The following is a 68,220-nucleotide window of genomic DNA, read 5'->3' on the forward strand; positions in this document are numbered from 1 at the left end:
GGCAGTTTGGCAGAGCTCTGGAGTGTGCAGGCTGCAGAGAGGAGGGGAAGGACACGGGCTGAAGGACACAGGGCCCTTCCGCAGGTGGCTGTGCGAGCAGGGGGTTTGCTGCTCACTCTGTGGATGCCTCTGAGCCACGGAGCGCCCGCCCCACCTGCAAACACGCTGGGGCTGCGAGCCCGGGGCTGCAGGTCCCCCAGACAGGCTTTTCCCGTAAATGTGCTGAGCTCCGGGCAGTGCAGAGAGTGAAACTCAGAGAAAGGGGAAGCAAAGGTAACCTGAGCTCGGCTCCCTGCTTCCTCTGCCCTGCAGCAGCACTAGGGCTGATTTCCTGAAAAGGGCTGGAGCTGTGCACACACCACACCTCTGCGCGCCTGCACAGGCTTTGGGCAGCCCCTCTTCAGGCCGGTTTTGCTGATTACAAAGCTCTTTCTCGCCATCCCTGCCCACCCTGTCCTCACCGGGCTGAATGTCCCTGCCTTCCCCCTGCTCCCAGTTCAAGGTTCCCCTCACCAGCGTTGAGGCTCGTGTGCTACGATGAGGAAGAGGAGCACTTGGAAACGCTTCTTGAGCACTGGCAGAGCAGGGTCCCCTCCTGCAGGCACAAAGGGGTGTGAGGGTGGGAGTCCCGTGCAATCCCACAGCAAGGGCCGTGGCTCAGGGATGGGACCCGCACCATGGAGGCACCTGATGTCCCCTGCATGGTCGCAGCCCCCATCCTGCGCCTCCTCGCCCAGTCCTGATTAACACCTTCATTATCAATCTGGGAGATGCAGTATCAGAGAATCATAGAACCATTGAATATGCGGAGTTGGAAGGGACCAAAGCCCCTTCTTGCCATGTCTGACAGCAGTGTCCAAATGCGGTTTGGACACCACGTCCCTGGGCAGCCTGTCCCAGTGCCCAACCACCTCTGGGTGCAGACGCTTTCCCTAACCCCCAGCCTGACCCTCCCCTGTCCCAGCTCCATGCCGTTCCCTCGGGTCCTGGCGCTGTCCCCAGGGAGCAGAGCTCAGCGCCTGCCCCACTGCTCCTCTTGTGAGGAAGCTGCAGGCCATGATGAGGTCTCCCCTCATCTCCTCTTCTCCAAGAGGACAACAGTGTTTGCTTTGGGCTGAACAAACAAAGCAACTTCAGCCGCACCTCATATGCCTTGCCCTCTACACCCCTGACATCTTTGTAGCTCTCCTATGGACACTCCGTAATAGTTTCATGTCCGTTTCATACTGTGGTGTCCGGAACCACACGCACTTCACAGAATCACAGAACTGTAAGGGTTGGAAGGGACCTCGAGAGATCATCGGGTCCAACCCCCCTGCCAAAGCAGGTTCCTTAGAGCAGGTTGCCCAGGTGGGCGTCCAGATGGGCCTTGAATGTCTCCAGAGAAGGAGACTCCACAACCTCCCTGGGCAGCCTTCGAGATACTTTGAGTCCTGCACCTGGGAAGAAACAACCCGAAGTATCTGTACAGGCTGGGGGATGACCTGCTGGAGAGTAGCCCTGAGAAGAAGGACCTGGGGTGCTGGTGGGCCAGAAACCAGCCGTGCCCTGGGCTGCAGCAGCAGCAGCACAACCAGCAGGGCGAGGGAGGGGATTGTCCCCCTGTGCCCCGCTCTTGTGAGACCCCCCCGGGCACTGCCTTCGCTGTGGGGCCCCAGCACCGGGATGTGGAGCTGCTGGGGTGAGTCCAGAGGAGGCCACGGGGATGCTCGGATGCTGGAGCAGCTCTGCTGTGAGGAGAGGCCGAGGGGTTGGGGTTGTTCAGCCTGGAGAGGAGAAGGCCCAGGGGAGACCTCACAGCAGCCTTCAGGGCCTGCAGGAGGGCTGGGGAGGCACTCTTGAGTGGGAGGGTGTAGGGATAGGATAGCCCTGAGTGGTGAGCAGGGTCCGTCCCAGCCCCTGACTGTAATGCGGGTGGCAGCTGCCTCATCTCCTGCCCCTGCTCCAGCTCTGGGCGCTCCCTGGAGCGATTGCACCAAGAGAAACTGGTTCAAAATTAAACACTGAAACCTAAATTTTGAGGTCCCTTCCAACCCAAACCATTGTAGGATTCACTCTGTGATTCATCTGCCCAGAAGTGCCATGCTGCCAGGTGCATTCTGTGTCTCATGTGTGGACACTGGTGTTATATATGGAGTGGTAATTCATATCGAGAAAATGGTTGATATTAATAAAGAAGGGGGAGATTTTGGAATGTGGCCATGGGGGTTGGAAAACCCTGTGACTGAGATAACATTAGACTCTTAACGACGAGGCCATCAGGAATATAAAAGAGTTTAGAGGGAACAAAGAAGGGTGGTTCAGGAGACTCCATGCAGTCTGGGGTTTCTTGTTCTCCAGCTGGTTCTCTTGTTCTCCAGCCGTTAAGGCATGGATGTTTCTGGGTGTTTGCTGTTGTTGTTACATTCAAAGTTGTCTGACCAATGAAAAGTTGTTTGGAAAAGAACTGCTGTGGAGAGAAGGCTATAAGAGGGGAGCCTGCCCTCAAGATAAAGAGAAGGCAACATGAAGTTACATCAATAAAGAAGCAGGAAAAAGAAGTGAAGAGGAACAGGCTGGCAGAATGGAGACCAGGACGGGAGCAGGCACATTGATGGCCTCATGAAGATAGGTTCGGCCAGACTCAGCAAACCGCTCAGAGAAGCTCGTACAGAAAGTTGCTGGAAATAGGCAGCACTGGAGCTGGAGAGAAGCTCGAGCTGAGAGAAGCGGACCTGTGCACACAACTGCCTCTCGCTGGTCAGCAGCTGTGCATTATGGGGAATCATATGTCCTTAGGAACAAAGACTGTCCTGATAGCCTTACAGCTTATTCTCCTTATTAACAATCGGACAGTTTATGAGCCTGAAATATGGGACCAGACTGAGGTGAAGGTGTGGGACTCTGCAACTAAAAATGACAAGGTTGCGGTGGGATTGCTTGGCACCTGGTGAGCAATCTCTGAGGCCTTAAAGAGCCATGTGGAGCCACAGTCAGAAGCATGTGGCTTGCCAGATACTGAGGGAGCTGCGGGCTCCTTTACTGATCTGACTGCTACGCCATGGGCCCCTCTGCTGCTACAGCCATCGAAGGCCTTTGCTGTTGCACTCCCTGTTGACCTGGACGTGCCTTTTGACCCAGGCCTATTGGCCTTGAAAAGGAGACAACTTAAAGCAAGACATTGTTCAAAAGGAACGGAAAATGGAGACTGTTAAGTTATTGAACTTAAAGGATCGTTTACTTGGTTACCTATCCTGATTGTATGTATGTATAGGCATACTCGGGTTATTATGTAAAGCAATGTTCTGTATACATGTATTTAGAATGTTTGATGTTCGTGTGTGCGTGTTGGTAGAGCATAGACTCCCCGCGCACCCAGTGCTGTTTACTTGCCTTTTATAAATATTCTTTTACGTTACTAAATTCAGAGTTGAGACTTCATTTATAACAACACCCAGCCTGGCTCCAGGAAAAGCCTCCTGAGCCTGATGAGCCCTGCTCGTCTGGAGGAGGAAGACAGTGTGGACGGCTCGTTTGTGTGAAAGGAGTGGTGGCGTGTCCTGGTTTCAGTTAGAACAGAATTAATTTTCTTCCTAGTAGCTGGTGGAATGCTGTGCTTTGGCTTAGGATGAGAAGAGTGCTGATAATACCCCGATGTTTTAATTGTTGCAGAGCAGTGCTTATACCAAGCCAAGGACACCTCAGACTTTTGCTCTGTCCTGCCAACAGGCAGGCTGGGGGTGCAGTAAGAGCTGGGAGGGGACAGACCCAGGACAGGTGACCCAAACTAGCCAAAGGGGTATTCCATAACATCTGACATCATGCTAAACAATATACAGGGGTGGCTAGCCGGGGGGAGGGGGCCGGACTGCTCGGTTAGGCTGGGCATCAGTCAGTGGGTGGTGAGCAACTGCATTGTGCATCACTTGTTTGTACATATTATTATTATTATTTTCCTATTATCACCATTGTATTATTATTATTACTATTGTTGTTATTATTACTTTTGTTATTATTATTTTCCTGTCTTATTAAACTGTCTTTATCTCAACTCACGGGTTTCACTTTCCATTTCTCTCCCCTCTCCCAGAGAGGGAGGGGGAGGGTGAGCGAACGGCTGCGTGGTGTTTAGCTGCCGGCCGGGTTAAACCACGACATGGCGAGAAGTACTCAAACTAAAATGCCCTTCATCGGGAGGAGCTTTTTTTGCCTTACTTGCTCAGTTCAGAAGCTTTCTGTTTCTGTTCTTGGCGACCAATGACTTTGCACATGATCTAGCTCCTAACCGGCTTGTACAGGGTCATTTGTTCAACAGAGCTGGTTTGCACGTCACCGAAATCCCCTCCTACTCCCGCTCCCGCTAAATGCTGCCGAACTTCACAGGCAGCTGCCACACTTCAGCCACTGCACCTACAGAAGAAGACCTGTCTCCGTCAGAAGCTGCAAAGTTCAGACTTGGGACAAAAGCGCACAGGTGCCTCTGGTGAGTTGTCTGAAATGCTGCTACTGTCATTCCAGGGAGAACAAAGAAAAAAAGGTTGTAATGCCTGCTTTCAGGGAGGGGGTTATTACTTCCTTAAGTAAAGTTCAGCCAGTATTTGTTTCCAAGTGAGAACAGAAAGTCCCTGGAGAATGGAAATCCTGATTGCATTTCTGTAAGGGTGATTTAACAAACTCCTTGTCTTCAGGAGTGTCTGTTCTGGTAGCACTCGCTGGGTCCTCACAGGAGCATTGACTTCACAAGGGTGTCTGCACCATAGGAATATCAAAAGGGTGAAAAAGTTCTCCGTCCTGCCTTAAAGTTTCTAGGAAGAAATTGACTCATTTAAGTTACAATCAAGCTTTTAAATATATTTCCCCCTAAGCGTGCCATATGAACTTTTCACATACCTTCTGATTACTGAAGCCATTCTTAATTTTTTGCTTGTTTTGTGGACAGAACAGTCTTCTTGGGGGCATTAAAATGTAGTACCTGTCCCAGCTTTTTGTTTTAGCTGTGGTTTGTTCTACATGCTAGTTCTGTTGTGGGATTTCCCAGCTGACATGGGTTCTAGTTGTTTCATTGCACATCTCTTTCTTACCATGATGCCGACGAACACTGCACACCGCTCGGGGCTGGGACAGACCCCACACACCGCTCAGGCTCAGGGCTGGAGGTTCAGGTGCCGGATGAGGGCACTGAACTGACGGCGATTCTGGGGGGAGGCCCCTGCTCCAGTTGGGGGCCGTGCACATCCTCTGCGAGCTCGGCAGGTTTCCCAAAGCACTGCAAGGGTTGCCAGTGACCGAGCTGAGTTCCCCTGCCAGCTCCTCGTTCCCCAAGGCATCGGGACCCCCTCCCAAGCTGAGGAGGAGCAGCCCTTGCCCGGGCTGTCCCCATCTGCCACCACGGTGCAGCGAGGCCCAGCCACGCTCCCCTGCCCCTGCGGCCCCTGCTCCTGGGCTGTGCGGGACTGGCAGAAACGTGCCCTGCCCCTGGCACGGGGTGCGGGGCTGCCAAACGCTGCTCCCTGCCTCACAGGGTGCGCAGCCATCTTGTGGGTGCGTGCGTGTGTTTACCATCGGCTATACAACCACTTCCTGCATGCACACACAGCAGGCAGCACGCACACACCAGGTGTGTTAGCGACCCGACAGCCTGGTGACCATCATCGGCCTTGTTACCGCCGTGGGGGGAGCACGGGAGACTTTGGCAAACCTCGCTCAAAATCCCTTATTCTGCTTTCAGGCTTCCCCTCGGAGTGGGCTCAAAATGGAAGATGCTGAGAAGGAAGGTGAGCGCCTTACCCACTGCGTGCAGCAGCAGCCAGAGCCTGGCCAAGCTTAGAGTCCCATGGTCACAGAGCCACAGAGTGGCTGCCGCCAGCTCCATCCAGCCTGGCCTTGGGCACTGCCAGGGATGGGGCACCCACAGCTCCTGGGGGCAGCCTGCACCAGGCCTCACCACCCTCATAGTAAAGAATTTCTGCCTCGGATCTAACCCAAACCCACCCTCTTCTACCTTAAAGCCGTCACCCCGTGTCCTATCCCTACACCCCCTGCCCAAGAGTCCCTCCCAGCCCTCCTGCAGCCCTTGCAGGCACTGAGGGCCGCTGTGAGGTCTCCCCACAGCAGAATTTCACAGAATTTCTAGGTTGGAAGAGACCTCAAGATCATTGAGTGCAACCTCTGATGTGACACTAACAGTCCCCACTAAACCATATCCCTAAGCTCTACATCTAAACGTCTTTTAAAGACTTCCAGGGATGGTGACTCCACCACTTCCCTGGGCAGCCTGTTCCAATGTCGAACAACCCTTTTGGTAAAGAAGTTCTTCCTAACATCCAACCTAAAACTCCCCTGGTGCAAACAGCCTTCTCCTTTAGCAGCCTCCTCATTCAGTCAGCTGGGCGCAGTGCTGCTGAGGGTGAGGCTGGGTTTGCGTCCTCGTGCAGCCTCACGCACGCTTGTGCACGCGGTGCACGGGCCCTCTGGGGAGGACACGGGCTTGAGGATTTCCCGAGGCTGCCTCTCCTCTTCCCACTCCTTAGGCTGTGCTGTGCCAGGCTCAGGGCAGATGGGGCAGCAGCTGTTGGTTACAGCCGGAGGCACAGCGCAGGGTGCAAAGTCCTGCCCCAAAACCTCGCTATCTGTGTGCCTGAGCCAGCTCTGGCCCTGCTGGGGCCGTGCAGGGCAGGCCGAGGGCCTGCGGTGATCCACCACAGAATCCAGTGGGTGTTTTTGGCTCAGCACGCGACTTCTTGTAAAGGCAGTGCTTCACCCCGGCCGTTTGAGCACTCTGTGCATTTCTGGGCTGCTGGAGGGCTGCGGCATGCACTTCTGCTTTCTCTTTCTGCCTTTGGAAGAGGTCTGGGTGCTGGCCCTCTGAGGCAGCCTTATCCAGACTCCCCTGAGGTCCCTCGTGTTGCTCCTGATGGTCCCCGGGGACCGCTGCTGGGGCCATGGGGCCATGGGCTGCCCACACCGTGTTGTCGAGGCCTGGAGGGGAAGCCGGAGCTAGTCTTGGGGCTAGGGGGGCACACCGACAGCTGTCTGACACCGGGCCCAGACGAGCTGCTCCCAGCTCTGCGCAGGCTCGCTCTTACTGGAGGCGAGCTGTGCTGGCTGCCTGTGAGCATGCAGCATGGGGTGAGAAACCCTCCCTCTGCCAGCTTCTGTCCTGCCTTGGCTGCTTTTGGTCCATTTTCCAGAGGGTCTTTTAGTCAGGGCAGCCCTTGTCTGAGTTTACTGAGCACAAACTTTCCTCCTGTGGGAGAGCCGAGCAGAAGGGCAGGGCTGGCGGGGCCGAGCAAGCCCTGCTTTGGCTGCTGGGACACGGCTTCAGCCCCTGCCCTGTCCCATCCCCTCTTGTGCATAGCAGTGTCTTAGTGTGAGAATTAAAGTTGTGTTTTTGCAGTAAAAAGCCTTTCCTTCTCGCCCCTGGGATTGTGGCGTGCAGGGGGTGTCCTGGCACCACAGGGCCATGGCGTTCAGACACGTGTCTCTGGTTCTTTCCCCAGGACCCAAGCTGAACATCCTGCTCGTGGGCAAAACTGGAAGTGGGAAGAGTGCAACAGGGAACACCATCCTTGGGAAGAATGCATTTGAAAATATGATGGGAGCAGATTCAGCAACCCAAAGCTACAGTGCAGAGAGTGCCTCATTCCGTGGAAGAGAAATTGTTGTTATCGACACTCCTGGCCTTTTTCACACCCAGAGAGCCAATAAGGAAACAGCTGAACTGATTGGAAATGCTCTTCGTCACTTCTATGGAGGGGTGCATGCTATCATCCTGGTGATGCGACTGACCGATACCAGTAAAGAAGAGGTGGAAGTGGCTGAGTGGGTGACAAAGATTTTCCATACTGAAGCACAGAAGTACATGATCCTGTTATTCACCTACGCAGAACAGTTTGGGAGTCCAGATGATATCCACGATTTTGTGGAATCAAACAAATTCATCAGCGGGATGGCAGGAAAATGTGGAAATAGGTACATTGCTTTCAGCAACATAGCAGCAGAGCAGACAAGGAAACAGCAGGTTGCAGACCTCATTAAAATGATTGATGCGATGGTAGAGAAGAACAACGATGCTCCGTGTTACACGCGAGAAATGCTGGAGGAACATACACGGACGGCTTTTGGAAAGTATTGTACTATACTCTAGCCAACAAGGCTTTGGTCAGACGGGCAATGTTTCCTCTCTTGTGCCTTTCCTGCCGTGCTCTGAAGATCACTCTCTCCTTCCTCTCTTGATGTTTCCTCCTGTCCCGTCACTGACCTACCTTTTCCCCTGGCCCGTGCCATTGCTCTCCTCACAGGCTGCGAGAGTGCAATGGGTGTCTGGCGACGTGTAATTCTCCTCTGCTGCTCTGTTGTGCTGGCAAGCCGGAGACCTTGGCTGGGTGGCAGAGAGCTGCACTGCCCTGCTGGCAGCACCACTGCGCTGACTCTCTCCTCCCTAGTCTGAAGACACGGCAAGCTGAAAGCAACGGGAACATCAGGGCTGTGAGATGTGCCCCCTCAGAGCACAGGTCAGCCTGGAGCACTGCTTCCGAGATCAAAGCCACTTGTCCTCCCCGTGGCAGCCAGGGCTCTAGGAACTTCTCTGGGCTTTGGGAGGGTTCGTGGTGCCAGCCTTGGTCCCTCTGCAGTGGGATGCTTCTGGTGTCGCTGGCTGTGCTGCCCCTGCCTTCACTGGGCAATGAAAGTAATTGTATGTGATCGCTGGGTCTACAGAAGCTCATCTAATAAGTGCTAATCTGATGCTCATCTAATAAATGCCCATAAATGCCCATAAATGCTGAGCCTTGCTGTGTGGAGAGGCGCCCTTCAGTGCACTGTGACCCGCAGTGCTGAAACAGCCGTTTGGGAGGGTGGAGAATGGTCTAGGTGCATTCAGGATCAGGCCCAAGCTGCAGCTCCCCCCAGGCTGGTGTTTGGTGGTGGCCATGAGCTGTGCAAGGGCGCGAGGTCTCACTGCTTGCCAGGCGAGTGCAGCAGGCAGGGGAAGCTCTGTGGCCATACCTGAGCGTGGGGCTGGGGGAGTGCGCGGGGGGGGCTGCCTGACTCACCCCAGGTTCTTCTCCCACCCAGAAAGGCTGCGGAAAGCAGCCTAGGAGGGGGGAGGAATCCCAGAACGCCAGGCTGACCTCTTCCTCAAGCGATCACAGCGAGAGAAACTGCTTCAGAGCTAAACACAGACCGCGCATCTCTGCAATTAAATAACTCTGAGGTTGAATTGTTACTGGAGGAAATACCAGAGTTAGTGTAATAGCTGCATTGTAGGTAGCGCTGTATGGGTATCCGTGTGTGTAAATGTACCAGTGACCTCCAGTGGCATAAGCAGTATCATTGCTATCCTAAAACCATCCCAGCGTGTCCTGAAGGCATCCAGTGCTGACTCCTGGCTGTCCCCATCCCTTGCATGACAAGAGGAATCACAGAATCCCAGAACCATCTAGACTGGAAGAGCCCTCCAGGATCACCCAGTCCATCCTTTGATGTACCACTACCAGTCCTCCACTAAACCGTATCACTGAGCTCTACATCTGAACGTCTTTTAAACACCTCCAGGGATGGTGACTCCACCACTTCCCTGGGCAGCCCATCCCAATGCCTCACAACCCTCTCAGTAAAGAAGTTCTTCCTAATAGCCAACCTAAAGCACCCCTGGTACAACTTTAGCCCCTTCCCCCTCATCCTGTCACCAGGTATGTGGGAGAACAGACCAACCCCATCTCGCTACAGCCTCCTTTAAGGAACCTGTAGAGAGCGATAAGGTCGCCCCTGAGCCTCCTCTTCTCCAGGCTGAGCAACCCCAGCTCCCTCAGCTGCTCCTCAAAGGGAAGGGGCAGAAGAAGTGTGTTGGAGGGGTTGGGGGCTGTGTGCCACAAACTGCTGGAGACTCTGAGGGCCCCAACACATTTCCTGGGGGTACAGAATACTTCTGCTGACCTGGAAGAAGGCTTGAAATGCAAGCAGCCCTGTAATAATTATGCACCGCTTGCTTAGAATGGCAAGAAAATGAGCATTTAACCTTAGGATTAAGGCAAAATGCAGGCCCTGTGAGCACCTCCACCCGGGGCGTGTCTGTTGCTGTGTTAAGAGCAGCAGCAGTGCTGTGGGTAGGGGGGGTCGCCACAAGAACAAGCCAAGGCTGCGCCTGCTCCCCTCCTCTGCCACACTTCTCATTTCCAGCCAATTTTTGCATTCAAACACTGGAGCACAGGCAAGGGGGCCCGGGGAAGCACGCTGGGTTAGAAGCAGAGCAGCACTGCGAGGCTCATGCTGAAATGCAGACAGCGAAGTGGACAACTAACCCCAAAGTCACACCTCCAGAGCTGCATAGGATCGAAACCAAGATCTGGGCTGGTGCGTGGGTATTTGTAGGCTGCCGAGTGTCCGTGCCAGGAGGCTGAATGCTCTCCTGTGCCTGCACCAGTGCCGGGCACAGGGTGCCAGCAGCCATAGCTGTGCTCCAGGCTGCCAGTGGCAACGCCGCCACCAACACCGCTGCCAATGCTGCTGCCACTTCATGGTGGCTGTGAGGGTTCCATGGGGACACTGACTCTGCTGCAGCGCAGCCACGCTGGGTGTCGATGGTGAGGCCAGCGTGGAAGCTGCTTGAAGACATGGGTTGATGGCAAAACTCTGTGCCGCTGGGAGGGTTTCAAGGTGGCCCAGGGCACGCAAGTGCCTGGGTGCCGCAGGAGCCTCACGAGGAGGGTGCTGCTTTCTCCTGCAGCCACCCAGGGATCTGGTGTAGAGGCCATCCCTTTAAAAGATCAAAACCCGAAACCTTTTTCATGGTGATTTGCAAAGCGAGTAACTGGTAAGTGCTTCACATCCGTGAGTTGTACATTAACTTGGCAGTTTGGTTTCACGCTCAGTACATAACCAGTATGTGCGCCTTGTTTACTGATAAGCTTTTGCTCAGCCAGGTCCAACGCCTCCCAGACACCCCTTGTTCTGACTTCAGGACTTGCAGTTCCTCCCTGAGGGGGAGGAAGGGGCTGCTTTCCTATCTGCACCTGGCAGACCTTGTTATTTACCATCCCAGAAATGGTCTATAAACGTATAGATATGCATGTATGTGTGAATGTATACGTATATGTCAATATTTTAATTCCAGTTGGTCCTTAAGGACAATTGACAAAGTCAACTCTAAGACTCCTAGATGTGATGCACATTCTGATTACCTACTGAACTTTAAACCAAACTGCTGTGTTAATTTATGACTCTCAGACATGAAAAACATGCTGATTACTTAATATCATGGAATGATCGAATATCTGAGCTAGAAGGGACCCATAAGGATCATCAAGTCCAACTCCTGGGTCCCCAGAGGACCAGCCCCTGTGTGTGACAGCGGTGTCCAAACGCTCCTTGAGCTCCATCAATCTCGGGGCCGTGCCCACGTCCCTGGGCAGCCTGTCCCAGTGCCCGACCACCTCTGGGTGCAGACCCTTTCCCTAACCCCCAGCCTGACCCTCCCTGTCCCAGCTCCATGCTGTTCCCTCGGGTCCTGTTGCTGTCCCCAGAGAGCAGAGCTCAGCGCCTGCCCCTCCGCTCCCCTCGTGAGGGAGCTGCAGGCCGCCATGAGGCCTCCCCTCGTCTCTTCTCCATGCTGAACAATCCAAGCAACTTCAGCCGCTCCTCATATGTCTTCCCCTCTAGACCCTTCACCACCTTTGTTGCCCTTCTTCGGACGCTCTCTAACAGTTTTTTATCTTTCTTGTACTGTGGTGCTCAGAGCTGCACTCAGTACTCGAGGTGGGGCCGCACCAGTGCACAGCAGAGCAGGACGATCACTTCCTTTGACCTACAGTGCAGCCCAAAATATGGTTGGCCCTCTTGGCCACCAAGGCACGCTGCTGGCTTGTGCTCAGTTTGCTGTCGATCCAAACCCCCAGAATCCTTTCTTCTGGCTGCTCTCCAGCGTCTCGTCCCCCAGTCTGTATAACCAGGGTTGCTCTGTTGCCCTTTCCCAGGTGCAGAACCTGACACTTGCTCTTGTTAAACTTCATATTGTTGAATGGCAATGACAATGATCTAGCTGACACCAGCTAGTTCTCAGAGTACTCTGGGACGAATCCCATCAGGCCCCATTGGCTTATATGTATCCAGGTGGAGCAGCCAGTCTGCACAAGATCGGGGTTAACAGTGAGTTTGTTGTGCTCGCTCTTGCCATCCCCCAGCTGTGGGTAGCTGGGGCCTCAGAGCCCATCATTGGTGTTCAAGACAGAGGCAGAGGTGAAAAATGCATTCAATGTCTCTGCTTTGAATATGTCCCTCATTGTGAGGCGACCGTGCTCATCATCTATCAGACCAACGTTTGCTCTGCTCCTCCTTTTCCCATTAATCTACTTCAAAAAGCCTTTCTTATTGTCCCCCATGCTGCTGGGCAGCTTCAACTCTAACAGAGCCCATGCAGAGCCGGGAGCAGCTCGTCTGGGCTCGGTGTCAGACAGCTGTCAGTGTGCCCCCCTAGCCCCAAGACTAGCTCCAGCTTCCCCGCCAGGCCTCGACACCACGGTGTGGGTAGCCCACAGCTCCAAGGCCCCAGCAGCGGTCTCCTGGGACCATCAGGAGCAGCATGAAGGCAGAAAGAGAAAACAGAAGTGCATGCCGCAGCCCTCCAGCAGCCCAGGAATGCACAGAGTGCTCAAACGGCCGGGCTGAAGCACTCCCTTTACAAGAAGTCACGTGTTGAGCCAAAAACACCCACTGGATTCTGTGGTGGATCACCGCAGGCTATTGGCCTGCAATGCACAGCCCCAGCAGGGCCAGAGCTGGCTCAGGCACACAGATAGCGAGGTTTTGGGGCAGGACTTTGCACCCTGCGCTGTGCCTCCGGCTGTAACCAACGGCTGCTGCCCCATCTGCCCTGAGCCTGGCACAGCACAGCCTAAGGAGTGGGAAGAGGAGAGGCAGCCTCGTGAAATCCTCAAGCCCCTGACCACGGTGCAGGCTGCAGCTGCCTCGTCTCCTGCCCCTTCTTCTGTCAGGGCTATGTCTCCAGTCCCACCAGCAGCAGGAACTGCTTGAAAATTAAGCACAGATCATAGCGGGAGTTAAATAACTCTGAGGCCGGACTGTTTCTGGAGGAAGTACAGGAATTACAGGAGGTAGCGTTAGAGCTGTCTGAACCTCCAGGGCTGCACAGAATCTAAACCAAGCTGGGGGCTGGTGCGGGAGGAGCCGGTGCTGCCCTTGTGGCATGAGCACAGTTCTCCAGGCTAACACTGGCCGTCACCGCTGTCACTTCCTGGTGGCTGTGAGCGTCCCGCGGGGACAAGGCGAACGCCAGCACAGGATGTGCAGGAAGGTACGGGCGGGAGGCCAGGGGCCGCGAGGTTCCGTGCCGGCGGGGAGGGCTCCGAGGGTGCCTGGGGACCTGGCACAGGACAGCGGGGCAGGGAAGTGGCTCTTCCCCTTGTCCCCTCCTCTCTCTTTCCCCTCTCCCCACTCCTCACTCCCCATGCTCGGCATGGGCACAGCCCCAGCCCGGGCAAGCCCCTGGGCACCGTGCTCAGCCCCACGCGGGGCCGCGGCTGCACGGGTGTCACTGCCCTGAGGGTCCCTGCCACCACACTGCCTTCCCCCGCCATGATCCTCCTCACACTGAGTCTGCCTTGCTGCTCTGTTTCCCCGCAGCACCTCGCAGTTCTGGCTTTTATTTTGCTTTTTACTGTTTTCTGCTGCTTTCCAACCCCATTTGTCCCGGTGCCACTGCAGCCTGACCCAGCAGCAGCCCCCGACCCCTTCCCACAGCTGTGGCAAACAGAGCTCCGCAGCATCCAGCATCTGGGTGCCTGCTGACGGAGCCCTGGGTGTCTGCTTTTGTCTCCGCAGCCAGGCCGTGTCCATCCAGCGTGTCCACGTGCTGCCCGGGGTCGGCGGGGGCTAGGAGATGAGGCTGATCCTGGCCGGGAAGGCTGGTGGGGGGAAAAGCGCCACGGGGAACACCCTCCTTGGGAAGCGTGTCTTTGAGTCCAAGCTGTCCACCCAGCCAGTGACCGTGAGCTGTGCGAGTTCACAGGGGCACTGGGATGGTGAGGACTTCACGGTGGTTGACACGGCCGACATTTTCAACCCTGGAGGTGCCAGCAGTGAGGTGCACCAAGAAATTATTCGGTGCATCAGCCTGTCCTCCCCGGGCCCCCACGTGCTGCTGCTGGTGACCCAGCTGGGCCCATTCACCCAGGAAAAGGCAAAGGCTGCAGAGAGACTGCAGGACATCTTTGGAGCTGATGTTTTCAGGCACACGATCATCATATTCACCCGCGCGGAAGAGCTGGGGGAGAGATCTCTGCACGACTATGTGTCCTGTGCTGACAACAAAGCTCTCCGCGAGCTGATCGAGAGGTGTGGGAACAGGTACTGCGGCTTCAACAACCGGGCAGATGGAGCCGAACGGGACCGACAGGTCGCAGAGCTGATGGGGATGGTCCGGATGGTGCAGGCGAATGGGAACAGGTACTACAGCAATGAGATGTACCTGGAGCCCAATTTAACAGAAGAGAAGGTGGCATATCACATGCAGAGGTACAGAGCAGGCAGGGTGAAGAAGGAGTGATCCAGCTAAAGGACAGGTCTCCTGGCTTTTGTGCTTATTGTCCTCATCATTATTGTGATTACCCCGGTGTCCTGGTTTCAGTTAGAACAGAATTAATTTTCTTCCTAGTAGCTGGTGGAATGCTGTGTTTTGGCTTAGGATGAGAAGAGTGCTGATTACACCCCGATGTTTTAATTGTTGCAGAGCAGTGCTTATACCAAGCCAAGGACACCTCAGCCTTTTGCTCTGTCCTGCCAACAGGCAGGCTGGGGGTGCAGTAAGAGCTGGGAGGGGACAGACCCAGGACAGGTGACCCAAACTAGCCAAAGGGGTATTCCATACCATCTGACGTCATGCTAAACAATATATAGGGGTGGCTAGCTGGGGGAGGGGGCTGGACTGCTCGGGGTTAAGCTGGGCATCGGTCAGCGGGTGGTGAGCAATTGCATTGTGCATCACTTGTTTGTACATATTATTATTAGTAGTACTATTATCATCACTGTATTATTATTATTATTATTATTATTATTTTCCTGTCTTACTAAACTGTCTTTATCTCAACTCACGGGCTTCACTTTCCATTTCTCTCCCCCGTCCCAGAGAGGGAGGGGGAAGGGTGAGCAAACGGCTGCGTGGTGTTTAGCTGCCAGCCGGGTTAAACCACGACACCTGGGTATCCTTATCGCACGGCTGTGATGAATCCCAGCACCACAGAGGCACTGAACGCCTGGGGCTGGAGGCACCTCTGCACCCCGCGTGTTCTGTCCCTGCCCAGGCAGGGTCCCCAGCGCTGGCTGCCCAGGACCGTGTCCACTGGGTGTGGGACATCTCCAGGGATGGAGACCCCAGCACCGCTCTGGGCAGCCTGTGCCAGCGCTCAGACACCCGCACAGCAAAAAAAGACTTTCCTGATGTCTCAGCGGGCGTCCTTGTGCCTCCAGCAGTGCCCATGCTCTTTTGTCCTGGCTCTGGGCACCCCACCAGGCGTTCACACACACAGACGGGACCCCAAGTCCCAGTGTAATGGAACCAACTGTCCCTTAGAAATGAAGAGGAATTGTCTATTTTTATTGAGCTTCCCTTTAATCAGTTATCATATATGTAGTACAGGACAAGAAATATGTTTAACTTGTTACCTAGGCTCCCTTTGTTCAGGGACAGAATGCTCCTTCTGGGAGAAACCAAGGAAAGTTGCCAATAGCAAGTAGCCTGAGGTTGTGCTTCGGTGACATGTGGCCATCGATGGATAAAAGGGGTTAGGGTGCTTCATCGGGGAACACCACCAAGGACCCCCACAGAAAGGAAGGCATGCACAGAAGGGCCTGAAAAGGAGCCAGTAAGAATGATGCCACATGAGCACAAAACTCAGGTAGCTAAGAATGAATTTGTATTAGATCGCTAGAATAGTCATGAATTTAATGTCTCCATGGAGCCAGGAAGTCGACATCGGCTGTGCTTGATCTGTGGAAAGTGCACCGAGCTCTGAGGCCTGAATAAAAGCAATCTCTCTCCTGAGTGCGTGCGAATTGGCTTATTGCACACCGGGTGAAGGATCATAGAGTCATAGAATGGTTGGGGTTGGGAGGGACCTTAAAGATCATCCAACTCCAACCCCCCTGAAACAGACAAGGCTGCCTCTCACCAGATGAGGTTGGCCAAGCCCCATTCAGCCTGGCCTTGAACACCTCCAGGGATGGGGCATCCACAGCTTCTCTTGGCAGCCTGTGCCAGTGCCTCACTACACTGACAGTGAAGCATTTCCTCCTAATGTGTAGCCTGAAACTATTTTCTTTTTTATTTGTATTTGTGCTTGAAATTTCCTCAACCCAGATTATGGACCTTGCACTTAGACTCCTTGAACCTCATGAGGCCCGTGCAGGCCCACTTCTCAAGCCTGTCCAGATCCCTCGGGATGGCATCCCTTCCCTCCAGTGTGGGGGCACAGTGTCAAATGCTTAGCACAAGTCCAGGTAGATGATGTCAGTTGCTCTTCCCCAGTCATCAGTGCTGCAACCCTGTCATGAGAGGCCACCAGATTTGCCAGGAATGATATGCTGGATCTGCTCCATGATCTTGCCAGGCATAGAGGTGAGATTGACTGGCCTGTGGTTAACCAGGTCTTCCTTTTTCCTCTTTAAAAATGCGGGTTTTCTTTCCCCTCTTCCACTTAGTGGGAAGTTCACCGGACGGCCACGACTTCTCAACTATGATGGGCAGTGGCTTAGCAACTCCATCCAATCTTGGGGCGTGGGGCTGCTCCGCGCCGCTTGTGCTTGGGGCAGCAGCATCACCCTGGAATTTGCTGAGCGCGGTGCTTTTAGTCCCTCTCCCTGGAATAGGGCGGTAGGAGCTCAGCGCATTTACAGGAAAGGCCAGTTTGGCAGAGCTCTGGAGTGTGCAGGCTGCAGAGAGGAGGGGAAGGACACGGGCTGAAGGACACAGGGCCCTTCCGCAGGTGGCTGTGGGAGCAGGGGGTTTGCTGCTCACTCTGTGGATGCCTCTGAGCCACGGAGCGCCCGCCCCGCCTGCAAACACGCTGGGGCTGCGAGCCCGGGGCTGCAGGTCCACCAGACAGGCTTTTCCTGTAAATGTGCTGAGCTCCGGGCAGTGCAGAGAGTGAATCTCAGAGAAAGGGGAGGCAAAGGTAACCTGAGCTCGGCTCCCTGCTTCCTCTGCCCTGCAGCAGCACTAGGGCTGATTTCCTGAAAAGGGCTGGAGCTGCGCACACACCACACATCTGCGCGCCTGCACAGGCTTTGGGCAGCCCCTCTTCAGGCCGGTTTTGCTGATTACAAAGCCCTTTCTCTCCATCCCTGCCCACCCCGTCCTCACCAGGCTGAATGTCCCTGCCTTCCCCCTGCTCCCAGTTCAAGGTTCCCCTCACCAGCGTTGAGGCTCGTGTGCTATGATGAGGAAGAGGAGCACTTGGAAACGCTTCTTGAGCGCTGGCAGAGCAGGGTCCCCTCCTGCAGGCACAAAGGGGTGTGAGGGTGGGAGTCCCGTGCAATCCCACAGCAAGGGCCGTGGCTCAGGGATTGGACCCGCACCGTGGAGGCACCTGATGTCCCGTGCATGGTCGCAGCCCCCATCCTGCGCCTCCTCGCCCAGTCCTGATTAACACCTTCATTATCAATCCGGGAGATGCAGTATCATAGAATCATAGAACCATTGAATATGCGGGGTTGGAAGGGACCAAAGCCCTTTCTTGCCATGTCTGACAGCGGTGTCCAAATGCGGTTTGGACACCACGTCCCTGGGCAGCCTGTCCCAGTGCCCGACCACCTCTGGGTGCAGACGCTTTCCCTAACCCTCAGCCTGACCCTCCCCTGTCCCAGCTCCATGCCGTTCCCTCGGGTCCTGGTACTGTCCCCAGAGCAGAGCTCAGCGCCTGCCCCACTTCTCCCCTTTGAGGAAGCTGAAGGCCATGATGAGGTCTCCCCTCATCTCCTCTCCTCCAAGAGGACAACAGTGTTTGCTTTGGGCTGAACAAACAAAGCAACTTCAGCCGCACCTCATATGCCTTGCCCTCTACACCCCTGACATCTTTGTAGCTCTCCTATGGACACTCCGTAATAGTTTCATGTCCGTTTCATACTGTGGTGTCCAGAACCACACACACTTCACAGAATCACAGAATCACAGAATCACAGAACTGTAGGGGTTGGAAGGGACCTCGAGAGATCATCGGGTCCAAACCCCCTGCCAAAGCAGGTTCCTTAGAGCAGGTTGCCCAGGTGGGCGTCCAGATGGGCCTTGAATGTCTCCAAAGAAGGAGACTCCACAACCTCCCTGGGCAGCCTTCGAGATACTTCGAGTCCTGCACCTGGGAAGAAACAACCCGAAGTATCTGTACAGGCTGGGGGATGACCTGCTGGAGAGTAGCCCTGAGGAGAAGGACCTGGGGTGCTGGTGGGCCAGAAACCAGCCATGCCCTGGGCTGCAGCAGCAGCAGCACAACTAGCAGGGCGAGGGAGGGGATTGTCCCCCTGTGCCCCGCTCTTGTGAGACCCCCCCGGGCACTGCCTTCGCTGTGGGGCCCCAGCACCGGGATGTGGAGCTGCTGGGGTGAGTCCAGAGGAGGCCACGGGGATGCTCGGATGCTGGAGCAGCTCTGCTGTGAGGAGAGGCCGAGGGGTTGGGGTTGCTCAGCCTGGAGAAGAGAAGGCCCAGGGGAGACCTCACAGCAGCCTTCAGGGCCTGCAGGAGGGCTGGGGAGGCACTCTTGGGCGGGAGGGTGTAGGGATAGGATAGCCCTGAGCGGTGAGCAGGGTCCGTCCCAGCCCCTGACTGTGATGCAGGTGGCAGCTGCCTCATCTCCTGCCCCTGCTCCAGCTCTGGGCGCTCCCTGGAGCGATTGCACCAAGAGAAACTGGTTCAAAATTAAACACTGAAACCTAAATTTTGAGGTCCCTTCCAACCCAAACCATTGTAGGATTCACTCTGTGATTCATCTGGCCAGAAGTGCCATGCTGCCAGGTGCATTCTGTGTCTCATGTGTGGACACTGGTGTTATATATGGAGTGGTAATTCATATCGAGAAAATGGTTGATATTAATAAAGAAGGGGGAGATTTTGGAATGTGGCCATGGGGGTTGGAAAACCCTGTGACTGAGATAACATTAGACTCTTAACGCCGAGGCCATCAGGAATATAAAAGAGTTTAGAGGGAACAAAGAAGGGTGGTTCAGGAGACTCCATGCAGTCTGGGGTTTCTTGTTCTCCAGCTGGTTCTCTTGTTCTCCAGCCATTAAGGCATGGATGTTTCTGGGTGTTTGCTGTTGTTGTTACATTCAAAGTTGTCTGACCAATGAAAAGTTGTTTGGAAAAGAACTGCTGTGGAGAGAAGGGTATAAGAGGGGAGCCTGCCCTCAAGATAAAGAGAAGGCAACATGAAGTTACATCAATAAAGAAGCAGGAAAAAGAAGTGAAGAGGAACAGGCTGGCAGAATGGAGACCAGGATGGGAGCAGGCACATTGATCGCCTCATGAAGATAGGTTCGGCCAGACTCAGCAAACCGCTCAGAGAAGCTCGTACAGAAAGTTGCTGGAAATAGGCAGCACTGGAGCTGGAGAGAAGCTCGAGCTGAGAGAAGCGGACCTGTGCACACAACTGCCTCTCGCTGGTCAGCAGCTGTGCATTATGGGGAATCATATGTCCTTAGGAACAAAGACTGTCCTGATAGCCTTACAGCTTATTCTCCTTATTAACAATCGGACAGTTTATGAGCCTGAAATATGGGACCAAACTGAGGTCAAGGTGTGGGACTCTGCAACTAAAAATGACAAGGTTGCAGTGGGATTGCTCGGCACCTGGTGAGCAATCTCTGAGGCCTTAAAGAGCCATGTGGAGCCACAGTCAGAAACGTGTGGCTTGCCAGGTAGTGAGGGAGCTGCGGGCTCCTTTACTGATCCGACTGCTACGCCATGGGCCCCTCTGCTGCTACAGCCATCGAAGGCCTTTGCTGTTGCACCCCCTGTTGACCTGGATGTGCCTTTTGACCCAGGCCTATTGGCCTTGAAAAGGAGACAACTTAAAGCAAGACACTGTTCAAAAGGAATGGAAAATGGAGACTGTTAGGTTATGGAACTTAAAGGATTGTTTACTTGGTTACCTATCCTGATTGTATGTATGTATAGGCATACTCGGGTTATTATGTAAAGCAATGTTCTGTATACATGTATTTAGAATGTTTGATGTTCGTGTGTGCGTGTTGGTAGAGCATAGACTCCCCGCGCACCCAGTGCTGTTTACTTGTCTTTTATAAATATTCTTTTACATTACTAAATTCAGAGTTGAGACTTCATTTATAACAACACCCAGCCTGGCTCCAGGAAAAGCCTCCTGAGCCTGATGAGCCCTGCTCGTCTTGGGGAGGAAGACAGTGTGGACGGCTTGTTTGTGTGAAAGGAGTGGTGGCGTGTCCTGGTTTCAGTTAGAACAGAATTAATTTTCTTCCTGGTAGCTGGTGGAATGCTGTGTTTTGGCTTAGGATGAGAAGAGTGCTGATAACACCCCGATGTTTTAATTGTTGCAGAGCAGTGCTTATACCAAGTCAAGGACATCTCAGCCTTTTGCTCTGTCCTGCCAACAGGCAGGCTGGGGGTGCAGTAAGAGCTGGGAGGGGACAGACCCAGGACAGGTGACCCAAACTAGCCAAAGGGGTATTCCATACCATCTGACGTCATGCTAAACAATATATAGGGGTGGCTAGCCGGGGGGAGGGGGCCGGACTGCTCGGTTAGGCTGGGCATCGGTCAGCGGGTGGTGAGCAACTGCATTGTGCATCACTTGTTTGTACATATTATTATTATTATTTTCCTATTATCACCATTGTATTATTATTATTATTATTATTATTATTATTATTATTATTATTATTATTATTATTATTATTATTATTATTGTTATTATTACTTTTGTTATTATTATTTTCCTGTCTTATTAAACTGTCTTTATCTCAACTCACGGGTTTCACTTTCCATTTCTCTCCCCTGTCCCAGAGAGGGAGGGGGAGGGTGAGCAAACGGCTGCGTGGTGTTTAGCTGCCGGCCGGGTTAAACCACGACATGGCGAGAAGTACTCAAACTAAAATGCCCTTCATTGGGAGGAGCTTTTTTTGCCTTACTTGCTCAGTTCAGAAGCTTTCTGTTTCTGTTCTTGGCGACCAATGACTTTGCACATGATCTAGCTCCTAACCGGCTTGTACACGGTCATTTGTTCAACAGAGCTGGTTTGCACGTCACCGAAATCCCCTCCTACTCCCACTCCCGCTAAATGCTGCCGAACTTCACAGGCAGCTGCCACACTTTAGCCACTGCACCTACAGAAGAAGACCTGTCACCGTCAGAAGCTGCAAAGTTCAGACTTGGGGACAAAAGCGCACAGGTGCCTCTGGTGAGTTGTCTGAAATGCTGCTACTGTCATTCCAGGGAGAACAAAGAAAAAAAGGTTGTAATGCCTGCTTTCAGGGAGGGGGTTATTACTTCCTTAAGTAAAGTTCAGCCAGTATTTGTTTCCAAGTGAGAACAGAAAGTCCCTGGAGAATGGAAATCCTGATTGCATTTCTGTAAGGGTGATTTAACAAACTCCTTGTCTTCAGGAGTGTCTGTTCTGGTAGCACTCGCTGGGTCCTCACAGGAGCATTGACTTCACAAGGGTGTCTGCACCATAGGAATATCAAAAGGGTGAAAAAGTTCTCCGTCCTGCCTTAAAGTTTCTAGGAAGAAATTGACTCATTTAAGTTACAATCAAGCTTTTAAATATATTTCCCCCTAAGCGTGCCATATGAACTTTTCACATACCTTCTGATTACTGAAGCCATTCTTAATTTTTTGCTTGTTTTGTGGACAGAACAGTCTTCTTGGGGGCATTAAAATGTAGTACCTGTCCCAGCTTTTTCTTTCAGCTGTGGTTTGTTCTACATGCCGGTTCTGTTGTGGGATTTCCCAGCTGACATGGGTTCTAGTTGTTTCATTGCACATCTCTTTCTTACCATGATGCCGACGAACACTGCACACCGCTCGGGGCTGGGACGGACCCCGCACACCGCTCAGGCTCAGGGCTGGAGGTTCAGGTGCCGGATGAGGGCACTGAACTGACGGCGATTCTGGGGGGAGGCTCCTGCTCCAGTTGGGGGCCGTGCACGTCCTCTGCGAGCTCGGCAGGTTTCCCAAAGCACTGCAAGGGTTGCCAGTGACCGAGCTGAGTTCCCCTGCCAGCTCCTCGTTCCCCAAGGCATCGGGACCCCCTCCCAAGCTGAGGAGGAGCAGCCCTTGCCCGGGCTGTCCCCATCTGCCACCACGGTGCAGCGAGGCCCAGCCATGCTCCCCTGCCCCTGCGGCCCCTGCTCCTGGGCTGTGCGGGGCTGGCAGAAACGTGCCCTGCCCCTGGCACGGGGTGCGGGGCTGCCAAACGCTGCTCCCTGCCTCACGGGGTGCGCAGCCATCTTGTGGGTGCGTGCGTGTGTTTACCATCGGCTATACAACCACTTCCTGCATGCACACACAGCAGGCAGCACACACACACTGGGTGTGTTAGCGACCCGACAGCCTGGTGACCATCATCGGCCTTGTTACCGCCGTGGGGGGAGCACGGGAGACTTTGGCAAACCTCGCTCAAAATCCCTTATTCTTCTTTCAGGCTTCCCCTCGGAGTGGGCTCAAAATGGAAGATGCTGAGATGGAAGGTGAGCGCCTTACCCACTGCGTGCAGCAGCAGCCAGAGCCTGGCCAAGCTTAGAGTCCCATGGTCACAGAGCCACAGAGTGGCTGCCGCCAGCTCCATCCAGCCTGGCCTTGGGCACTGCCAGGGATGGGGCACCCACAGCTCCTGGGGGCAGCCTGCACCAGGCATCACCACCCTCATAGTAAAGAATTTCTGCCTCGGATCTAACCCAAACCCACCCTCTTCTACCTTAAAGCCGTCACCCCGTGTCCTATCCCTACACCCCCTGCCCAAGAGTCCCTCCCAGCCCTCCTGCAGCCCTTGCAGGCACTGAGGGCCGCTGTGAGGTCTCCCCACAGCAGAATTTCACAGAATTTCTAGGTTGGAAGAGACCTCAAGATCATCGAATCCAACTTCTGATGTAACACTAACAGTCCCCACTAAACCATATCCCTAAGCTCTACATCTAAATGTCTTTTAAAGACTTCCAGGGATGGTGACTCCACCACTTCCCTGGGCAGCCTGTTCCAATGTCGAACAACCCTTTTGGTAAAGAAGTTCTTCCTAACATCCAACCTAAAACTCCCCTGGTGCAAACAGCCTTCTCCTTTAGCAGCCTCCTCATTCAGTCAGCTGGGTGCAGTGCTGCTGAGGGTGAGGCTGGGTTTGCGTCCTCGTGCAGCCTCACGCATGCTTGTGCACGCGGTGCACGGGCCCTCTGGGGAGGCCACAGGCTCGAGGATTTCCCGAGGCTGCCTCTCCTCTTCCCACTCCTTAGGCTGTGCTGTGCCAGGCTCAGGGCAGATGGGGCAGCAGCCGTTGGTTACAGCCTGAGGCACAGCGCAGGGTGCAAAGTCCTGCCCCAAAACCTCCCTATCTGTGTGCCTGAGCCAGCTCTGGCCCTGCTGGGGCCGTGCAGGGCAGGCCGAGGGCCTGTGGTGATCCACCACAGAATCCAGTGGGTGTTTTTGGCTCAGCACGTGACTTCTTGTAAAGGCAGTGCTTCAGCCCGGCCGTTTGAGCACTCTGTGCATTTCTGGGCTGCTGGAGGGCTGCGGCATGCACTTCTACTTTCTCTTTCTGCCTTTGGAAGAGGTCTGGGTGCTGGCCCTCTGAGGCAGCCTTATCCAGACTCCCCTGAGGTCCCTCGTGTTGCTCCTGATGGTCCCCGGGGACCGCTGCTGGGGCCACGGGGCCATGGGCTGCCCACACCGTGTTGTCGAGGCCTGGAGGGGAAGACGGAGCTAGTCTTGGGGCTAGGGGGCCACACCGACAGCTGTCTGACACCGAGCCCAGACGAGCTGCTCCCAGCTCTGCGCAGGCTCGCTCTTACTGGAGGCGAGCTGTGCTGGCTGCCTGTGAGCATGCAGCATGGGGTGAGAAACCCCCCCTCTGCCAGCTTCTGTCCTGCCTTGGCTGCTTTTGGTCCATTTTCCAGAGGGTCTTTTAGTCAGGGCAGCCCTTGTCTGAGTTTACTGAGCACAAACTTTCCTCCTGTGGGAGAGCCGAGCAGAAGGGCAGGGATGGCGGGGCCGAGCAAGCCCTGCTTTGGCTGCTGGGACACGGCTTCAGCCCCTGCCCTGTCCCATCCCCTCTTGTGCATAGCAGTGTCTTAGTGTGAGAATTAAAGTTGTGTTTTTGCAGTAAAAAGCCTTTCCTTCTCGCCCCTGGGATTGTGGCGTGCAGGGGGTGTCCTGGCACCACAGAGCCATGGCGTTCAGACACGTGTCTCTGGTTGTTTCCCCAGGACCCAAGCTGAACATCCTGCTCGTGGGCAAAACTGGAAGTGGGAAGAGTGCAACAGGGAACACCATCCTTGGGAAGAATGCATTTGAAAATATGATGGGAGCAGATTCAGTAACCCAAAGCTACAGTGCAGAGAGTGCCTCATTCCGTGGAAGAGAAATTGTTGTTATCGACACTCCTGGCCTTTTTCACACCCAGAGAGCCAATAAGGAAACAGCTGAACTGATTGGAAATGCTCTTCGTCACTTCTATGGAGGGGTGCATGCTATCATCCTGGTGATGCGACTGACCGATACAAGTAAAGAAGAGGTGGAAGTGGCTGAGTGGGTGACAAAGATTTTCCATACTGAAGCACAGAAGTACATGATCCTGTTATTCACCTACGCAGAACAATTTGGGAGTCCAGATGATATCCACGATTTTGTGGAATCAAACAAATTCATCAGTGGGATGGCAGGAAAATGTGGAAATAGGTACATTGCTTTCAGCAACATAGCAGCAGAGCAGAGAAGGAAACAGCAGGTTGCAGACCTCATTAAAATGATTGATGCGATGGTAGAGAAGAACAACGATGCTCCGTGTTACACGCGAGAAATGCTGGAGGAACATACACGGACGGCTTTTGGAAAGTATTGTACTATACTCTAGCCAACAAGGCTTTGGTCAGACGGGCGATTTTTCCTCTCTTGTGCCTTTCCTGCCGTGCTCTGAAGATCACTCTCTCCTTCCTCTCTTGATGTTTCCTCCTGTCCCGTCACTGACCTACCTTTTCCCCTGGCTCGTGCCATTGCTCTCCTGACAGGCTGCGAGAGTGCAATGGGTGTCTGGCGACGTGTAATTCTCCTCTGCTGCTCTGTTGTGCTGGGAAGCCGGAGACCTTGGCTGGGTGGCACAGAGCTGCACTGCCCTGCTGGCAGCACCACTGCGCTGACTCTCTCCTCCCTAGTCTGAAGACACGGCAAGCTGAAAGCAACGGGAACATCAGGACTGTGAGATGTGCCCCCTCAGAGCACAGGTCAGTCTGGAGCAGTGCTTCCGAGATCAAAGCCACTTGTACTCCCCGTGGCAGCCAGGGCTCTAGGAACTTCTCTGGGCTTTGGGAGGGTTCGTGGTGCCAGCCTTGGTCCCTCTGCAGTGGGATGCTGCTGGTGTCACTGGCTGTGCTGCCCCTGCCTTCGCTGGGCAATGCGAGTAATTGTATGTGATCGCTGGGTCTACAGAAGCTCATCTAATAAATGCTCACCTAATAAATGCTAATAAATGCCCATAAATGCTGAGCCTTGCTGTGTGGAGAGGCGCCCTTCAGTGCACTGTAACCCGCAGTGCCGAAACAGCCGTTTGGGAGGGTGGAGAATGGTCCAGGTGCATTCAGGATCAGGCCCAAGCTGCAGCTCCCCCCAGGCTGGTGTTTGGTGGTGGCCATGAGCTGTGCAAGGGCGCGAGGTCTCACTGCTTGCCAGGCGAGAGCAGCAGGCAGGGGAAGCTCTGTGGCCAGTCCTTTGCGTGGGGCTGGGGGAGTGCTCGGGGGGGCTGCCTGACTCACCACAGGTTCTTCTCCCACCCAGAAAGGCTGCGGAAAGCAGCCTAGGAGGGGGGAGGAATCCCAGAACGCCAGGCTGACCTCTTCCTCAAGCGATCACAGCGAGAGAAACTGCTTCAGAGCTAAACACAGACCGTACATCTCTACAATTAAATAACTCTGAGGTTGAATTGTTACTGGAGGAAATACCAGAGTGAGTGTAATAGCTGCGTTGTAGGTAGTGCTGTATGGGTATCCGTGTGTGTAAATGTACCAGTGACCTCCAGTGGCATAAGCAGTATCATTGCTATCCTAAAACCATCCCAGCGTGTCCTGAAGGCATCCAGTGCTGACTCCTGGCTGCCCCCATCCCTCTGCATGATGAGAGGAATCACAGAATCCCAGAACCATCTAGACTGGAAGAGCCCTCCAGGATCACCCAGTCCATCCTCTGATCTACCAGTAACCAGTCCTCCACTAAACCATATCACTGAGCTCTACATCTAAACGTCTTTTAAACACCTCCAGGGATGGTGACTCCACCACTTCCCTGGGCAGCCCATCCCAATGCCTCACAACCCTCTCGGTAAAGAAGTTCTTCCTAATAGCCAACCTAAAGCACCCCTGGTACAACTTTAGCCCCTTCCCCCTCATCCTGTCACCAGGTATGTGGGAGAACAGACCAACCCCATCTCGCTACAGCCTCCTTTAAGGAACCTGTAGAGAGCGATAAGGTCGCCCCTGAGCCTCCTCTTCTCCAGGCTGAGCAACCTCAGCTCCCTCAGCCGCTCCTCAAAGGGAAGGGGCAGAAGAAGTGTGTTGGAGGGGTTGGGGGCTGTGTGCCACAAACTGCTGGAGACTCTGAGGGCCCCAACACATTTCCTGGGGGTACAGAATACTTCTGCTGACCTGGAAGAAGGCTTGAAATGCAAGCAGCCCTGTAATAATTCTGCACCGCTTGCTTAGAATGGCAAGAAAATGAGCATTTAACCTTAGGATTATGGCAAAATGCAGGCCCTGTGTGCACCTCCACCCGGGGCGTGTCTGTTGCTGTGTTAAGAGCAGCAGCAGTGCTGTGGGTAGGGGGGGTCGCCACAAGAACAAGCCAAGGCTGCGCCTGCTCCCGTCCTCTGCCACACTTCTCATTTCCAGCCAATTTTTGCATTCAAACACTGGAGCACAGGCAAGGGGGCCCGGGGAAGCACGCTGGGTTAGAAGCAGAGCAGCACTGCGAGGCTCATGCTGAAATGCAGACAGCGAAGTGGACAACTAACCCCAAAGTCACACCTCCAGAGCTGCACGGGATTGAAACCAAGATCTGGGCTGGTGCATGGGTATTTGTAGGCTGCCGAGTGTCCGTGCCAGGAGGCTGAATGCTCTCCTGTGCCTGCACCAGTGCCGGGCACAGGGTGCCAGCAGCCATAGCCGTGCTCCAGGCTGCCAGTGCCAACGCCGCCACCAACACCACTGCCAATGCTGCTGCCACTTCGTGGTGGCTGTGAGGGTTCCATCGGGACACTGACTCTGCTGCAGCGCAGCCACGCTGGGTGTCGATGGTGAGGCCAGCGTGGAAGCTGCTTGAAGACACGGGTTGGTGGTGAAACTCTGAGCCGCTGGGACGGTTTCGAGGTGGCCCAGGGCACGCAAGTGCCTGGGTGCCGCAGGAGCCTCACGGGGAGGGTGCTGCTTTCTCCTGCAGCCACCCAGGGACCTGGTGTAGAGGCCATCCCTTTAAAAGATCAAAACCCAAAACCTTTTTCATGGTGATTTGCAAAGCGAGTAACTGGTAAGTGCTTCACATCCGTGAGTTGTACATTAACTTGGCAGTTTGGTTTCACGCTCAGTACATAACCAGTATGTGCGCCTTGTTTACTGATAAGCTTTTGCTCAGCCAGGTCCAACGTCTCCCAGACACCCCTTGTTCTGACTTCAGGACTTGCAGTTCCTCCCTGAGGGGGAGGAAGGGGCTGCTTTCCTATCTGCACCTGGCAGACCTTGTTATTTACCATCCCAGAAATGGTCTATAAACGTATAGATATGCATGTATGTGTGAATGTATACGTATATGTCAATATTTTAATTCCAGTTGGTCCTTAAGGACAATTGACTAAGTCTTTTTAGGACTCCTAGATGTGATGCACATTCTGATTACCTACTGAACTTTAAACCAAACTGCTGTGTTAATTTATGACTCTCAGACATGAAAAACATGCTGATTACTTAATAACATGGAATGATCGAATATCTGAGCTAGAAGGGACCCACAAGGATCATCGAGTCCAACTCCTCGGTCCCCAAAGGACCAGCCCCTGTGTGTGACAGCGGTGTCCAAACGCTCCTTGAGCTCCATCAATCTCGGGGCCGTGCCCACGTCCCTGGGCAGCCTGTCCCAGTGCCCGACCACCTCTGGGTGCAGACCCTTTCCCTAACCCCCAGCCTGACCCTCCCTGTCCCAGCTCCATGCCGTTCCCTCGGGTCCTGTTGCTGTCCCCAGAGAGCAGAGCTCAGTGCCTGCCCCTCCGCTCCCCTCGTGAGGGAGCTGCAAGCCGCCATGAGGCCTCCCCTCGTCTCTTCTCCATGCTGAACAATCCAAGCAACTTCAGCCGCTACTCATATGTCTTCCCCTCTAGACCCTTCACCACCTTTGTTGCCCTTCTTTGGACGCTCTCTAACAGTTTTTTATCTTTCTTGTACTGTGGTGCTCAGAGCTGCACTCAGTACTCGAGGTGGGGCCGCACCAGTGCACAGCAGAGCAGGACGATCACTTCCTTTGACCTACAGTGCTGTCCTTGATGAAGCCCAAAATATGGTTGGCCCTCTTGGCCACCAAGGCACGCTGCTGGCTTGTGCTCAGTTTGCTGTCGATCCAAACCCCCAGAATCCTTTCTTCTGGCTGCTCTCCAGCGTCTCATCCCACAGCCTGTATAACCAGGGTTGCTCTGTTGCCCTTTCCCAGGTGCAAAATCCGACACTTGCTCTTGTTAAACTTCATATTGTTGAATGGAAATGACAATGATCTAGCTGACACCAGCTAGTTCTCAGAGTACTCTGGGACGAATCCCATCAGGCCCCATTGGCTTGTATGTATCCAGGTGGAGCAGCCAGTCTGCACAAGATCGGGGTTAACAGTGAGTTTGTTGTGCTGGCTCTTGCCATCCCCCAGCTGTGGGTAGCTGGGGCCTCAGAGCCCATCATTGGTGTTGAAGACAGAGGCAGAGGTGAAAAATGCGTTCAATGTCTCTGCTTTGTCTATGTCCCTCATTGTGAGGCGACCGTGCTCATCATCTATCAGATCAACGTTTGCTCTGCTCCTCCTTTTCCCATTAATCTACTTCAAAAAGCCTTTCTTATTGTCCCCCATGCTGCTGGGCAGCTTCAACTCTAACAGAGCCCGTGCAGAGCCGGGAGCAGCTCGTCTGGGCTCGGTGTCAGACAGCTGTCGGTGTGCCCCCCCAGCCCCAAGACTAGCTCCGGCTTCCCCGCCAGGCCTCGACACCACGGTGTGGGCAGCCCACAGCCCCAAGGCCCCAGCAGCGGTCCCCTGGGACCATCAGGAGCAGCATGAAGGCAGAAAGAGAAAGCAGAAGTGCATGTGGCAGCCCCCCAGCAGCCCAGGAATGCACAGAGTGCTCAAACGGCCGGGCTGAAGCACTCCCTTTACAAGAAGTCATGTGTTGAGCCAAAAACACCCACTGGATTCTGTGCTGGATCACCGCAGGCTATCGGCCTGCAATGCACAGCCCCAGCAGGGCCAGAGCTGGCTCAGGCACACAGATAGGGAGGTTTTGGGGCAGGACTTTGCACCCTGCGCTGTGCCTCAGGCTGTAACCAACGGCTGCTGCCCCATCTGCCCTGAGCCTGGCACAGCACAGCCTAAGGAGTGGGAAGAGGAGAGGCAGCCTCGGGAAATCCTAGCCCCTGACCGCGGTGCAGGCTGCAGCTGCCTCGTCTCCTGCCCCTTCTTCTGTCAGGGCTCTGCCTCCAGTCCCACCAGCAGCAGGAGAAACTGCTTGAAAATTAAGCACAGATCATCGCGGCAGTTAAATAACTCTGAGGCCGGACTGTTTCTGGAGGAAGTACAGGAGGTAGCGTTAGAGCTGTCTGAACCTCCAGGGCTGCACAGAATCGAAACCAAGCTGGGGGCTGGTGCGGGAGGAGCCGGTGCTGCCCTTGTGGCATGAGCACAGTCTCCAGGCTGACACCGGCCGTCACCGCTGTCACTTCCTGGTGGCTGTGAGCGTCCCACGGGGACAAGGCGAACGCCAGCGCAGGACGTGCAGGAAGGTACGGGCGGGAGGCCAGGGGCCGCGAGGCTCCGTGCTGGCGGGGAGGGCTCCGAGGGTGCCTGGGGACCTGGCACAGGGCAGCGGGGCAGGGAAGTGGCTCTTCCCCTTGTCCCCTCCTCTCTCTTTCCCCTCTCCCCACTCCTCCCTCCCCTTGCTCGGCGTGGGCACAGCCCCAGCCCGGGCGAGCCCCTGGGCACCGTGCTCAGCCCCACGCGGGGCCGCAGCTGCACGGGTGTCACTGCCCCGAGGGTCCCTGCCACCACAGTGCCTTCCCCCCCCATGATCCTCCTCACGCTGAGTCTGCCTTGCTGCTCTGTTTCCCCACAGCACCTCGCAGTTCTGGCTTTTATTTTGCTTTTTACTGTTTTCTGCTGCTTTCCAACCCCATTTGTCCCGGTGCCACTGCAGCCTGGCCCAGCAGCAGCCCCCGACCCCTTCCCACAGCGGGGGTAAACAGAGCCCCGCAGCCTCCAGCATCTGGGTGCCTGCTGACGGAGACCTGGGTGTCTGCTTTTGTCTCCGCAGCCAGGCCGTGTCCATTCATTGTGTCCACGTGCTGCCCGGGGTCGGCGGGTGCTAGGAGATGAGGCTGATCCTGGCCGGGAAGGCTGGCGAGGGGAAAAGCGCCATGGGTAACACCCTCCTCGGGGAATGCGTCTTTGAGTCCAAGCTGTCCACCCAGCCAGTGACCGTGAGCTGTGCGAGAGCACAGGGGCACTGGGATGGCGAGGACTTCACGGTGGTTGACACGGCCGACATTTTCAACCCCGAAGGTGACAGCAGTGAGGTGCACCAAGAAATTATTCGGTGCATCAGCCTGTCCTCCCCGGGCCCCCACGTGCTGCTGCTGGTGACCCAGCTGGGCCCATTCACCCAGGAAAAGGCAAAGGCTGCAGAGAGACTGCAGGACATCTTTGGAGCTGATGTTTTCAGGCACACGATCATCATATTCACCCGCGCGGAAGAGCTGGGGGAGAGATCTCTGCACGACTATGTGTCCTGTGCTGACAACAAAGCTCTCCGCGAGCTGATCGAGAGGTGTGGGAACAGGTACTGCGGCTTCAACAACCGGGCAGATGGAGCCGAACGGGACCGACAGGTCGCGGAGATGATGGGGATGGTCCAGATGGTGCAGGCGAATGGGAACAGGTACTACAGCAATGAGATGTACCTGGAGCCCAATTTAACAGAAGAGAAGGTGGCGTATCACATGCAGAGGTACAGAGCAGGCAGGGTGAAGAAGGAGTGATCCAGCTAAAGGACAGGTCTCCTGGCTTTTGTGCTTATTGTCCTCATCATTATTGTGATTACCCTGGTGTCCTGGTTTCAGTTAGAACAGAATTAATTTTCTTCCTAGTAGCTGGTGGAATGCTGTGTTTTGGCTTAGGATGAGAAGAGTGCTGATAACACCCCGATGTTTTAATTGTTGCAGAGCAGTGCTTATACCAAGCCAAGGACACCTCAGACTTTTGCTCTGTCCTGCCAACAGGCAGGCTGGGGGTGCAGTAAGAGCTGGGAGGGGACAGACCCAGGACAGGTGACCCAAACTAGCCAAAGGGGTATTCCATACCATCTGACGTCATGCTAAACAATATATAGGGGTGGCTAGCCGGAGGAGGGGGCTGGACTGCTCGGGGTTAAGCTGGGCATCGGTCAGCGGGTGGTGAGCAATTGCATTGTGCATCACTTGTTTGTACATATTATTAGTAGTAGTACTATTATCATCATTGTATTATTATTATTATTATTATTATTATTTTCCTGTCTTATTAAACTGTCTTTATCTCAACTCACGGGCTTCACTTTCCATTTCTCTCCCCCGTCCCAGAGAGGGAGGGGGGAGGGTGAGCGAAAGGCTGCGTGGTGTTTAGCTGCCAGCCGGGTTAAACCATGACACCTGGGTATCCTTATCGCACGGCTGTGATGAATCCCAGCACCACAGAGGCACTGAACGCCTGGGGCTGGAGGCACCTCTGCACCCCGCGTGTTCTGTCCCTGCCCAGGCAGGGTCCCCAGCGCTGGCTGCCCAGGACCGTGTCCACTGGGTGTGGGACATCTCCAGGGATGGAGACCCCAGCACCGCTCTGGGCAGCCTGTGCCAGCGCTCAGACACCCGCACAGCAAAAAAAGACTTTCCTGATGTCTCAGCGGGCATCCTTGTGCCTCCAGCAGTGCCCATGCTCTTTTGTCCTGGCTCTGGGCACCCCACGAGGCGTTCACACACGGAGACGGGACCCCAAGTCCCAGTGTAATGGAACCAACTCTCCCTTGAAAATGAAGAGGAATTGTCTATTTTAATTGAGCTTCCCTTTAAGCAGTTATCATATATGTAGTACAGGACAAGAAATATGTTTAACTTGTAACCTAGGCTCCCTTTCTTCAGGGACAGAATGCTCCTTCTGGGAGAAACCAAGGAAAGTTGCCAATAGCAAGTAGCCTGAGGTTGTGCTTCGGTGACATGTGGCCATTGATGGATAAAAGGGGTTAGGGTGCTTCATCGGGGAACACCACCAAGGACCCCCACAGAAAGGAAGGCATGCGCAGAAGTTCCTGAAAAGGAGCCATTAAGAATGATGCCACATGAGCACAAAACTCAGGTAGATTAGAATGAATTTGTATTAGATCGCTGAATAGTCATGAATTTCATGTCTCCATGGAGCCAGGAAGTCGACATTGGCTGTGCTTGATCTGTGGAAACTGCACCGAGCTCTGAGGCCTGAATAAAAGCAATATCTCTCCTGAGTGCGTGCGAATTGGCTTATTGCACACGGGGTGAAGGATCATAGAGTCATAGAATGGTTGGGGTTGGGAGGGACCTTAAAGATCATCCAACTCCAACCCCCCTGAAACAGACAAGGAAACCTCCCCCCAGATGAGGTTGGCCAAGGCCCCATCCAGCCTGGCCTTGATCACCTCCAGGGATGGGGCATCCACAGCTTCTCTGGGCAGCCTGTGCCAGTGCCTCACTACACTGACAGTGAAGCGTTTCCTCCTAATGTCTAGCCTAAAGCTATTTTCTTTTTTATTTGTATTTGTGCTTGGAATTTCCTCAACCCAGATTAAGGACCTTGCACTTAGACTCGTTGAACCTCATGAGGCCCGTACAGGCCCACTTCTCAAGCCTGTCCAGATCCCTTGGGATGGCATCCCTTCCCTCCAGTGTGGGGGCACAATGTCAAATGCTTAGCACAAGTCCAGGCAGATGATGTCAGTTGCTCTTCCCCAGCCATCAGTGCTGCAACCCCTTCATGGGAGGCCACCAGATTTGTCAGGCATGATATGCCGGATCTGCTCCATGATCTTGCCAGGCATAGAGGTGAGACTGACTGGCCTGTGGTTAACCAGGTCTTCCTTTTTCCTCTTTAAAAATGCGGGTTTTCTTTCCCCTCTTCCACTTAGTGGGAAGTTCACCAGACGGCCACGACTTCTCAACTATGATGGGCAGTGGCTTAGCAACTCCATCCAGTCTCGGGGCGTGGGGCTGCTCCGCGCCGCTCGTGCTTGGGGCAGCAGCAGCACCCTGGAATTTGCTGAGCGCGGTGCTTTTAGTCCCTCTCCCTGGAATAGGGCGGTGGGAGCTCAGCGCATTTACAGGAAAGGCCAGTTTGGCAGAGCTCTGGAGTGTGCAGGCTGCAGAGAGGAGGGGAAGGACACGGGCTGAAGGACACAGGGCCCTTCCGCAGGTGGCTGTGCGAGCAGGGGGTTTGCTGCTCACTCTGTGGATGCCTCTGAGCCACGGAGCGCCCGCCCCGCCTGCAAACACGCTGGGGCTGCGAGCCCGGGGCTGCAGGTCCACCAGACAGGCTTTTCCCGTAAATGTGCTGAGCTCCGGGCAGTGCAGAGAGTGAAACTCAGAGCAATGGGAGGCAAAGGTAACCTGCGTTCGGCTCCCCGCTTCCTCTGCCCTGCAGAGGAAGCAGAGGAAACCACGTAGGTTTCCTGCCCCTCTTCCCCAATTTCCTACTCTTAGGGATGCACCGATCCTGAGCCTGGAAGAAGTGCTCTTTAAATGTTGCCCAGCTTTCACAAGTACCCTTGCCTTCTAGTATTCTAGAAGAACTGCACACATTTTCCTCAACTGGTGAACAACGCCATGCTTGATGCACCCCAGGGTGCAGTTGGCCCTCCTGGCTGCCAGGGCACACTCTTAACTCACGTTCAACTTGCAGTGCACCAGAACCCCCAGGTCCCTTTCTGTGGGGATGCTCTCCAGCCTCTTTTCGCCCCGTCAGTAAGCGTAGCCACATGCTATTTCTTTCTCAGGTCTATTTCTTTCTCAACTAAAGCTTCCCATAGTCAGAATCATTTACTCCATTGTGTGCTGCTAAACTGATAATAAATTAAATGGTCTTTCTAGGTTGCACACATTGCTCTTGATCCTTTTGTCTATTCACACTGTTTATTTCACTAATTCAATGTTTATGTCACTATTCACAAGTTAGACCTGCAGCTGCGGTTCCCGCTGCTGTTCCTGCTTCCCGCACCCTTTTAAGGGGAGTTCCTCTAATTAGACTGGGGTTGGGGTGATGTCCAAACACAACTTGGCAGGGGCCATCCCTTTAAAAGATCGAAACCTGAAAGCTTTTTCATGATGATTTGTAATTGCAAAGTGAGTAACTGGTACATGCTTCACATCCATGAGTTGTACATTAACTTGGCAGTTTGGTTTTACGCTCAGTACATAACCAGTATGTGTGCATTGTTTACTGATAAGCTTGTGCTCAGCCAGGTCCAATGCCTCCCAGGCACACCTTGTTCTGAATTCAGGACTTGCAATTCCTCCCTGAGGGGGAGGAAGGGGTTGCTTTCCTATCTGCACCTGGCAGACTTTGTTATTTACCATCTTAATACTATCCTACATTGCAGCTACTGTGAAGTTGTCTGAAATCAATACCACAACAGCCTGTACCAGGGCTTCGGCACCCACCCAGCACAGACGTGAGACCAGGGAGCTGCCTCTTTGAGCGAGAGCTCAGGAGCAGCCCCACATCCACAGAGCACGGCCCTGGGCTCTGGCAGAGCGATGCCGCTGGATGTCCTGCCCTCATGGCACTGCGCTTCGGGACCTGTCCAGCTCCGGGCATGTGCCAGCAGTAGCCCCAGGCCTGGTGCCCAGCGCAGAGCACGGGCAGGCCGAGAGCCGGCATGGCTCTGCCCTCTGCTGTGCTACTCCCACTGAGCTGCAGGCCGGGGAGGAAAGCCAAGTGTCCCCTGCCCTGTGGCACCCAGGCAACTCTTGGGGACATTGGCCGTGGGGAAGGGAGCCGGGGCAGGCACCAGCCATAAGGCAGGCACAACTAGACCCAGAGATCCAGTCAGCTCCTGCAGCTGGCATGGCACAGCTTGGCTTGGCACCGCAAGTGGGGCTCTGCCATCCTCCTCTCCTGCCACACACATGGATGCACAGGGACCGAGTGTGAGGCCAAGGGCAGGGCTGTGTGTTCCTGCTGGCTACCAGGGGCCCACATCCATGCCTCAGAGCGCGCCATGTGCAGGAGGACAAGGGCACCCATTCAATTGCTCAGCAAGGACAATGAGGTGCTGGTGTTGACCGAAACAGTGGATCCTTTCTCCTATGAAGAAAGGCTGAGAGAGATGGGGATGTTCAGCCTGCGGAAGAGAAGGCTTTGGGAACACCTCATTGGAACCTTTCAGAGCTTAAAGGGGTTTAATAAAGAGGATGGAGAAAAAAAACTTATTCATGTGGATTATGCTGGACAAGGGGGAATGGTCTTAAAATAAAAGAAAATACCTTTAGGCTAGACATTAGGAGGAAACGCTTCACTGTCAGTGTAGTAAGGCAATGGCACAGGATGCCAAGAGAAGCTGTGGATGCCCCATCCCTGGAGGTGTTCAAGGCCAGGCTGGATGGGCCTTGGCCAACCTCATCTGGGGGGAGGTTTCCTTGTCTGTTTCAGGGGGGTTGGAGTTGGATGATCTTTAAGGTCCCTCCCAACCCCAACCATTCTATGACTCTATGATCCTTCACCCGGTGTGCAATAAGCCAATTCGCACGCACTCAGGAGAGAGATTGCTTTTATTCAGGCCTCAGAGCTCGGTGCAGTTTCCACAGATCAAACACAGCCAATGTCGACTTCCTGGCTCCATGGAGACATGAAATTCATGACTATTCAGCGATCTAATACAAATTCATTCTAATCTACCTGAGTTTTGTGCTCATGTGGCATCATTCTTAATGGCTCCTTTTCAGGAACTTCTGTGCATGCCTTCCTTTCTGTGGGGGTCCTTGGTGGTGTTCCCCGATGAAGCACCCTAACCCCTTTTATCCATCGATGGCCACATGTCACCTAAGTACAACCTCAGGCTACTTGCTCTTGGCAACTTTCCTTGGTTTCTCCCAGAAGGAGCATTCTGTCCCTGAACAAAGGGAGCCTAGGTTACAAGTTAAACATATTTCTTGTCCTGTACTACATATATGATAACTGATTAAAGGGAAGCTCAATAAAAATAGACAATTCCTCTTCGTTTTCAAGGGAGAGTTGGTTCCATTACACTGGGACTTGGGGTCCCGTCTGTGTGTGTGAACGCCTGGTGGGGTGCCCAGAGTCTGGACACAAGAGTATGGGCACTGCTGGAGGCACAAGGATGCCCGCTGAGACATCAGGAAAGTCTTTTTTTGCTGTGCGGGTGTCTGAGCGCTGGCACAGGCTGCCCAGAGCGGTGCTGGGGTCTCCATCCCTGGAGATGTCCAACACCCAGTGGACACGGTCCTGGGCAGCCAGCGCTGGGGACCCTGCCTGGGCAGGGACAGAACACGCGGGGTGCAGAGGGGCCTCCAGCCCCAGGCGTTCAGTGGCTCTGTGGTGCTGAGATTCATCACAGCCGTGCGATAAGGATACCCAGGGTAATCACAATAATGATGAGGACAATAAGCACAAAAGCCAGGACAACTCTACGGGATGGCCTCCAGCTGAATCGCGCCCTCTTTATCCTGCCTGCTCTGTACCTCGCCATGTGATACTCCACCTGCTCTTCTGTTAAATTGGGCTCCAGGTACATCTCATTGCTGTAGTACCTGTTCCCATTCGCCTGCACCATGCAGCGGACCATCCCCATCAGCTCCATGACCTGGTGGTCCCGTTCGGCTCCAGTTGCCCGGTTGTTGAAGCCGCAGTACCTGTTCCCACATCTCTCAATCAGCTTGTGGAGAGCTTTGTTGTGAGTACAGGACACATAGTCATGCAGAGATCTCTCCCCCAGCTCTTCCGCACGGGTAAATATGACAATCGCGTGCCCCAGAACATCAGCTCCAAAGATGTCCTGCAGTCTCTCTGCAGCCTCCTCGTCCTCCTGGGTGAATCGGCCCAGCTGGGTCACCAGCAGCAGCGCGTGGGGGCCCGGGGAGGACAGGCTGATGCACCGAATAATTTCTTGGTGCACCTCACGGCTTGCACCTTCGGGGTTGAAAATGTCGGCCGTGTCAACCACCATGAAGTCCTCGCCATCCCAGTGACCCTGTGCACTCGCACAGCTCACGGTCACTGGCTGGGTGGACAGCTTGGACTCAAAGACGCATTCCCCGAGGAGGGTGTTCCCCGTGGCGCTTTTCCCCCCACCAGCCTTCCCAGCCAGGATCAGCCTCATCTCCAAGGCCCCGCCGACCCCGGGCTGCATGTACACACGACCGACGGCCACGGTCACACTGCGGAGACAAAAGCAGACACCCAGGGCTCCGTCAGCAGGCACCCAGATGCTGGGTGCATCACTGACAGCAGAAGGGATTTTCATTAAAAGTGGGAATGGTTTCGAAACCTCACTGCTGGCCACTGGAGGCTGCGGGGCTCTGTGTGCCCCCGCTGTGGGAAGGGCTCGGGGGCACTGCAGCTGGGTCTGGCTGCAGTGGCACCGGGACAGACTGGGTCCCCCCTACATGCCTGGACATCAGAGCAAGAGCAGCGCAACTGGCATCTGTGGATCGCACTGCCGCGTGTGCAGTCACAGCAGTGCACGGACAGCAGCAAGGAACAGAAATTCAAAATAAAAGCTGGAGCTGCGAGGTGCTGCGGGGAAACAGAGCCGCTGCTCTGTTTCCTCAGTCTCAGCCTCAGTCTGCAAAGGATTACAGGCACGGGGGAAGGCAGCAAGGCGGCAGGGACCCTCGGGTGGTGGCAGGAACCCTCAGGGCAGTGACACCTGTGCAGCCGCGGCCCCGCGTGGGGCTGAGCACGGTGCCCAGGGACTCCCCCGGGCTGGTGCTGGGGCTCTGCCAAGCATGGGGAGCGAGGAGTGGGGAGAAGGGAAAGAGAGAGGAGGGGACAGTGGAAAGAGCCACTTCCCTGCCCCGCTGCCCTGTGCCAGGTCCCTAGGCACCCTCGGAGCCCTCCCCGCCGGCACGGAGCCTCGCGGCCCCTGGCCTCCCGCCCGTACCTTCCTGCACGTCCTGCGCTGGCGTTCGCCTTGTCCCCGCGGGACGCTCACAGCCACCAGGAAGTGACAGCGGAGATGGCCGGTGTCAGCCTGGAGAACTGTGCTCATGCCACAAGGGCAGCACCGGCTCCTCCCGCACCAGCCCCCAGCTTGGTTTCGATTCTGTGCAGCACTGGAGGTGCAGGCAACTCTAACGCTACTTCCTGTAATTCCTGTAATTCCTCCAGAAACAGTCTGGCCTCAGAGTTATTTAACTGCCGCGATGATCTGTGCTTAGTTTTCAAGCAGTTTCTCCTGCTGCTGGTGGGACTGGAGGCAGAGCCCTGACAGAAGAAGGGGCAGGAGACGAGGCAGCTGCAGCCTGCATCGCGGTCAGGAGCTGCGTTCGACCCCGCACACTGCTCAGGGCTGGGACAGACCCCGTACACTGCTCAGGCTCAGGGCTGGAGGTTCAGGTGCCGGATGAGGGCACTGAACTGACGGCGATTCTGGGGGGAGGCTCCTGCTCTAGCTGGGGGCCGTGCACATCCTCTGTGAGCTCGGCAGGTTTCCCAAAGCACTGCAAGGGTTGCCAGTGACCGAGCTGAGTTTCCCTGCCAGCTCCTTGTTCCCCAAGGCGTCGGTACCCCCTCCCAAGATGGCCACAAGCAGCTGAGGAGGAGCAGCCCTTGCCCGGGCTGCCCCCATCTGCCACCACGGTGCAGCGAGGCCCAGCCACGCTCCCCTGCCCCTGCGGCCCCTGCTCCTGGGCTGTGAGGGGCTGGCAGAAACGTGCCCTGACCCTGGCACGGGGTGCGGGGCTGCCAAACGCTGCTCCCTGCCTCACGGGGTGCGCAGCCATCTTGTGGGTGCTTGCATGCGTTTACCCTCGGCTATACAACCACTTCCTGCATGCACACAAAGAAGGCAGCATGCATACGCCAGGTGTGTTAGTGACCCGACTAAGCGCTTGCCCGTTAGCGACCCGAAGGTTGCACATGCAAAAGACGACCGAAGAGTACTGTGAAATCTATCTCAGCAGATCCAATCGTTATAAAAATGGAGCCGGAGAAGGAGGGAAAAGAGGTGGAACTTATGGTAGATGCACAAGCAACGTACTCAGTTTTAAATAAAGCATTAGTATCAGTGGGGAATGATTACATTGTAGTGAAGGGGGCAACTGGCCAATCTGGAATAGCATATTTCTGCAAACCATTGAAATATAAGTATGGGAAACAGTGGGGCATTCACAATTTCCTATACATGCTCAACTCTATGGAGTCATGCCTAGGGAGAGATTTATTGGAAAGATTACGAGCGATCATTTCATTTAAAAATGGGGAGATTATTCTGGAGGTAAATGATCAAAGATACGTGGAAGTGTTGAGTTTGATACTGACAGCTATTGAGACCAAAGAGGAAATTAGTGAGGAAATCCTAAGTCAAATGTTTTCCAGAGTATGATCTAATGTACCAGGGAAGGCGAAAAATGCACTTCAACAGTACCCCTTGAAAAAGGAAGATAGAGAAGGAATTAGCCCGATAATTGATTAACAAACTTAACACCAGAGCTAACTTGGTTTACCATTTTAGACCTGAAGGATGCCTTCTTTTGCCTCCCTCTCCATGAAGCCAGTCAGAAAATCTTTGCATTTGATTGGAAAGGCCCTAGGAGTGGGCACAAAACACAGCTCACATGGACAAGGTTGCCTCAGGGCTTTAAGAACTCTCCCACCTTGTTCGGAGACGGACTTGCAAAGGACTTGGAGACCTGGGAAGCCCCATCAGGAGAAGGAAAGCTGTTGCAGTACGTAGATGACTTCCTAATAGCCACCCAGACAGAAGCATGTGTGGCCTGGACGGTAAGCCTCCTAAACTTTCTGGGACTACAGGGGTACAGGGTATCGAAGCAGAAGGCTCAGCTGGTTAAGTTGATCCACGTGGGTTATGAGGTTAGTGCCAGACAACAGACCTTGAGGCAAGATTGTAAAGAAGCGATATGTTAAACCCCAAAACCTGAGACAATAAAAGAACTGCGAACCTTTTTGGGAATGACAGGGTGGTGCAGATTGTGGATCTATAATTACAGATCGCTTGTAAAACCGCTGAATGTGCTCATCGCAAATGGGAACAGGGAACTCCAATGGACAAATGAGGCCACACAAGCTTAGGACCAACTAAAGAAGGCCCTCATGTCAGCTCTAGCTCTGTGACTCCCAGATGTAAATAAACCATTCTTCCTTTTCTCCCATGAGAAACAGGGGATTGCCCTGGGAACACTAGCACAGGACCTGGGCCCATATCGAACGGCAGTTGCTTATTTTTCTACTCAGTTGGATGCTACCGCCAAGGGATGGCTGGGAAGCCTCAAAGCTGTTGCAGCAGTGGTGCTAAATATCCGGGAAGCACGCAAGTTCACCTTGGGACAGAAGATAACTGTGCTGGTGTCTCACACAGTGTCCACAGTGCTGGAAGTGGAAGGCGGTCACTGGCTTTCCCCACAAAGGTTCCTGAAATCAGCAGAAACCAAGGGGAGCCAGTACACCATGACTGCCTGGAGACCATTGAAGCTGCCTACTCCAGCTGTCCAGATCTGATGGACACTCCTTTTGATGATGTGGGAATATGGGAGCAGCTACGTCATCAGTGGAAAACGACATGCTGGGTATGCAGTTACCACTTGCAAAGACGTAATAGAATTTGGAAAATAAACATCTATAGGGACTAAATAATGAGATTATTGGAAGCAGTTCAGCTGCCTGAAAAGGTAGCAATCATGTACATTAAGGCACACCAGAAGGTGAGCTGAGAATTGGAGGAAAGAAATGATCTGGCAGACAGAGAGGCAAAAGAAGCAGCAGAAGGTGAGGTGGCAACTGAGGGAGCCCTGATTCCAGACAGGCAAATTCTCCTCGAGGGTAAGCTTGTATATAACAAAAAGGATAGAAAATTAATTGAAAGTCAGAAGGGAAAATATAACCAAGAGGGATGGACTATTACCAAAGACGGGAAGGGGAAGCTAGTCATTCCCTCCAATTTACTGTGGTCACTGGTAAAGAAAGAACACCGGAAACCACATTGGGGAATAGATGCTTTGTATAACTATCTAATTGAAAAAAAAAAATATTGCCAGGAACTTATATGCTACCATCACCCAAATAACTGAACAATGTGATCTTTGTCTCCAGACTAACCCCAAAAATGTCCCCAAACCAAAACTGTGTCAAATTGGAAAAGGCCATGGGCCCGGGCAACAGTGGCAAATTGACTTTTCTGAACTTCCAAGAAAAGGGGGGGATGTCGATATTTACTGGTGTTAACAGACAGATACCTTTTCAGGATGGCCAGAGGCTTTCCCCACTAGGACTGCCAAAGCCTGAGAGGTAACTAAGTCTCTTGTAGAGAAAACTTTGAAGCCACAGTGGCAAGGACTATACCAGGTGCTCCTTACAGCCTTCACCACAATTAAACCAAGGAACGGAGTGCCTGGATTCACCATTCTCAAGTGAAGAAAGCTCCAGAACCCCCTGGAAAGTAATGCCAGGTAATGGTGAACTGAAAGTAAAGCTCAGTCGAGTAAAATGAGGACATTATGGTCAGGAGTAGTTAGTAACATAGTCAGCAGGAGTCTAGTTAACAGAATTGTTTTATTTCTATGGCTTATAAATTGTAGTTGTGATTCAAGAAGGTGCCTCTAGGATAATAGAGAATGGTTAGCGGCCTTGGTCCAAAGCTGTAACAACAGAGGATAGAGCATTAATGGAAAGTTAGCAGTTGTGGTTATTTGGCGAACAAATGGTGACCTTTTATATACATTATAAGAATGGCAAAAAATAGGGAAAGAATGGACACACCAAAGAACCGTAGGGGACGAAATTAAAATAGGGTGTTGAATGATTCATGGAACGACCCACGAGAAAGTAACGGGGATTTTAGTAAAACCGATTTCCAAAAGTGGCCAACAAGAAGGTTGCATCTGCCCAGGTAAATCAGATTGCTGGTATAATTTTATATTAACACAGACTGTAGTAATTAGCTGTTTGTTTTTGGCTGTACTTCCTACAACAGTGAGACAAAACTAAAACAGCCCCTACAATCATCCTTAATGGCACTGGGAACTAGCCAATGGCAAGTTTCAACGGTGTTACCGAGATGGGAAAAGGCTGAAAACCAAGACCACAAACTAATAATAGATGAACGTAGTATGGTTCAAGATAATACATCTTTAGCTCTTAGTTGTTTACAAGCACTGTTATGGATTCAGGCAACGGCTGCCTTGATCATTAGGGAAGAAAGTGAAGGCATTTTTCCGGCTGAAGTCCAAAAGACTGTTTGGGACAATGCCAATGATTTTGAGAAGTTTCAATCTTGGTGGACTCTGGTAAATTTTACCTATGACCCCATTGTTAACATGGCTACTGCCTTTGTGCTTACTATACGTAATGGCACAGTTTATGTTATCCACCCCATCATTGCACTAGGATTAAACCATGAGGAGACAGTGCTCTGTCCTTCAGAGCATAGAACATGGGCACGGATGGAGAATGGGAGATGGCAGTCTGTAAATCTAGAATCATGTGTTACCCGGGAACAGCAAGGATTTATTTGTGAAAGCAATACAATTGATGCTCAGGATGTATGTCTTGACACGGAGCAAGGTGTCTGCCACTTTGAAATTCATCCAAATACTAGTCAAAAGACTGTGCTTGTATATATCGGTCAAGGCTGTGTGTGTTTAAGAACTGCTTGTGATTTTGTAGAAGTAGATAAGGAGAACATAACTCTCCCTAGAAAAATCATTCTAACATTTGTATTTGTAACTTTGTTAGAATCGTCGGGTGTCATTTTCTATATTTGGCACCAGTGGTATCCCGCCAGTTGATCAAGTCTAACAACACAATGTACACTCTAATCACTGTCCATCATGATACAAAGGCAAAGAGCAAAACAGGACACAAATCACAGCTGGTGGGATACACTCTTTGGATGGTCGCCAACTGCAACTGGGATTTTGAACACATTGTGTCACCCAATTATTGGTTTATAGATATTAGTTGGTATAAGTTTGATATTGTCTTTGTAATATTTGTTTGGAATTGGAAATCGTTACAACGAATGTCTGTATTATCTTCCTTGACAAAAGCGCATGGCAAGGCATTGAGGGGTACATACCATAGAGACTGAGAAGAAGAATTTTTGTATTAACTAAAAGAATTTACTAGATTTTCCAGAAAAGGGAGGACTGAATCATTGGGATTAGAAATTAGAGAGTGATCGATTAAGAATGAATAGGTGCTATATTTGCGATGTACTGCGCCTGTGCTGCGCTTAGGCCTCCAGATAACAGGAGCCCTTCGGACCCCAAGAAGCAGATCAAAACAACCTTACGGCCCAGATTGTGACCAAGGCCTCAGAGAGCACACGCAAAGAGATGAGGTGAAAAGTTCAACCCTGATGAAGACATCTTACTTCATCCCCACGACCCTCAACGCCCACCACCACAAGGCAGTGAGCAAGCACAGACAAGAGGAATGTATGGAAATGACTTCTTGTAGCTAATTATAATACTAAGTGGGGACAGGTTATGCATATGTATAGGCGTATTGGGAATCTTCATGCATATGTAACTCTTTACTGCATATAACCACGGCAAATTGCCACATTAGGGGTGCACGACTTTTTTGGGACTACCCCCCGTGCTGCCCAGCCCTGAATAAACATACCTACTGTACAATCTTAGTGACTGTGTAGTCAGCTTTCCGTGAGTCAGCTGTGAGGTCTCCCCACAGCCTTCTCCTTTAGCAGCCTCCTCATTCAGTCAGCCGGGCGCAGTGCTGCTGAGGGTGAGGCTGGGTTTGCGTCCTCGTGCAGCCTCACGCATGCTTGTGCACGCAGTGCACGGGCCCTCTCAGGAAGCCACAGGCTCGAGGATTTCCCAAGGCTGCCTCTCCTCTTCCCACTCCTTAGGCTGTACTGTGCCAGGCTCAGGGCAGACGAGGCAGCAGCCGCTGGTTACAGCTGGAGGCACAGCGCAGGGTGCAAAGTCCTGCCCCAAAACCTCGCTATCTGTGTGCCTGAGCCAGCTCTGGCCCTGCTGGGGCCGTGCAGGGCAGGCCGAGGGCCTGGGGTGATCCAGCACAGAATCCAGTAGGTGTTTTTTGCTAAACATGTGACTTCTTGTAAAGGGAGTGCTTCAACCTGGCCATTTGAGCACTCTGTGCATTCCTGGGCTGCTGGGGAGCTGTGGCATGCACTTCTACTTTCTTTTCCTGCCTTTGGAAGAGGTCTGGGTGCTGGCCCTCTGAGGCAACCTTGTCCATACTCCTCTGGGGTCCCTCGTGTTGCTTCTGATGGTCCCTGGGGACCGCTGCTGGGGCCGCTAACCCTAATTCCTGTGTTTTTGCAGTAAAAACCCATTCCTTCTCACCCCTGGGAGCGTGGCATGCAGGGGATGTCCCGGCACCACAGGGCTGTGGGGTTCAGACACGTGTCTCTGGTTGTTCCCCCAGGACCCAAGCTGAACATCCTGCTCGTGGGCAAAACTGGAAGTGGGAAGAGTGCGACAGGGAACACCATCCTTGGGAAGAAAGCATTTGAATCTATGGTGTCAGCAGATTCAGTGACCAAGAGCTACAGTTCAGCCACTGCCTCATTCCGTGGAAGAGAAATTGCCGTTATCGACACTCCTGGCCTTTTTGACACCCAGAGAGCCAATAAGGAAACAGCTGAACTGATTGGAAATGCTCTTCGTCGTTTCTATGGAGGGGTGCATGCTATCATCCTGGTGATGCAACTGGCCCACATCAGTAAAGAAGAGGTGGAAGTGGCTGAGTGGGTGACAAAGATTTTCCATACTGAAGCACAGAAGTACATGATCCTGTTATTCACCTCCGCAGAACATCTTGGGAGTCCAGATGATATCTGCGATTTTGTGGAAACAAGCAAATACCTCAAGGGGATGGCAGGAAAATGTGGAAATAGGTACATTGCTTTCAGCAACATAGCAGCAGAGCAGAGAAGGAAACAGCAGGTTGCAGACCTCATTAAAATGATTGATGCGATGGTAAAGAAGAACAAAGATGCTCCGTGTTACACGCGAGAAATGCTGGAGAAAGACACACGGACGGCTTTTGAAAAGTATTGTACTATACACTAGCCAACAAGGCTTTGGTCAGACGGGCGATGTTTCCTCTCTTGTGCCTTTCCTGCTGCGCTCTGAAGATCACTCTCTCCTTCCTCTCTTGATGTTTCCTCCTGTCCTGTCACTGACCTACCTTTTCCCCTGGCCCGTGCCATCGCTCTCCTGACAGGCTGCGAGAGTGCAATGGGTGTCTGGCGACGTGTAATTACAGAATCACAGAATCCCAGAATTTCTAGGTTGGAAGAGACCTCAAGATCATCGAGTTCAAACTCTGACCTAACACGAACAGTCCCCACTAAACCATATCCCTAAGCTCTACATCTAAACGTCTTTTAAAGACCTCCAGGGATGGTGACTCCACCACTTCCCTGGGCAGCCTGTTCCAATGTCTAACAACCCTTTCAGTAAAGAAGTTCTTCCTATGATCCAACCTAAAACTCCCCAGGCACAACTTAAGCCCATTCCCCCTCATCCTGTCACCAGGAACGTGGGAGAAGAGACCAACCCCCACCTCACTACAGCCTCCTTTAAGGTACCTGTAGAGAGCAATAAGGTCTCCCCTGAGCCTCCTTTTCTCCAGACTGGACAAGCCCAGCTCCCTCAGCCGCTCCTCGTAGGACTTGTTCTCCAGGCCCCTCACCAACTTCGTCGCCCTTCTCTGGACCCACTCCAGCACCTCGATGTCCTTCTTGTAGCGAGGGGCCCAAAGCTGACCACAGTACCCGAGGTGCGGCCTCACCAGAGCTGAGTACAGGGGGACAATCACCTCTCTAGCCCTGCTGGTCGCATTGTTTCTTATGCAAGCCAGGATGCCGTTGGCCTTCTTGGCCACCTGAGCACACTGCTGGCTCATATTCAGCCGACTATCCACCATCACTCCCAGGTCCTTCTCCACCAGGCAGCTTTCCAACCACTCATCTCCCAGCCTGTAGCTCTGCTTGGGGTTATTGCGCCCCAGGTGCAGGACCCGGCACTTGGCCTTGTTGAACTTCATGCAGTTGACCTCAGCCCATCGGTGCAGCCTATCCAGATCCTCCTGCAGAGCCTTCCTACCCTCGAGCAGATCGACACACGCACCTAACTTGGTGTCATCTGCAAACTTACATAGGGTGCACTCAATGCCCTCATCCAGATCATCGACGAAGATATGAAAGAGGACCGGCCCCAGCACCGAGCCCTGGGGAACGCCACTAGTGACTGGCCTCCAACTGGACTTGACTCCAATTCTCTTCTGCTGCTCTGTCTATACATTGCTCTGTCACCACCCATTGTGCTGGGAAGCTGGAGACCTTGGCTGGGTGGCACAGAGCTGCACTGCCCTGCTGGCAGCACCACTGCACTGACTCTCTCCTCCCTGGTCTGAAGACACGGCAAGCTGAAAGGAACGGGAACATCAGGACTGTGAGATGCTGCCCCCTCAGAGCACAGGTCAGCCTGGAGCAGTGCTTCCGAGATCAAAGCCACTTGTACTCCCCGTGGCAGCCAGGGCTCTAGGAACTTCTCTGGGCTTTGGGAAGGTTCGTGGTGCCAGCCTTGGTCCCTCTGCAGTGGGATGCTGCTGGTGTCGCTGGCTGTGCTGCCCCTGCCTTCACTGGGCAATGCGAGTAATTGTATGTGATCGCTGGGTGTACAGAAGCTCATCTAATAAGTGCTAATCTGATGCTCATCTAATAAATGCTAATAAATGCCCATAAATGCTGAGCCTTGCTGTGTGGAGAGGCGCCCTTCAGTGCACTGTGACCCGCAGTGCTGAAACAGCCGTTTGGGAGGGTGGAGAATGGTCCAGGTGCATTCAGGATCAGGCCCAAGCTGCAGCTCCCCCCAGGCTGGTGTTTGGTGGTGGCCATGAGCTGTGCAAGGGCGCGAGGTCTCACTGCTTGCCAGGCGAGTGCAGCAGGCAGGGGAAGCTCTGTGGCCAGTCCTGAGCGTGGGGCTGGGGGAGTGCTCGGGGGGGCTGCCCGACTCACCCCAGGTTCTTCTCCCACCCAGAAAGGCTGCGGAAAGCAGCCTAGGAGGGGGGAGGAATCCCAGAACGCCAGGCTGACCTCTTCTTCAAGCGAAGGAGGTAGAAGGAAGTACGGGAAGGGAACCGGGGCAGGCACCCGCACTACGGCAGGCACCACTTGGCCCAGAGATCCACTCAGCTCCTGAAGCTGGCACGACATGGCTTGGCTTGGCACAGCAAGAAGGGTTTTGCCATCCTCCGCTCACACCACACATGTGGATGCACAAGGACCAAGTGCCAGGCATGATTGTAATGTGTCATGATGTAAGTTTGTAGATGGCACCAAGCTAAGTGGTGCAGTCAGCACAAGAGAAGGAAGGGATGCCATCCAAAGAAGGCTCTGTGGAGACCTCATTGTGGCCTTTCAGTGCTCGAAGGATTCTTATAAAAAGGATGGAGAGGGACTCTTTAATTGTGTAGATCATGGTAGGACAAGGGGAAATGTTTTTAAACTGAAAGAGGGGAGATTTAGATTGGATGTTAGGAAGAAATTCTTCACTCAGACGGTGGTGAGGCACATGTTGCCAAGAGAAGCTGTGGATGCCCCATCTCTGGAGGTGTTCAAGGCCAGGCTGGATGGGCCTTGGCCAACCTCATCTTGGGGGGAGGCAGCCTTGTCTGTTTCAGGGGGGTTGGAGTTCTTTAAGGTCCCTCCCAACCCCAACCATTCTATGACTCTATGATCCTTCACCCGGTGTGCAATAAGCCAATTCGCACGCACTCAGGAGAGATATTGCTTTTATTCAGGCCTCAGAGCTCGGTGCAGTTTCCACAGATCAAGCACAGCCGATGTCGACTTCCTGGCTCCATGGAGACATGAAATTCATGACTATTCAGCGATCTAATACAAATTCATTCTTAGCTACCTGAGTTTTGTGCTCATGTGGCATCATTCTTAATGGCTCCTTTTCAGGAACTTCTGCGCATGCCTTCCTTTCTGTGGGGGTCCTTGGTGGTGTTCCCTGATGAAGCACCCTAACCCATTTTATCTATTGATGGAGTGATAATAATCTCAATAATTTTCTTAGATGGGACCTTCCATGAAGCTATTTTAATCGCGATTGCAATGGTGGGCATCCTTGTGAGAAAAATCTCAAATAATTTTCTTCAGACAGGATGTTCTGTGAAGCTATTTTATTCATGATTGCAGTGGCAGGCGTCCTGCCAGTTAGGAGCGCATTATAGTAAACACATCATAACCTTTTATTCCCTATTACCCGACACCTCATTGCCTCCCCTGTTTCCTCATTCTCTGAGTACTACAGGTTCACAAGCTACTCAACACTCCTTTATACCATACGCGTACAATTTTTCTTTCTTTGAACCCTTTAATTTCTCCCTTTTCCTTTTTTTTTTTTTTCTTATGTTTTAAGAACCTGTGATCTTTGTTTTACTATTCCCACACTGTTCATCCTGTTTTTCTCAAGCTTCCACCTCATTTTGGAACAGTGCAGCCTTCTACTGTCCACTTACCTACTGTGCATTTCTCCTTATTATGACCACACAACTACCTTGGAATACAGAAAAGTAATTCTCTACTACAAAAGCACAACTTCGTTTCTCACATCCTGCAAGCAGCAGCGCACAGCACAAGTTTTCAATAACCCTGAATCCCCTATTACCCAACACCTGTTTTCTCTCTGTTTCCTCACTAGTTGAGTACTACAGGTTCACAACTTACTTGACGCACTTCTATACCATATAGGTACAATTTTATTTGACCAGCCATTGATTTCTCCTTTTCCTTTTTTTTTTTTTTTTTTTTTTTTTTTTCCTTCTTCTCTGTGATTAGAGGGCCTGTGACTCTTGTTTTTACTTATTTTGCACTACTCCTCCCATTTTTCTTAGCTATGCTTCTTATGTTGGGACAGTGGGACCTTCCCCTTTATCTGCTTAACTAGTGCTATGCTGCTGTCATGGCTGCACAATCACATTTGAATATGCAATGTTAGTGGATATTCCACTGCAAAAGCAACTTCTATTGCAAAAATACAACCTTGTTTCTCAAAATCGTCACGTCACCGAAGCACAACCTCAGGCTACTTGCTATTGGCAACTTTCCTTGGTTTCTCCCAGAAGGAGCATTCTGTCCCTGATGAAAGGGAGCCTAAGTTAAAAGGTAAACATATTTTTTGTCCTGTACTGCATATATGATAACTGATTAAAGGGAAGCTCAATAAAAATAGACAATTCCTCTTCTTTTCCAAGGGATAGATGGTTCCATTGCACCAGGACAAGGAGTCATCTGCAAGATGGGCAGACGCTGGGAGCTGGGGCTGCTCAGCCTGGGGAAGGGGGTTCGGGGGTTCCGTCTGTGTGTGTGAACGCCTGGTGGGGTGCCCAGAGCCAGGACACAAGAGTATGGGCACTGCTGGAGGCACAAAGACGCCCGCTGAGACATCAGGAAAGTCTTTTTTTGCTGTGCGGGTGTCTGAGCGCTGGCACAGGCTGCCCAGAGCGGTGCTGGGGTCTCCATCCCTGGAGATGTCCAACACCCAGTGGACACGGTCCTGGGCAGCTGGAGCGGTGTCCAGAGGTGCCTCCAGCCCCAGGCGTTCAGTGGCTTTGTGGTGCTGGGATTCATCACTTCCACCAAATAAGAAAAATAATGACAACCACTGCAATGGCAAGGAGAATCATCCCACAAATCACAATAGGTCTCCTGTAAGACAGATTGAAAAACCCAATACTTTTCCTGCCTGCTCTGTACCTCGCCATGTGATACTCCACCTTCTCTTCTGTTAAAATGGGCTCCAGGTACATCTCATTGCTGTAGTACCTGTCCCCATTCACCCGCACCATGCAGCGGACCAACCCCATCAGCTCCATGACCTGTCTGTCCCTTTCGGCTCCAACTGCCCGGTTGTTAAAGCCACAGTACCTGTTCCCGCACCTCTCGATCAGCTCATGGAGAGCCCTGTTTTTGGAATACTTCACATAATCTTGCAGTGACCCACGCACAAGCTCTTCTGCACGGGTGAATATGACAATCGTGTGCCTGAAAACATCAGCTCCAAAGATGTCCTGCAGTCTCTCTGCGGCCTCCTCGTCCTCCTGGGTGAATCGGCCCAGCTGGGTCACCAGCAGCAGCGCGTGGGGGCCCGGGGAGGACAGGCTGATGCAGCGGATAATTTCTTGGTGCACCTCACTGCTGGCACCTCCAGGGTTGAAAATGTCGGCCGTGTCAACCACCGTGAAGTCCTCGCCATCCCAGTGACCATGTGCACTCGCACAGCTCACGGTCACTGGCTGGGTGGACAGCTTGGACTCAAAGACACGCTTCCCGAGGAGGGTGTTCCCCGTGGCGCTTTTCCCCCCACCAGCCTTCCCAGCCAGGATCAGCCTCATCTCCAAGCCCCCGCCGACCCCGGGCTGCATGTAGACACGACGGACGGCCACGGTCACGCTGCGGAGACAAAAGCAGACACCCAGGGCTCCGTCAGCAGGCACCCAGATACTGGGAGCATCACTGACAGCAGAAGGGATTTTCACTAAAAGCGGGGATGGTTCTGAAGCCTCGTTGCTGGCGACTGGAGGCTACGGGGCTCTGTGTGCCCCCGCTGTGTGAAGGGCTCGGGGGCACTGCAGCTGGGTCTGGCTGTGGTGGCACCGGGACAGACTGGGTCCCCTGTTTCGCGCTGCCACGTGTGCAGCCACAGCAGTGCACAGACAGCAGCAAGGAACAGAAATACAAAATAAAAGCTGTAGCCGTGAGGTGCTGCGGCTCTGTTTCCTCAGTCTCAGTCTCAGGAATTGCAGGCACAGGATTACAGGCACGGGGGAAGGCAGTAAGGCGGCAGGGACCCTCGGGTGGTGGCAGGAACCCTCAGGGCAGTGACACCCGTGCAGCCGCGGCCCCGCGTGGGGCTGAGCACGGTGCCCAGGGACTCCCCCGGGCTGGGGCTGAGCCCATGCCAAGCATGGGGAGTGAGGAGTGGGGAGAAGGGAAAGAGAGAGGAGGGGACCGGGGAATAGCCACTTCCCTGCCCCGCTGCCCTGCGCCAGGTCCCCAGGCAACCTCGGAGCCCTCCCCGCCAGCACAGAGCCTCGCAGCCCCTGGCCTCCCGCCCGTACCTTCCTGCACGTCCTGCGCTGGCGTTCGCCTTGTCCCCGCGGGACGCTCACAGCCACCAGGAAGTGACAGCGGAGATGGCCGGTGTCAGCCTGGAGAACTGTGCTCATGCCACAAGGGCAGCACCGGCTCCTCCCACACCAGCCCCCAGCTTGGTTTCGATTCTGTGCAGCCCTGGAGGTTCAGACAGCTCTAACGCTACCTCCTGTACTTCCTCCAGAAACAGTCCGGCCTCAGAGTTATTTAACTCCCACTATGATCTGTGCTTAGTTTTCAAGCAGTTTCTCCTGCTGCTGGTGGGACTGGAGGCAGAGCCCTGACAGAAGAAGGGGCAGGAGACGAGGCAGCTGCAGCCTGCACCGCGGTCAGGGGCTTGAGGATTTCCCGAGGCTGCCTCTCCTCTTCCCACTCCTTAGGCTGTGCTGTGCCAGGCTCAGGGCAGATGGGGCAGCAGCCGCTGGTTACAGCCGGAGGCACAGCGCAGGGTGCAAAGTCCTGCCCCAAAACCTTGCTATCTGTGTGCCTGAGCCAGCTCTGGCCCTGCTGGGGCCGTGCATTGCAGGCCGATAGCCTGCGGTGATCCACCACAGAATCCAGTGGGTGTTTTTTGCTCAGCACGTGACTTCTTGTAAACGGAATGCTTCAGCCTGGCTGTTTGAGCACTCTGTATTTCTGGGCTGCTGGGGAGCCGCAGCATGCACTTCTGCTTTCTCTTTCTGCCTTCATGCTGCTCCTGATGGTCCCAGGGGACCGCTGCTGGGGCCTTGGGGCTGTGGGCTGCCCACACCGTGGTGTCGAGGCCTGGCGGGGAAGCCAGAGCTAGTCTTGGGGCTAGGGGGGCACACCGACAGCTGTCTGACACCGAGCCCAGACGAGCTGCTCCCGGCTCTGCGCAGGCTGCATTAGAGTTGAAGCTGCCCAGCAGCATGGGGGACAATGAAAAAGGCTTTTTGAAGTAGATTAATGGGAAAAGGAGGAGCAGAGCAAACGTTGGTCTGATAGATGATGAGCACGGTCGCCTCACAATGAGGGACATAGACAAAGCAGAGACATTGAACGCATTTTTCACCTCTGCCTCTGTCTTGAACACCAATGATGGGCTCTGAGGCGCCAGCTACCCACAGCTGGGGGATGGCGAGAGCCAGCATGACAAACTCCCAGTTAACCCTCAACCTGTGCAGACTGGCTGCTCCACCTGGATGCATACAAGCCAATGGGGCCTGATGGGATTCGTCCCAAAGTCCTCTGAGAACTAGCTGGTGTCAGCTAGATCATTGTCATTGCCATTCAACAATATGAAGTTTAACAAGAGTTTGACATTTTTGGTCTGTTCTCCCATGTGCCTGGTGACAGGACGAGGGGGAATGGGCTTAAGTTGTGCCCGGGGAGTTTTAGGTTGGATGTTAGGAAGAACTTCTTTACTGAAAGGGTTGTTAGACATTGGAACAGGCTGCCCAGGGAAGAGTCACCATCCCTGGAGGTCTTTAAAAGACGTTTAGATGTAGAGCTTAGGGATATGGTTTAGTGGGGACTGTTGGTGTTAGGCCAGAGGTTGGACTCGATGATCTTGAGGTCTCTTCCAACCTAGAAATTCTGTGTGTGTGTGAAGAGCAAGTGTCGGATTCTGCACCTGGGAAAGGGCAACAGAGCAACCCTGGTCATACAGACTGGGGGACGAGACGCTGGAGAGCAGCCAGAAGAAAGGGTTCTGGGGGTTTGGATCGACAGCAAACTGAGCACAAGCCAGCAGCGTGCCTTGGTGGCCAAGAGGGCCAACCATATTTTGGGCTTCATCAAGGACAGCACTGTAGGTCAAAGGAAGTGATCGTCCTGCTCTGCTCTGCGCTGGTGCGGCCCCACCTCGAGTACTGAGTGCAGCTCTGAGCACCACAGTACAAGAAAGATAAAAGACTGTTAGAGAGCGTCCAAAGAAGGGCAACAAAGGTGGTGAAGGGTCTAGAGGGGAAGACATATGAGTAGCGGCTGAAGTTGCTTGGATTGTTCGGCATGGAGAAGAGACGAGGGGAGGCCTCATGGCGGCCTGCAGCTCCCTCACGAGGGGAGCGGAGGGGCAGGCGCTGAGCTCTGCTCTCTGGGAACAGCAACAGGACCCGAGGGAACGGCATGGAGCTGGGACAGGGGAGGGTCAGGCTAGGGGTTAGGGAAAGGGTCTGCACCCAGAGGTGGTCGGGCACTGGGACAGGCTGCCCAGGGGCATGGGCACGGCCCCGAGATTGATGAAGCTCAAGGAGCGTTTGGACACCGCTGTCACACACAGGGGCTGGTCCTTTGGGGACCGAGGAGTTGGACTCGATGATCCTTATGGGTCCCTTCCAACTCAGATATTCGATCATTCCATGTTATTAAGTAATCAGCATGTTTTTCATGTCTGAGAGTCATAAATTAACACAGCAGTTTGGTTTAAAGTTCAGTAGGTAATCAGAATGTGCATCACATCTAGGAGTCCTAAAAAGACTTTGTCAATTGTCCTTAAGGACCAACTGGAATTAAAATATTGACATATACGTATACATTCACACATACATGCATATCTATACGTTTATAGACCATTTCTGGGATGGTAAATAACAAGGTCTGCCAGGTGCAGATAGGAAAGCAGCCCCTTCCTCCCCCTCAGGTAGGAACTGCAAGTCCTGAAGTCAGAACAAGGGGTGTCTGGGAGACGTTGGACCTGGCTGAGCAAAAGCTTATCAGTAAACAAGGCGCACATACTGGTTATGTACCGAGAGTGAAACCAAACTGCCAAGTTAATGTACAACTCACGGATGTGAAGCACTTACCAGTTACTCGCTTTGCAAATCACCATGAAAAAGGTTTTGGGTTTCAATCTTTTAAAGGGATGGCCTCTACACCAGGTCCCTGGGTGGCTGCAGGAGAAAGCAGCACCCTCCCCATGAGGCTCAAGCGGCACCCAGGCACACGCATGCCCTGGGCCACCTCGAAACCGTCCCGGCAGCACCGAGTTTCGCCACCCCTGCCATCCCACCCGTGTATTCAAGCAGCTTCCACGCTGGCCTCACCAGTGTGGCCGCGCTGCAGCAGAGGCAGTGTCCCCGTGGAACCCTCGCAGCCACCACGAAGTGGCAGCGGCATTGGCAGTGGTGTTGGTGGCGGCGTTGGCACTGGCAGCCTGGAGCATGGCCCTCGTGGCATTAGGGGGGCATACAAGGCGCAGGCAGCACCAGCTCCTCCCATGGGGACACCCGGCAGGGCCTGGCAAAGGACACGGAGAACCCCGTGGATCCCAAAAGCAGCCCCCACCTGTCCAGACCCCCGAGCTGCGACACTGCGCTGCTGCAGCAGCATTCCCAGAGACAGAGGCTGTGGCTGCTGGCACCACTGTGCCCGGCACTGGTGCAGGCACAGGAGAGCATTTGGCCTCCTGGCACGGACACTCGGCAGCCTACAAATACCCACGCACCAGCCCAGATCTTGGTTTCGATCCCGTGCAGCTCTGGAGGTGTGACTTTGGGGTTAGTTGTCCACTTCGCTGTCTGCATTTCAGCATTAGCCTCGCAGTGCTGCTCTGCTTCTAACCCAGCGTGCTTCCCCGGGCCCCCTTGCCTGTGCTCCAGTGTTTGAATGCAAAAATTGGCTGGAAATGAGAAGTGTGGCAGAGGACGGGAGCAGGCGCAGCCTTGGCTTGTTCTTGTGGCGACCCCCCCTACCCACACCACTGCTGCTGCTCTTAACACAGCAACAGACACGCCCCGGGTGGAGGTGCACACTAGGCCTGCATTTTGCCTTAATCCTAAGGTTAAATGCTCATTTTCTTGCCATTCTAAGCAAGCGGTGCAGAATTATTACAGGGCTGCTTGCATTTCAAGCCTTCTTCCAGATCAGCAGAATTCTGTACTCCCAGGAAATGTGTTGGGGCCCTCAGAGTCTCCAGCAGTTTGTGGCACACAGCCCCCAACCCCTCCAACACACTTCTTCTGCCCCTTCCCTTTGAGGAGCGGCTGAGGGAGCTGAGGTTGCTCAGCCTGGAGATGAGGAGGCTCACGAGCAACCTTATCGCTCTCTACAGGTTCCTTAAAGGAGGTAGTAGCAAGATGGGATTGGTCTGTTCTCCCACATACCTGGTGACAGGATGAGGGGGAAGGGGCTAAAGTTGTACCAGGGGTGCTTTAGGTTGGCTATTAGGAAGAACTTCTTTACCGAGAGGGTTGTGAGGCATTGGGATGGGCTGCCCAGGGAAGTGGTGGAGTCACCATCCCTGGAGGTGTTTAAAAGACGTTTAGATTTAGAGGTCAGTGATATGGTTTAGTGGAGGATTGGTTACTGGTAGATCAGAGGATGGACTGGGTGATCCTGGAGGGCTCTTCCAGTCTAGATGGTTCTAGGATTCTGTGATTCCTCTCATCATGCAGAGGGATGGGGGCAGCCAGGAGTAAGCACTGGATGCCTTCAGGACACGCTGGGATGGTTTTAGGATAGCAATGATACTGCTTATGCCACTGGAGGTCACTGGTACATTTACACACACGGATACCCATACAGCACTACCTACAACGCAGCTATTACACTAACTCTGGCATTTCCTCCAGTAACAATTCAACCTCAGAGTTATTTAATTGTAGAGATGTACGGTCTGTGTTTAGCTCTGAAGCAGTTTCTCTCGCTGTGATCGCTTGAGGAAGAGGTCAGCCTGGCGTTCTGGGATTCCTCCCCCCTCCTAGGCTGCTTTCCGCAGCCTTTCTGGGTGGGAGAAGAACCTGGGGTGAGCCAGGCAGCCCCCCCGAGCACTCCCCCAGCCCCACGCTCAGGACTGGCCACAGAGCTTCCCCTGCCTGCTGCACTCGCCTGGCAAGCAGTGAGACCTCACGCCCTTGCACAGCTCATGGCCACCACCAAACACCAGCCTGGGCGGAGCTGCAGCTTGGGCCTGATCCTGAATGCACCTGGACCATTCTCCACCCTCCCAAACGGCTGTTTCAGCACTGCGGGTCACAGTGCACTGAAGGGCGCCTCTCCACAGAGCAAGGATCAGCATTTATGGGCATTTATTAGCATTTATTAGATGAGCATTAGATTAACATTTATTAGATGAGCTTCTGTAGACCCAGCGATCACATACAATTACTCGCATTGCCCAGCAAAGGCAGGGGCAGCACAGCCAGCGACACCAGCAGCATCCCACTGCAGACGGACCAAGGCTGGCACCACGAACCCTCCCGAAGCCCAGAGAAGTTCCTAGAGCCCTGGCTGCCACTTGGAAGGACAAGTGCCTTTGCTATCAGAAGCAGCGCTCCAGGCTGACCTGTGCTCTGAGGGGGCACATCTCACAGCCCTGATGTTCCCGTTGCTTTCAGCTTGCCGTGTCTTCAGACCAGGGAGGAGAGAGTCAGCGCAGTGGTGCTGCCAGCAGGGCAGTGCAGCTCTGTGCCACCCAGCCAAGGTCTCCGGCTTCCCAGCACAACAGAGCAGCAGAGGAGAATTACACGTCGCCAGACACCCATTGCACTCTCGCAGCTTGTCAGGAGAGCGATGGCACGGGCCAGGGGAAAAGGTAGGTCAGTGACGGGACAGGAGGAAACATCAAGAGAGGAAGGAGAGAGTGATCTTCAGAGCGCGGCAGGAAAGGCACGAGAGAGGAAACATCGCCTGTCTGACCAAAGCCTTGTTGGCTAGTGTATAGTACAATACTTTTCAAAAGCCGTCCGTGTGTCTTTCTCCAGCATTTCTCTCGTGTAACATGGAGCATCTTTGTTCTTCTTTACCATCTCATCAATCATTTTAATGAGGTCTGCAACCTGCTGTTTCCTTCTCTGCTCTGCTGCTATGTTGCTGAAAGCAATGTACCTATTTCCACATTTTTCTGTAATCCCACTGAGGTTTTTGATTGATTCCACGGTATTGCGGATATCACCTGGACTCTCAAGATCATCTGCCCAGGTGAATAACAGGATCGTGTACTTCTGTGCTTCAGTATGGAAAATCTTTGTCACCCACTCAGCCACTTCCACCTCTTCTTTACTGATGTGGGCCAGTTGCATCACCAGGATGATAGCATGCACCCCTCCATAGAAGTGACGAACAGCATTTCCAATCAGTTCAGCTGTTTCCGTATTGGCTCTCTGGGTGTGAAAAAGGCCAGGAGTGTCGATAACAACAATTTCTCTTCCACGGAATGAGGCTCTCTCTGCACTGTAGCTTTGGGTTACTGAATGTGCTGAAATCCTATGTTCAAATGCTTCCTTCCCAAGGATGGTGTTCCCTGTCGCACTCTTCCCACTTCCAGTTTTGCCCACGAGCAGGATGTTCAGCCTGCGTCCTGGGGGAACAACCAGAGACACGTGTCTGAACCCCACAGCCCTGTGGTGCCGGGACATCCCCTGCACGCCATGCTCCCAGGGGTGAGAAGGAAAGGCTTTCTACTGCAAAATCACAACTTTAATTCTCACTCTGAGACGCTGCTGTGCACAAGAGGGGATGGGACAGGGCAGGGGCTGAAGCCGTGTCCCAGCAGCCAAAGCAGGGCTTGCTCGGTCCCGCCAGCCCTGCCCTTCTGCTCGGCTCTCCCACAGGAGGAAAGTTTGTGCTCCAGGAGGAACCTAAACTCAGACAAAGGCTGCCCTGACTAAAAGACCCTCTGGAAAATGGGCCAAAAGCAGCCAAGGCAGGACAGAAGCTGGCAAAGGGGGGGTTTCTCACCCCATGCTGCATGCTCACAGGCAGCCAGCACAGCTCGCCTCCAGTAAGAGTGAGCCTGCGCAGAGCTGGGAGCAGCTCGTCTGGGCTCGGTGTCAGACAGCTGTTGGTGTGCCCCCCTAGCCCCAAGACTAGCTCCGTCTTCCCCTCCAGGCCTTGACAACACGGTGTGGGCAGCCCATGGCCACACGGCCCCAGCAGCGGTCCCCAGGGACCATCAGGAGCAACACGAGGGACCCCAAGGGAGTCTGGATAAGGCTGCCTCAGAGGGCCAGCACCCAGACCTCTTCCAAAGGCAGAAAGTAGAAGTGCATACGGCAGCTCCCCAGCAGCCCAGGAATGCACAGAGTGCTCAAACGGCCGGGCTGAAGCACTCCCTTTACAAGAAGTCATGTGCTGAGCAAAAAACACCCACTGGATTCTGTGCTGGATCACCGCAGGCCCTCCGCCTGCCCTGCACGGCCACAGCAGGGCCAGAGCTGGCTCAGGCACACAGATAGCGAGGTTTTGGGGCAGGACTTTGCACCCTGCGCTGTGCCTCAGGCTGTAACCAACGGCTGCTGCCCCATCTGCCCTGAGCCTGGCACAGCACAGCCTAAGGAGTGGGAAGAGGAGAGGCAGCCTCGGGAAATCCTCGAGCCCGTGGCCTCCTCAGAGGGCCTGTGCACCGCGTGCACAAGCGTGCGTGAGGCTGCACGAGGACGCAAACCCAGCCTCACCCTCAGCAGCACTGCACCCAGCTGACTGAATGAGGAGGCTGCTAAAGGAGAAGGCTGTGGGGAGACCTCACAGCGGCCCTCAGTGCCTGCAGGGGCTGCAGGAGGGCTGGGAGGGACTCTTGGTCCGGGTGTGTAGGGATAGGACACGGGGTGATGGCTTTAATGTAGAAGAGGGTGGTTTTGGGTTAGATCTGAGGCAGAAATTCTTTACTATGAGGGTGGTGATGCCTGGCGCAGCCTGCCCCCAGGAGCTGTGGGTGCCCCATCCCTGGCAGTGCCCAAGGCCAGGCTGGATGGGGCTGGGGGCAGCCACTCTGTGGCTCTGTGACCATGGGACTCTAAGCTCGGCCAGGCTCTGGCTGCCTGCGTGCAGTGGGTAAGGAGCTCACCTTCCATCCTAGCGTCTGCCAAATTTGAGCCCACTCCGAGGGGAAGCCTGAAACAAGAATAAGGGATTTTGAGCGAAGTTTGCCAAAGCCTTCCGTGCTCCCCACACAGCGGTAACAAGGCGGATGATGGTCACCAGGCCGTCGGGTCGCTAATACACTTTCTTGTGCGTGCTGCCTGCTGTATGTGCATGCAGGAAGTGGTTGTATAGCCGAGGGTAAACGCACGGGGCAAGGGCTGCTCCTCCGCAGCTGCTCCAACTTGGGAGGGGATCCCGATGCCTTGGGGAACGAGGAGCTGGCAGGGGAACTCAGATCGGTCACTGGCAACCCTTGCAGTACTTTGGGAAACCTGCTGAGCTCGCAGAGGATGTGCACAGCTACCAACTGGAGCAGGAGCCTCCCCCCGGAATCGCCGTCAGTTCAGTGCCCTCGTCCGGCACCTGAACCTCCAGCCCTGAGCCTGAGCGGTGTGCGGGGTCCGTCCCAGCCCCGAGTGGTGTGCAGGGTCCGTCCCAGCCACTGATCGTGCCATGGGTGCCAGCTATCACGTCTCCTGCCCCTGTTTCAGCTCTGGACTCTGCCTCGAGTGATTTCAGCAAGATAAACTGCTCCAAAACTAAGCACAGACTATACACTACTCAAAGTAAACTAAAATCACGTCACTAAATAATTCAGTCATTACTGGAGGAATTACCCCATCCACAGCAAAGCCACACCAGTTCTCGGCTGTCTTTTCTCTGCCTCCCTGCTAGCTAGCTCAGGCTTAGCAGTTCCTAAAGTACCCCCAAATGCCGAGACCCTTCAGAGCCACCCGGTGCACAGACCACTCACTTCGCATGGCTCCAGCAGCAGCTGCTGTGCTTGCCTCTTACCTCCTCAGGTCGCAGTGCTCGGGCCAGGTGCAATACAGTTCACGTCTTGCCCCTGACCGTGTCCTCAGCTCTCTGCTTTCTGTTCCTTGCCAGCACGAGAACGATGCTTTATCACCTAACCACACGTGGCAGCCCCAATCCAGGCAGACGATCCACCCAGACCCATGGGTACCCATGCCCTTCATTTGAGCTGGGAGATGCCCGTGCCCTGCTGAGCCCTGGGTTGCACCAACCAGCCTCCATTTGAGCCTCCGGGGCTCGGCATCATGGTAAGAAACAGATGTGCAATGAAACAACTAGAACCCGTGTCAGCCGGGAAATCCCACAACAGAACCGGCGTGTAGAACAAACCACAGCTAAAACAAAAAGCTCAGACAGGTACTACATTTTAACACCCCCAAGAAGACTGTTCTGTCCACAAAACAAGCAAAAAATTAAGAATGGCTTCAGTAATCAGAAGGTATGTAAAAGGTTCATATGGCACTCTTAGGGGGAAATATATTTAAAAGCTTGATTGTAACTTAAATGAGTCAATTTCTTCCTAGACACTTTAAGGCAGGTCGGAGAACTTTTCCACCCTTTTGATATATATATATATTTTTTTTGATATATTTTTTCACCCTTTTGATTTATTCCTATAATTGGTGCAGACATTTCCACCCCCTCCATCGTAACCGGACGATGCTGCAAAAACATCCCCAGGTGGGGAGATCACCACAATCCGTGTAAGCCCTACCAGAAAAGAAGTAACCAGAAAACTTGGTGGAGGAGGTAGAGGGCTCTGTGTTCGTGTATGTACCGCCATCCTGACCCAAAACAGAACACCAGTGTCCAGGCATGAGACACAGAATGCACCTGGCAGCATGGCACTTCTGGCCAGATGAATCACAGAGTGAATCCTACAATGGTTTGGTTTGGAAGGGACCTCAAAATTTAGGTTTCAGTGTTTAATTTTGAACCAGTTTCTCTTGGTGCAATTGCTCCAGGGAGTGCCCAGAGATTAAGCAGGGGCAGGAGATGAGGCAGCTGCCACCTGCATCACAGTCAGGGGCTGGGACGGACCCTGCTCACCGCTCAGGGCTATCCTATCCCTATACTCTCCTGCCCAAGAGTGCCAAGAGGGTCAGGGCACCTGCATGGTGGATCCCCTGGAACCTGCGCGTGTGGCTTCGATCCCCTGAGAAACAGAAGCAGCACCTGAGGGGCAGCAGGAAGAAGGGCTGGGACCCTTGGTGTCCCTGCCAGGGTCCCTCAGTGTCCCTCCTGGGCCAGCTGGCATCTGGCCCATCACCCTGTGCCCCTTGTCCTTCACCCCTCCACCCCCGTGCCAGGCCAAGGTGGCTCCCCAAATCCCATGCCAGCCTGCGGGGACACGAGGTGATCTCAGCCCAGGGCAGTGAGGGGAATGTGACCAGTTCTGTCCTCAACCTGCTGCCACCAGAGCTGCTCAGGGATGGGTCCCCTCTGCTGGGTGCTGCTCCCCTCTGCCCGGATGCTCTGCGCTCTCCTGGCAGCACCCAGGACTGCCCCACGGCTCGATGCAGGGGACGAGGGCATTTCCTGGGAGCCACCGCCTGGCTCTGGCCCTGCGTGTCCCCAGGTCCGCAGCCGTCCCTGCAATGCCCTGGGCACATCCCTGGCATCGAGCTGGAGACAAAGCAGAAACCGCTCAGCAGCCGCAAGCTTTGTGCTGCAGTTTTGTGCCGAGAGGCACAGCCCATATGGGGACTGCGGTGCTGTTAGAGGGGGAATCAGCTGCTTGCCATGTTGTTAAGCAACACAGTGCAGTTCCCTGGGAGAAGTAGTACAGCACAGTGTATTCTAGTTCTACTCTTGCTTCTAGCGCAAGAAGCGGTTGTACTGCTGGACAACTGCCTCCCAACCACCAAGGAACGCCTGCCGCAGAAAGCGCACAATGCGCCAGACTGCTGCCACGATGAAGTGGCAGGTTGAGGACAGAACTGCCACGATGAAGAAGCAGCAGAAGTACAGACACCGCATGTATCGCATGCACCACAGCCCCTGCACACACCGTCTGATCAGCCCCAGGATGCCGTCTCCCTGCAGCTGCTGCTCCACTTGCTTCGCGAGGCACTTGCACTTCTCTTCGAAATCCACGTCGCTGCGGCTGAGGAGCTGCGTGGCCTGGGAGTAGAGCTTGCTCGTGTAATGGGTGCTCTGGTTCTCCTCCAGCACCTGCTGCACCAGCACCATCAGCTCCTCGACCTGGGCTTCGCGCTCGGCGCCGGCCGCCCAGTTGCTGAAGGCGCAGCACCGTTCCCCGCAGACTTGCAGCAGCTCCCGCAGGGCGGCGTTGCTGGCGTGCACCACGTAGCGCTGCAGGGAGCCGTCCCCCAGGTCCTCCTTGCGGGTGAAGAGGACGATGGTGTGCCTTGCAGCCTCGCGCCCCAGCACCCGCCACACTTGCCGGGCGGCCTCCTCCTCCTCCTGCATGAAGCGGCCCAGCTGGGTCACCAGCACCAGCACGTGCGGCCCCGGCGCCGACAGCAGCAGGCAGCGGGCAAGCTCGTAGCAGGACCGGGCGCTGTGCTCCGGTGAGTCAAACATGTTGGGGGTGTCGGTGACCACCACCTTATGGCCCCGCCAGAGCCGGCTCTCCTGGGCACACGTCCGTGTTATCGCCTGTGGCGCCAGGTGCGACTCGAAGGCCGCCCGCCCCAGGATGGTGTTCCCCGTTGCGCTTTTCCCTGCACCGGTCTTCCCGACGAGTACCAGGCGCAGCTCCATGTGCTCCTGGGTCCCCCGGCCTGCTGGCATCAGTGAGGGGAAAGGCTCAGTAAGACAGCAGCAGTGTGTAAAGCACTGCCTGGGGTGGGTCATGCATGGAAACAGCCCGGCACAGGGGCACAGAGCTGCCTGTGCCACCCCGGGGATGCTCTTACCTCCCCAGGGATACCCGTGACACCCCAGGGATACCCGCACCATCCCAGGGATGCCTGTCCCCTCTCCACGTGCACGGCACTGCTTGGCACATGCCTGCTCTGTCCCCAAACCCACCCCCTCCCAGCAGGGAGATTGCCAGGAGAGCCCGGTCCCTGCGGTGCCTGCGGTGGCACGAGGACACCGATCCCCCCTGCGAGGGGGCTCTGGGGCAGGGCAGTGCCCGGCCCTTGCACCCTTACCTTGATCCTCCCAGGAGCCGCTCGCCATCGTGCTCTGCCGCAGTGTCAGTGCAGGAAGGGTGATGCCAGAGCTGGGTCACAGGCTGCAGGGGGACAGAGAGCAAACACACGTGCAGGGTGAAGGCTTTCCCGCCGGGCCTGGGGGATAAGGGCGCTGGCAGGCTGTGACAAAGCCCTTGAGAAGGCCGAGCCTGCAGCGCCAGCCCAGCCAGCAGCAGGCTTAGCCATGCACCGTTCGCCTGTAGGAGAGCAACGCCGGCTGCTCCCGATCCCTGCGTTCAGAAGCAGCCCCCCAGGGACCTGCTGCACGGTTTCTGCACTGCTGAGCTGTGACTCTGGAGCCACGCAGCGCACTGGGGAGCAAACCCGGTGAGCACCAAGCCCCTGCAACCTACCCACGGCTCCGGGTGCAGCAGTGTCCCTGGGCAGGAGGTGCCCGTGCTCGGCTCCAGCTCTTAGTTTTTGGCTGCGGGGGCGGGAGCTGAGTGCAGCAGGGCCAGGCACAAGGTTCACGGGGCGGGGGCTCTGCAAGGACAGCCCAGAAACACTCGTGGTGGGCACGGAGCTGTGGGGGGCGGTTTGCTGCATGCTCTGAGGGGCACACCCAGCCCCAGCTGCAGACACCGAGGGTCCGGCTCTGCTCCTGGGCTGCCTCCCCTCGGCCCCACGGTGACCTCTCCAAAAGCACTGGGAAAGCTCGGTCTGTGCAAATGAGGGAACGCATGGCCTGGAAATAAACCTCAGCGGTCATGAGGTTGACGAGACGATGAGGTGCAGCCTCCTACCAGAGGAGTTTTGGTCTGATGCTCTTGCAAATACAGCCGGAGGCTCCCTTTTCCACCCAGGCTGTGGTGTGTGAGGCCGCAGTCTCCTGAGCTGGGGACGTTTTGTGGCACAGCACAAACCGGTGTTCAACCCCTGCCCGGCCCCTCTGCTAAGCCCAGGTCCCTCGCAGGACGCAGGGAGCCCCCTCCTCCAGCCCCTGCGTACCACAGCCCCAGCACGCTGCTCGTGCTTTGGACCGAGACACTCGAGCGCCACTTTGTGCTCGGGGCCCTCCATACAGGGCGGCAAGTCCGGACCCCTGTGGGTGCCCGGGCACCCTCCACCCATGGCTCTGCGGTTCCCTGTGGCTGTGCAGTCCCCGTGGCACCGCGGTGTGCCTGTCTGCTCACCATCACCCGTGGGCACGCTGCCCCTCAGCTCCCCTGGATCTGCTGCTGGCGTTGGGCTGCACGCCTCCTTCACGTCCCCTTCCTGCTCCCCAGCCCCCTCCTGGGACGCTTTTACTTTCGCTCTGTCCGCGAACCTCCCGTGCTCCTGCTTCAGGCACCTCCTCGCCCCCCTCCTCATCCCCGCAGGGGCTCGGGCACTCTTCCACTCTTCCTCCCCATCCTCTCCCTCTCGGCCTCACGTCCCCAGCCCGGCCAGCTCGGGATGCCCGCGGGGCTGCCCGTGGCTGCTGGGGGGTCCGCACGGTGTCTGCTGGGGGGCTCTGGGGGGGTCCTGGCGCAGAGCTGCCGTGCCATAGCCACGGGGCAGAGTCCTGCACCTGGGAAGGAACAACTGAATGTATCAGTACAGGCTGGGGGACAACCTGCTGGAGAGGAGCTCTGAGGAGAAGGACCTGGGGGTCTTAGTGGACGACAGGTTGACCATGAGCCAGCAGTGTGCCCTTGTGGCTAAGAAGGCCAACGGGATCCTGACGTGTACTAAAAGGAGTGTGGCCAGCAGGTCAAGGGAGGTGATCCTCCCCCTCTATTCTGCCCTGGTCAGGCCTCACCTGGAGTACTGTGTCCAGTTCTGGGCTCCGCGGTAGAAGAAAGACAGGAATCTCCTGGAAAGAGTCCAGCGGAGGGCCACAAAGACGGCCCTTGCTGTGGGATTGCACGGGACTCCCACCCTCGCACCCCTCTGTGCCTGCAGGAGGGGACCCTGCTCCGCCAGCGCTCAAGAAGCGTTTGCAAGTGCTCCTCTTCCTCATCGTAGCACACGAGCCTCAACGCTGGTGAGGGGAACCTTGAACTGGGAGCAGGGGGAAGGCAGGGACATTCAGCCTGGTGAGGACGGGGTGGGCAGGGATGGCGAGAAAGAGCTTTGTAATCAGCAAAACCGGCCTGAAGAGGGGCTGCCCAAAGCCTGTGCAGGTGCACAGAGGTGTGATGTGTGCACAGCTCCAGCCCTTTTCAGGAAATCAGCCCTAGTGCTGCTGCAGGGCAGAGGAAGCGGGGAGCCGAGCTCAGGTTACCTTTGCTTCCCCTTTCTCTGAGTTTCACTCTCTGCACTGCCCGGAGCTCAGCACATTTACAGGAAAAGCCTGTACGGACCTCATGAGGTTCAACGAGGCAAAGTGCAAGGTCCTTAATCTGGGCTGAGGAAATACCAAGCACAAATACAGGTTGGGTGGGGAGTGGATTGAGAGCAGCCCTGAGGAGAAGGACCTGGGGTGGTGGTGGAGGACAAGGGGGAGTGGTCTTGAACTAAAAGAAAATACCTTTAGGCTAGACATTAGGAGGAAACGCTTCACTGTCAGTGTAGTGAGGCACTGGCACAGGCTGCCCAGAGAAGCTGTGGATGCCCCATCCCTGGAGGTGTTCAAGGCCAGGCTGGATGGGGCTTGGCCAACCTCATCTGGGGGGAGGCAGCCTTGTCTATTTCAGGGGGGGTAGAGTTGGATGATCTTTAAGGTCCCTCCCAACCCCAACCATTCTATGACTCTATGATCCTTCACCCGGTGTGCAATAAGCCAATTCGCACGCACTCAGGAGAGAGATTGCTTTTATTCAGGCCTCAGAGCTCGGTGCAGTTTCCACAGATCAAGCACAGCCAATGTCGACTTCCTGGCTCCATGGAGACATGAAATTCATGACTATTCTAGCGATCCAATACAAATTCATTCTAATCTACCTGAGTTTTGTGCTCATGTGGCATCATTCTTAATGGCTGCTTTTCAGGCCCTCCTGCGCATGCCTTCCTTTCTGTGGGGGTCCTTGTTGGTGTTCCCCGAAGAAGCACCCTAACCCCTTTGATCCATCCATGGCCACATGTCACCGAAGCACAACCTTAGGCTACTTGCTCTTGGCAACTTTCCTTGGTTTCTCCCAGAAGGAGCATTCTGTCCCTGAACAAAGGGAGCCTGGGTTAAAAGTTAAACATATTTTTTGTCCTGTACTACATATATGATAACTGCTTAAAGGGAAGCTCAATAAAAATAGACAATTCCTCTTCGTTTCCAAGGGAGAGTTGGTTCCATTACACTGGGACTTGGGGGTCCCGTCTGTGTGTGTGAACGCCTGGTGGGGTGCCCAGAGCCAGGACACAAGAGTATGGGCACTGCTGGAGGCACAAGTACGCCCGCTGAGACATCAGGAAAGTCTTTTTTTGCTGTGCGGGTGTCTGAGTGCTGGCACAGGCTGCCCAGAGTGGTGCTGGGGTCTCCATCCCTGGAGATGTCCAACACCCAGTGGACACGGTCCTGGGCAGCCAGCGCTGGGGACCCTGCCTGGGCAGGGACAGAACACGTGGGGTGCAGAGGGGCCTCCAGCCCCAGGCGTTCAGCAGCTCTATGGTGCTGGGATTCATCGCAGCTATGCAATAAGGAAACCGAGGGTAATCACAATAATGATGAGGACAATAAGCACAAAAGCCAGGACAGCTGTCCTTCAGCTGGATCACTACTTCTTCACCCTGCCTGCTCTGTACCTCTGCATGTTATACTCCACCTTCTCTTCTGTTAAATTGGGCTCCAGGTACATCTCATTGCTGTAGTACCTGTTCCCATTCGCCTGCACCATGCAGCGGACCATCCCCATCAGCTCCATGACCTGGTGGTCCCGTTCAGCTCCAACTGCCCAGTTGTTGAAGCCGCAGTACCTGTTCCCACACCTCTCAATCAGCTTGCGGAAAGCTTTGTTGTCAGTACAGGACTTGTAGTCGTGCAGAGATCTCTCCCCCAGCTCTTACGCGCGGGTGAATATGACAATCGTGTGCCTGAAAACATCAGCTCCAAAGATGTCCTGCAGTCTCTCTGCAGCCTTTGCCTTTTCCTGGGTGAATCGGCCCAGCTGGGTCACCAGCAGCAGCACGTGGGGGCCCGGGGAGGACAGGCTGATGCACCGAATAATTTCTTGGCGCACCGCAATGCTGTCACCTTCGGGGTTGAAAATGTCGGCCGTGTCAACCACCGTGAAGTCCTCGCCGTCCCAGTGCCCCTGTGCTCTCGCACAGCTCATGGTCACTGGCTGGGTGGACAGCTTGGACTCAAAGACACGCTACCCGAGGAGGGTGTTCCCCGTGGCGCTTTTCCCCCCACCAGCCTTCCCGGCCAGGATCAGCCTCATCTCCTAGCCCCCGCCGACCCCAGGCAGCACGTGGACACGCTGGATGGACACGGCCTGGCTGTAGAGACAGAAGCAGACACCCAGGGCTCCGTCAGCAGGCACCCAGATGCTGGGAGCATCACTGACAGCAGAAGGGATTTTCATCCCCCACAAGCGGGGATGGTTTCGAAACCTCGCTGCTGGCCACTGGATGCTGCGGGGCTCTGTGTGCCCCCGCTGTGGGAAGGGGTCGGGGGCTGCAGCTGGGTAAGACTGCGGTGACACCGG

The 68,220-nt window shown here is 54.4% G+C and overlaps 7 protein-coding genes and 2 pseudogenes across 7 annotated transcripts; 5 read left to right on the plus strand and 4 right to left on the minus strand.

Moving 5' to 3' along the window:
* The first annotated feature begins 4,427 nt into the window (after positions 1 to 4,427).
* Positions 4,428 to 8,138, plus strand: LOC116486627 (GTPase IMAP family member 7-like). Its single transcript, XM_032183018.1, has 3 exons — positions 4,428 to 4,462; positions 5,708 to 5,753; positions 7,479 to 8,138. Exons 2-3 carry the CDS (start codon positions 5,732 to 5,734, stop codon positions 8,123 to 8,125), a joined length of 669 nt encoding a protein of 222 aa, XP_032038909.1. The 5' UTR covers positions 4,428 to 4,462; positions 5,708 to 5,731; the 3' UTR covers positions 8,126 to 8,138.
* Positions 8,139 to 13,873: 5,735 nt separating this feature from the next.
* Positions 13,874 to 14,539, plus strand: LOC116486753 (GTPase IMAP family member 3-like). The gene has a single exon (XM_032183205.1). The coding sequence runs from the start codon at positions 13,874 to 13,876 to the stop codon at positions 14,537 to 14,539; it is 666 nt and encodes a 221-aa protein (XP_032039096.1).
* Positions 14,540 to 24,392: 9,853 nt separating this feature from the next.
* LOC116486758 (GTPase IMAP family member 9-like) lies at positions 24,393 to 25,089 on the plus strand. Its single transcript, XM_032183211.1, has one exon. The coding sequence runs from the start codon at positions 24,393 to 24,395 to the stop codon at positions 25,074 to 25,076; it is 684 nt and encodes a 227-aa protein (XP_032039102.1). The 3' UTR covers positions 25,077 to 25,089.
* A 5,121-nt stretch (positions 25,090 to 30,210) lies between these two features.
* On the plus strand, positions 30,211 to 31,482 carry LOC116486763 (GTPase IMAP family member 2-like). Its single transcript, XM_032183213.1, has 2 exons — positions 30,211 to 30,231; positions 30,817 to 31,482. Exon 2 carries the CDS (start codon positions 30,817 to 30,819, stop codon positions 31,480 to 31,482), a length of 666 nt encoding a protein of 221 aa, XP_032039104.1. The 5' UTR covers positions 30,211 to 30,231.
* Positions 31,483 to 36,946: 5,464 nt separating this feature from the next.
* On the minus strand, positions 36,947 to 38,685 carry LOC116486622 (GTPase IMAP family member 1-like). Its single transcript, XM_032183013.1, has 2 exons — positions 38,622 to 38,685; positions 36,947 to 37,896 (listed from the first exon to the last, which is right to left on the minus strand). Exon 2 carries the CDS (start codon positions 37,866 to 37,868, stop codon positions 37,071 to 37,073), a length of 798 nt encoding a protein of 265 aa, XP_032038904.1. The 5' UTR covers positions 37,869 to 37,896; positions 38,622 to 38,685; the 3' UTR covers positions 36,947 to 37,070.
* A 2,540-nt stretch (positions 38,686 to 41,225) lies between these two features.
* Positions 41,226 to 45,797, plus strand: LOC116486772 (GTPase IMAP family member 7-like). Its single transcript, XM_032183223.1, has 2 exons — positions 41,226 to 41,265; positions 45,110 to 45,797. The coding sequence occupies exons 1-2, from the start codon at positions 41,226 to 41,228 to the stop codon at positions 45,754 to 45,756; spliced, it is 687 nt and encodes a 228-aa protein (XP_032039114.1). The 3' UTR covers positions 45,757 to 45,797.
* A 4,363-nt stretch (positions 45,798 to 50,160) lies between these two features.
* On the minus strand, positions 50,161 to 51,884 carry LOC116486624 (GTPase IMAP family member 1-like). The gene is made up of 2 exons (XM_032183014.1): positions 51,821 to 51,884; positions 50,161 to 51,152 (listed from the first exon to the last, which is right to left on the minus strand). Exon 2 carries the CDS (start codon positions 51,122 to 51,124, stop codon positions 50,330 to 50,332), a length of 795 nt encoding a protein of 264 aa, XP_032038905.1. The 5' UTR covers positions 51,125 to 51,152; positions 51,821 to 51,884; the 3' UTR covers positions 50,161 to 50,329.
* A 5,582-nt stretch (positions 51,885 to 57,466) lies between these two features.
* On the minus strand, positions 57,467 to 63,641 carry LOC116486773 (annotated as a pseudogene).
* A 3,646-nt stretch (positions 63,642 to 67,287) lies between these two features.
* The window catches only part of LOC116486777, a 1,348-nt pseudogene continuing 415 nt past the window's right edge, over positions 67,288 to 68,220 (minus strand).

Source organism: Aythya fuligula, chromosome 2 (assembly GCF_009819795.1).
Source record: "Aythya fuligula isolate bAytFul2 chromosome 2, bAytFul2.pri, whole genome shotgun sequence".
NCBI classification, from domain to species: Eukaryota; Metazoa; Chordata; class Aves; order Anseriformes; family Anatidae; genus Aythya; species Aythya fuligula.

Coding starts and splice junctions, on each gene's coding strand:
- LOC116486627 (XM_032183018.1), top strand. CDS start 5,732: ATGGAAGATGCTGAGAAGGAAG. Junction 5,754..7,478: donor GGAAGATGCTGAGAAGGAAG/GTGAGCGCCTTA, acceptor TTCTTTCCCCAG/GACCCAAGCTGAACATCCTG.
- LOC116486763 (XM_032183213.1), top strand. CDS start 30,817: ATGAGGCTGATCCTGGCCGGGAAGGCTGGCGAGGGGAAAAGCGCCATG.
- LOC116486753 (XM_032183205.1), top strand. CDS start 13,874: ATGAGGCTGATCCTGGCCGGGAAGGCTGGTGGGGGGAAAAGCGCCACG.
- LOC116486758 (XM_032183211.1), top strand. CDS start 24,393: ATGGCGTTCAGACACGTGTCTCTGGTTGTTTCCCCAGGACCCAAGCTG.
- LOC116486622 (XM_032183013.1), bottom strand. CDS start 37,868: ATGCAGCCCGGGGTCGGCGGGGCCTTGGAGATGAGGCTGATCCTGGCT.
- LOC116486624 (XM_032183014.1), bottom strand. CDS start 51,124: ATGCAGCCCGGGGTCGGCGGGGGCTTGGAGATGAGGCTGATCCTGGCT.
- LOC116486772 (XM_032183223.1), top strand. CDS start 41,226: ATGGGAGCAGCTACGTCATCAGTGGAAAACGACATGCTGG. Junction 41,266..45,109: donor AGTGGAAAACGACATGCTGG/GTATGCAGTTAC, acceptor TTGTTCCCCCAG/GACCCAAGCTGAACATCCTG.